Source organism: Chionomys nivalis, chromosome 10, assembly GCF_950005125.1.
Source record: "Chionomys nivalis chromosome 10, mChiNiv1.1, whole genome shotgun sequence".
Lineage (NCBI taxonomy): Eukaryota > Metazoa > Chordata > Mammalia > Rodentia > Cricetidae > Chionomys > Chionomys nivalis.
Window position 1 is genome coordinate 82,783,025 of NC_080095.1, and position 72,089 is coordinate 82,855,113.

Sequence of the window (72,089 nt, forward strand, 5' to 3'; positions counted from 1 at the left end):
AAATACATCCAGAAGCTAACAGACTGACAGTCATTTAGGAGTTTTAGTGACTCAGTCACCTCTGAAATAAGATCCAAGATTGGAACTGGCCATCAGTTCTGCAACAATATGCCTTTCTTCAGGCCTGGTCTGTCTACTAGATTCTTGTATTTTCAATTTAAAAACATCAAAGACAGGGTTGGGGATTTATTTCGGTGGGAGAGTGCTTGCCTGGAATGCCCAGTGTCCTGGGTCCAATCCCCATTGTGCCTAATCCGCATCCAACCCCACTTCCAGCAAAATATATGTATTTACGTCCCAAAACAGGTGAATGTATTTCCTCCCTCTTTGCTGTCTGTTGTTATTTCCCGCCACGTAACACACTCTTTGTGTTGTCCTAAGCAGGACTGGGATGCCGGCTACCATGCATTGTTAAAATTTCTAACATGTTTTCTTTTTCCCTTGCTTCCCCAAATACCTCAACATTTAGAAACAAGTGTGTGTGGAGGTGGGTGTTGTAAATTTCGTGTTTGTTGTTCCACGTCAAGAATGCCTATTGTGAAGGTTTTATTCAAGTGAAGGGTTCATTTCCCTTCCACCGTCTCTAGTAAGAGAAGTTCCCAGGGCTAAGGAGGACAATACACAATGCCCATACTTCCCCGTGGAAGAGTCTCATGGAAGCCTGGAGCACTTTTTATAGAATTTGTTTATCGACCCTCCCTGACTACTCTGTAACATGGCATCTCTAACCACCCTTTCTCCCCTTCCCTGATTGCTCGTCTCCAGAGCACAGACCATCCTGGTATATGTTATTCCCGTATTAAACTGCTCGCACCTCAGCTGCCTATTCCCACCGGTGGGCAGGAAGCTCCAGTCTTACATTCCACTGAATGTAAGAGTTTTGATCAGTAGCCAACATATAGAAGGTGCTATACAACACAGTCATGCCTTAGCTCCCTTGGTGGATTGGTTCCGTGACCTCAGACAGATACCAAAAGTTCAAGGATGCTCACATGTCTGTATAACACAGCGTGGCACTTACTTATAACCTCCACACATCCTCCTTTGTGCACACATTATATCTGCTTCAGTTATAGTACTTAAATCGATGTGAATAGCTGTCTGATTTAGGGGACGGTGACAAGAAAGACGTCTGCACATGCTCAGTACTAATGCCATGTTTGTAAGTATTTTGGGCTCAGTCTGGTTAAATACAAGGATGAAGACTACATGGCTACTGAGAACTGTATGGTTATTGAATCCAACAAATGCCCTCAGTCCTCAATCCTGATTGTACCATGTCTTGTTCCCCTTGCAATGTCACTGGTCTCTTTCTTCATTATTTGGTTGCAAAGCCTCCACCCATCCAGCGCATTTTGGTAACCCAGCTCTGGGTCACCTGGAATGGTTTGCTCCATCTCACAGAGTGCCAGGACACTATCGTCTCTGCTGCAGCCAATGACTGTTTTAGGAACATGAGAACTCCACTCACTTGCCCACAGTTCGGCCCCGCTTTGAGGAACCTTGTCTGAGACACTGAGTGACTGAATGAGTACATGGTAATAGTTCACACGAACTCAAATTATCCCTTGAAAATGTCTCAGTGATGACAAACACTTCCATCTCATTTCTCGCGACTCTACTCAAAGCAGTAACAGATTGAGCTTTACCACCTGAGTCTGTGATACAGTTAAACACCAAGAGAACATTTTAGAAAGGGCTCAGCTTCAGAAGTGACTTCAAAAACAGTGATTACAAACCAGAAGGGGGAAGAGTAAAGCTTCTTTGATGTATGCTTACAATTAGAAAAGCATTGCTCTTTTGCCAACAGGACCACAGCACAGGGCATCTTTAAATGCATTTGTCTGCTTCTCGCAACGCTGGTACCTTCATTTCTCAGTCGAGATGTAGGTAAAATAAGTTCACTTTGCATTCCTCAGAGCCCCACTAGCAAAGCTGCACACACGTTTGCATGGCTAATTTTGATTACATTGCACTATCTCTGAGTACCACGTTTGCTTTGCAAATGCCCTCTCTAGATTTGCGTTGTCCCGGCAGCACACAATGCATTTTGTTCAAAGTTTTCCAGATGCTTGCTATAGCTCCAACCTTCTCCAGGTAATTCAAATTCTCCAAAATAGCTTTCCTTTGCATTTATTTAATCTCAGTGAAACTGCATGTCTTCTGGAAAGAGACATCCCTTCCTACGGGTCCATGAAGACACTGAATGATTCACAGTCAGTGAATCTGTTGTCAGGGGCTGTCTTCCACTCCCTTGAGAGGCAGTGCTAGAGCTGCTAAAACTGAGAACTGAAGGAGTCAGCTTAGTAATTTCACAGCATTTGGGATCCCAGATAAAGGAAGTGGTTTAGAAGGAAATGTTTACAATAGTGTATACATATTTTGTTTCTGATGCTTTTTTTCTATGTAATTTTCTCATTAATGCAAAGGTTATGAACAGTTCAGCCAGGTGGCTGAGTAAAGACTCTTCCTGCCTAAGCCTGACAACTTGAATTTGATCCTTTGATCCCTGGAACCTATGTACAGTAAAGGAGTAGACCAACTCCACAAAGTTTTCTTTTGTCATCCACATGCACTCCATGGCAGGAGCAGCACCCACATATGCACACACACACACACATGCACACACACACGCGCGCATGCACACACACACACACACACAGAGATGCAAATAATGAACTAAAAGTTAAAAAGTACATCTAGAAATGATGGTTGCTGTGTGTCACCTACAGCAATCCATGCCTACCTTTACATATATACATGCTGTATAAATAACCATTAATAAGACAAAAAGCAGGCCATCACTACCCCACACTTATAGGCAATCTTACTACTACCCTTAAGATTCTCATAACTGAGTAAGCCTGTAAGCCTGTATATAGTCTTAGGACTTGGTGGAGGCATGGTCGGGAAACTAGGTCACATGATACAGAAAAGCACCAAGATTTATTTTCATTCACTTTTCCTGTAATTTGACAAACACTGACTGAAAATATCCAGGGCCCTCACAACCAAGTACAACACTGCTCTTAAAGCTTGTGACGAACACATTGACTCAGAAGAACAGCAAGATGTTAAGTCCCAGTGCCATGTAAATGTTTTTAATCAGATTGGGTTTTTGTTTTGTTTTGCTTTGTTTTACAAACCTGACAACAGCTGCTTACTTCTTCCATTTTCTGGCACACATCTCCCCTCCAGCAGCAGTGACTCATGTCTACAGTGAGGTTTTGTTTCTCTGAGGAACCCCATCTCCCTGGGGACACACATCTGAGGAGCAGTTGCTAGACTGGGGCTGAAGGGAAGGGGAACCTTACCTGCCTGCTGTCAGTATAAGCTGAGCTCAGCAAAGGCGAAGGGGGGCTCTGAAGAACCAGGAAAGCTGCCCTCCTTTTCCACCCCATCCCAGGCCCACAAATAAAGCAGGAAAATCCGTGGCGTTGTGCTGTGCCATGTTATTGTGTAGCTATAACCCGATGGCCGCAAGCCGCGGGTCTACAACAGGAACCTGTTCCCCAGTGAAGGTCGGTCATGGTAACTTCCTGCAGCGATGGGTAAAGAACACCATAGAAGGGAGAACCAACTGATGGGTCACAGACAACCCGAAAGCAGAGGGCGGACAGAAACACGATCAATTCTACCAACATACCTGGAAGTTTCTGCAATAGCTACTTTTTGTTTTGTTTTATATCTTAGATGGACCTCAAAGGCACCAGGTTGACTTTGAACTTCTGACTTTCCTGTCTCCGTTCCCTAAGTGCTGGGATCACAGGCGTAAACCGTTAAGCCCAGTTTTGTGTGGTGCTGGATTGGACCAGGACTTTTGCATGACAACTGAACACTGTATGCACTGTGGTGCATCGCCAGCCCCCAGATCCACGATGGTAGATCTGGGCACTTCAGTCAGGTGCAGGACACCATGATGCAACACCAGAGTGAGCTGTAGCAGGACCACTGCCACCAGGATTGTCATTTCAAAGCCAGGAATGGCTGACCAGCTGGAGTAGTCATGCTGAACATTCCATGTGCCAGGAACTCAACAGTTTACATGGTGTAGTTTTCAGAAATTGCCTTTCCCATTCCTTATGGTAGATATTACTATTAATGTCACTGTGCATGAATAAATGGGGAGGGAGAAAGAGGACAATACATGAATAAAAACTGCAAGCAAGGCCATCAAGTCAGTGTGGTAAAGAGGCGATTTGGGCTGGGGTTTTGACTCTGGGACACAATAAAATGGATATAGTTCAAAAATTATTTTGAAGTTATAACAAACCAAGTCTGTGGTCAGTTTGATGTAATTTGTGAGAGACAGGAAAGGGAAAACCCCTGGGTTCATTCATGTGCATCTGGGCAGATGTTGTTGCCACGAACTACACAGGAAACACAGGAGGAGAGGATCTGAGGGTGGGGTTTAGTGCATTCAGCTCTAGACCAATGAGAGGACTGTGGGAGGCTTCAGCAACTCTCCAGGACAGACAGCTGTGTGGGAACTGAGACACTGCACTATCCTTTGGAAGCCACTTAAAGATGGCTGGCTGATTGCTGGCTATGCTCAGGAGTGTGGAAGTGTACAGCTTCCATGGAGTGACTGCAGACTCTTGGAACACTACAGCCCATGAGCGTGGAGGTGTACAGCTTCCATGGAGTGGCTGTAGACTCTCAGAACACCGCAGAGCATGAGCGTGGAGGTGTACATCTTTGAGGAGTAACTGTAGACTCTCAGAACACTTTGCAGCAACACAACAAAAATTGCCTGGGGACAGCTGAAGGTCAATTTCACATCCAGTATAATCTGCAAATCAAAATTTGTCTTTCAGTAGCATGAGAAGCAAAACAAAATGGCACTCAAAGGGATGAAGTGATTATTCCAAGCTAAATGATATCAGAACTCACGGACTCACCATTCATGAATCTTAGGAGGTTTCTCCTTGACAGTATACGTTAATTCATCTGCCTCTCTCAAGCTATAATTCCAAGCCCTGATCTAGGTAGAACCTGAATCACCTTACAGCACAAATCATAGGAATTACGTGGCTCAATGTGATTATTAAATGGTGTGCATTTTGTGTCTGTCACATCCTCAACAGCAGCCGTCACTGTGGGCAAATGTCCTCACAATGGGAATCATTTCTGGTGATGTTTTAGTGGGAAAGGATATCAATATTTGGGTGTTGCAACTGTTGGGAGCCGTGAGCCCCCAGATCCTGAATCAACTTGTTTTCCCCCTGATCTGAGTGCCTACAGCTGCTGTGAGCACGAGACCCTCAGGAGTTCCTGATGGCAGGAGAATGGTTTCTGGTGTGTTTGGCTGGGTGTGGCTATCCCTATATAATCTGCCCCTGAACACAATAAAGGGGGCATTCTTGGAGCATTCTGGCTTCAAGGATGACCCGTGTCTGTCTTGGGGCATTCCTGCATAAAGGATGACCTGTCTCTGTCTGTCTCTGTGAGTCTTTGTGTGTTTCAATCTCCAGCCCCTTACCCTGTTCGCGAACTGTATGGTGGCACACAGAGCGCAGACTGGCGTTGTGCGCTGCAGCAACCATGAATAGGACAATTTGATCAGTTAATAACCATCGCATTATAAATAAGCAGCAGGGTCACCTCTGAAAACCCACTTCAAAGTGGATACACATCCAGATCATTTTTTTCTTTGTGTACAAATATACTAGTATCAGAAGCAGAACCTGGTTACTCTGAGAGATGTCTTTGCTGCAACACAGTTCTTTGAGAAAAGATTTAAGGCAACTTACAAGGACTTGGGAAAGATATAGAAAGATGATCTAGACAGAGGTATTGATGAGGGACATTACAAGCAAAAATAACACACACAGGAAATGAAAAAGGGTGACATATTCAGAAAGACATCGAGAGTTCAGCATATTAGATGTCATGGTGCATGTTCTAAGGCAGAAAAGTAGTGAGAGGTCACTAGCTACCAAGGTATATGAAGTATGAAGCATACATCCTGTAATCTACCGAGCACAGGTAAGACTAGACCAGGCAAGGCCAACACAGATACAGGAGCTGAGTTATAGAGGGCCACCGGGATCATCACCTCACTCTATATAAACATCTTCATTTGTGACCTCATTGGACAGGGCCTTTCAAACCAACCCCCCTGACTAGAAATGACAGCCCTTCTATCATTCTCTTTGTACCTATCCTCTTACTGTTTGATTTTCTTTCCTAACATTTACACACACACACAACACAGAGAGAGATTTAACATTTTCCTATAGCTATCCATCTCTGTATCTCTACTATCTATGAGGTAGGAGATATGCTTTGAGATAGATGGTAGAGATACAGAGACGAGACAGCTGTAGGAAAATATTAAAGCCAGTTAGCACAACTTGGAGGCAAATGTGGGTGGTGGGAAGGGAACGCGTAAAAGATCCAGTTTCTAGCTCAGTTATTTGGGTTGACATCATAGAACAGGTTTGAGAGGGAATGAACCATCAGGCAAGCAGAGAGACTGTTTGGTTTTGAACTTAATCAAATTCAAGTTACTTTTGGGTGAGTGGCTTACTGCGCAGCTAGGAATAGATAGGTCAGGGTTTTGTTGTTGCTGCTGGTTTAGTGTTTTGCCATGAGATAGTGGGGTTTCACATAGCACAGACTGGCCTTGAAATCACTATGTATCGGAAAATGAGCTTGAATCTCTAATTCTCCATTTCTACCAATCAAGTGGTGAGATTGCATGTGTGCATAACCATGCTCCACTAGCACTATACAGCTGGCCATATAGAGATCACCTGAATTCAGACCCTAGGCGAAGCTGTGTAATGTTCTGGGAAAGTGCTTCAAGTAAGAAGAAAGCTGTAATTATGCCAGCAGGAAGGAAGCTCCCTCTGAGGAATGAGCAGAGAGAGGAGAGCCAAGAAGACTTAATGGAGACATCAGAAAGGAAAGAACCCAGAGAAGCCCTGGTACTCAGGGCAATGTGTTTTCTTTCTGTCTTTCTTTTCTTTTCTTTTTTTCTTCTTTTAAATTTGTTTTTGTTTTTCAAAAATATAGTTTCTCTTTCTAGCTCTGGTTTTTCTGGAACTAACTCTGCAAACAAGGCTGTCCTGGCAGAGATCCACCTGCCTCTGCCTCCGGAGTGCTGGGATTATAGGTGTGCGCCACCACCGCCTCCCAGCAGCAATGTGTTTTCAATTGAGAATATGACCAACCATTTCAGGTGAAACAGGAGGCTATCGTGGGAGGACTGGTGAGGAAATTCACAGGAAATTTCTACAATATCCCAATGAGGGTTCTTACTTAGCATTGTGTACAATTAATCCAAAGGTAATTTCTATGATAGTCCAGTGAGGACTCTTCCTCATCATTGCTGCACCCAGTGAGGACTCTTATCTAGCACTGCACATGGCCTATAGAATAGCTAAAATCTCTGTATCTTCTTTCCATTGAAATTTCCTTCTGAATTTAGATACATAGAGAGAAAAAAATCCATTTTGGAAGTTGTGAGCCGCTGCTGTCTCCATGAACAGACAGCACCATGTTCAAAGGACTAGTACCCAGGTTGTTTTAATTACACCACACCAGAAACTCCATGTGCAGATCACTAGCGTGTGGTCACTACCTAATGGGCTGCTGTCTTGGGTAATTAATGGGAACAGAGTATGATGTCATTGTTTTGAGCATGATTTACAGAGACATGACGGGCTTGCTCCTCATTGACTGGAGTAAACGAGGCATTTCTGGGTAATCGCCAGTGATTCCCTTGACTCTGGGCTAAAGGTGATACAGTGTTTTCAGAATTGCAGGCATCTTTTTTTTTCTCCTCTCCTCTCTCACAGGCACTTATTCACATCCATGATCACCCTAACCAGGGTGCTCTGTCTCCCTGCTGAAACTGCTCCTCATCTGCATCAGGAGGAAACACTTCCTCCCCAGGTTCAACAGATTCTGAATTCTGCTTTTCCCCCCACATCTCTAATCAACTCTATCTTCTCTGGGAAAACTTGTTTTCTTACACCAATACCATGGTGAACGGTGTGCCCCAGACCCCCAGGCACTTCAGGTGAAGCCCTACCCCTGAGAATGTTGGGAGACAGCGCTGGGATCTGAGTCAACAGTGTAAGAAATGGATTTCTCTGGTCTGCTTCAGTATAAGGTGTGGCTAGAGCTCATTGAAGAGTCACACACGGGCAAGATAGAACCCTCTCTCTCCTGTCTGGCAACTGGTGCCTTCTTGTCTCAGAACTCTGAGAGTAAGAAGATGCTCATTCTTTGTGAATGAGCCCATGGTCTGAAAAGGGGCAATTCCAAGTTCCAGGATATTGATTAGATAAGGCTTTACATCCTAAAGCTGTAGGGTGTGGGGGACTTAAGGAAGGTGGCCTTGCTTAAAGAACAAGAAGCTGTAACTGTCTGGAGTGTCAACCTGTGGGAAAGAGGGCAGAAATTTCATGAGACAAAGGACTCTTAAAAACTACTGTCTTGGGCTGGAGAGATGGCTCAGTAGTTAAGAGCCCTGGCTGTTCTTCCAGAGAACGCAGGTTCAATTTCTAGCAACCTCATGGCAGCTCACAGTCCTCCGTAACTCCAGTTCTAGAGAATCCAATGCCTTCTTCTGGTCTCTATGGGCACTACATGGACATGGTTCACAGGCACACATGCAGGCAAAACACCTACACACATAAAAATAAATACCACAAGATCAAAACAAAATTACAAAAATCCTATTGTGTCTTGACACATCAGCACATTAATCATTTTTTCTTTTCTCTATGCTGGCATCCCTTTCTTTAGAATGAATATTAAAAACACTAACTTTCGCTGGACTCTTGAACTTGTCATTGGAGAGTCTTTTTCCTCACAACAGATCTGGTCTTTGCATGTATGCACAAGCACCAGATATTTAAGAACAGTGTCTTTGTTAACACCTGAGTTTTTAATGAGAGGCTCTCTCAATGTTCCAGGAGTTAACAAATTCTGTCCAAACAGCTAAACAGTGTTCCTTCAGTCTTGGTGTCCAGCACTAGATTATATGTGCATTCTGCTCTGCTCAGCTTTGACTTTTTCACACAGGTCCTGGAGGGTTGGACTCTGGTTCTCTTGTTCAGGCAGCAAGCACTTTACCAGCTGAGCCATCTCCCTAGCCCAGATTTGTGTCTTTATAGAAGAAATAGAGAGCTCACTTGGCCCTTTCACCCTTAAGGACAAAGTGTTTGTCAACCCGCCAGCAGCCCTTACAGTCTTTCCTATAACCATATCTGTCACTGGCTTGATCTTGATCTTGGACTTCACAACCTCTATAACCATGATAAATGAATTTATTTCTGAAGGTTCCCAGTTTAGAATGTTATATTGTGTGGTACCCAAATCAGTTAGACAGCTCTCCTGACTGTTAGCTTTATATGTCTTTGAACCTTCCCAAACACAGACTCTCTCTGTTCCAACTGGAGGATGAGATGGGTAGATAATAGGGTAAGAATACACTCAACACCATAAAAAGCAATACAGCACCACCAGAAGCTAGTGGTGCCACAACAGTAAGACCCGAATATCCCAATGCAGATGAAGCAGAAGAAAACAACCAGCTGTATGGCAACAATTTCTACAATTCTACAATCTTTATTCAGGGGGATACACTTCCTGCGAACTCTTGAAACTGAAGAGTACTGAACCTGTTTGATACTACATTGTTTTCAACGTAAACATACCTATGATAAAGTTTAACTTATAAATCAGACACAGTAAGAGATGAACAGTGATAATGAAACAATTGTAACAATATACCACCATGAAAATACAATGGTTCCCCCTCTCTCCATTCTTCCCTCTCCACTTCTGCAAAGGAGGTAGCAGATATGGCTTTGTTATGCTGGACAAAATGATGATACATTCCCAGACATAAAGAACCAGGTGAGAGTTCACATGGCTCAGAAGGTGTGCTACTTACAACTTGGGGATTGTTTACTTCTGGAACTTTCCACTTTTTCAGATCATGGTTGGCCAAGGATAGCTGAAAACACACACACACATACATACAAAACCACAGTTAAGTGGTGGTGTGTACATAGGCATGCATGCATGTGCCCCTGCATACACACATACACACACACGTGGGAGAGGGGAATAAAACAATGTTTTTCAAAATACATTCTAGGAACTAGTCATTCCCACAGAATTTTAGTTGCTCTTAATTAAAGTATTAATTAATCTAATGATGAACAAATGGAAAAGCAAGGCCCCCTGAGAAGTGAAAAGCTGAAATGTGTGCCCTACGATTCTTGGTTTGGAGGCAAAGTAGGTGTCTATCACTGGCCTCATCCGGCTCTCAGTCCTTTGGACAGGGAAGCATTAACTTCACTAGAGAACCACAACAGCTCACTAACGCCCACCAGAGCTGTGTCTTTCACTGTTCCCACCTCTCGGACCCTGGTGGCTTTGAGAGGTGAAGATGTGGGTTCTCAGGGACAAAGAGCTGGAGGAAGGGTATGTATTCTCACTCTGGGGCGGGAGGTTCTTCTGCAGCTGGAATGATTCTGCAGGGTTCTAAATAGCTCCAGAGTTCATGTTTCACAGGCCAGCCCTTATTCAGAGCACAGAACCTCAGAGGAAGGACCACAGCGGGAGTCCTTGGGCCACTAAGGCCACTGGCTACCTCAGAATTCATTGTAGCAGCCCTCATAGGACCTGGATTTTACTTTCATGAAAGCCATTGCTATAAAGCCTGAGACCCCACTCTGCAGCATCCTGTAGCTCCCTGTCACCTCCTAATCTCACACTGGCATTCACATGTGATTTGTCCAGTCGAAGACAAGGCCTCTGGACTTCCTGCAACTTTAGATAAATAAACCTCTTCGTGAAGTGAGATAGCTCATCCTAGCAATGGAAAACAGACCCAGCAGGCTTTGCTGAGAAAGACCTGGTGCCCAGCAGGCCTGTCTAGACAGATTGGACCCCATACACTTCTTCAGATGTTTCAATTTGAGACTGGAATGAAACCCGAGACCCAGACAATTCTGCCATAACATGAACAGCTACCATAGCTCATTCTGTCTCCTGTCAAGCCTAGAACTTCCTGCTCTACTATTCACACAGGAAGGAGTCCTAACCTTGGTATTGTTCTCACTTATATTAACTGAGGCCTGTTGAAGTCCAGGATGTAAGGCATCCATCCACTGGCGAACATAGTAATACTGTATCTAATTTTAATTTGACACATAAAAAATGCATTCTAATAAACATCATGTGCTGTTACTTCATGCATATACACTAAATCAGGTTATGTATATTCATCTCCTCTAATATTAATCATCTTTTCATGTTGAAAACATTCCAAATGCTTCCTCTGGCTTTTTTCAAATGCACAGTCCTTTTCTGTAGACTATAGGCAACCTCCTATGTGACAACTAACCAACTGTGGTATAGTATGCATTGTTAGATCTCCCTGCTTGCCTGAGAAATAGGTCTTCCTGCCTCTGCTCTTTCTGCCATCCTAGCCTACACTTCCATGAGATCAGTTTCGAGAGTCCAATGTAAGTGAGGTAAGGCAGCATATGTCTTTCCTGTCTAGCTTATTCCACTCAACATAATGATTTCCAGTTCCATCCATGTTGAGTATGTGTATGTTTATCCTTGTTTTTATTTTAGGGTGTTTGTGGTTTGCGTGTGTATGTGTGTGTGTGTGTGTCTGTCTGTCTGTCTGTAGGTGCATATATGTGTGTTCATGTGTATATAAATCAGAGGTCGACTTCAGGTGCCAGTCATTAGGATCCATCCACCTTGTTTTTGAGACAGAATCTGACAGTGGGACTAGCCAATTAGGCTAGACATATTTGCCAGTAAGCCCCAGTTTTTTACATTGGTTCTAGAGATAAATTCATGACCTCATGCTTGGGTGTCAAGCACTTTACCAACAGAGCTATCTCCCCAGCATAAGATTTCATCTTTCTTATGGTTGGATAATATCCCATTGTATACATAAACCACACATATACATGTACCACACACTGTAGGCATGTACCATACATTTTCACATATGCCATACATTGCATACATGTTCCACACATTGTATTATGTGTGTGTATATATCATATTTCGTATACATATACCACACAGTGCAGACTTTGTTTATCTATTGATAAACAGCTAGGTTGATTCCATATCATGGCTATTATGAATGGTGTTACACTGACTATGGGTGTGCAGATATCTCCTTGACACACAGTTTCGTTTCCTCTGTACACGTATATATTTAGTGGTGTTGCTCAATCTTGAGATAGTTATATTTTTGATCTTTATGGAACTTCCGTACTGTTTTCCATAGCAGCTCTACTAATTTACATTCCCACAAATGGGGCGCCGGGTTCCCTTTTCCCCATGCCTTTGCCAACACTTGTTATCTTCTGTCTTTTTGAGAACAGACATTTTCACTGGGATGAGATGATGTTTCATTGTGGTTTTATTTGCATTTTTCATATACCTATTGGTTCCCTGTATATTTGCTTAGACCTATGCCCATTTAAAATCAGATTTTATTAGCTTTCTGATGAAGTTTTTAAATTCTTTATACAGTCTGAATACCAAACTCTTCTCAGATACATAGCTTACAAATATTTTACCCAGTTATAGGTCATTTCCGCACTCTTTCTGGTTCCCTTTGCTGGGAGGAAGCATCTTGGTTTTCTATGTTAGTTTTTTCATCATTTTGACCAGGTACCTAACATGAACAAAATAAGAGAGAATTCACCAGCTCGCAGTTTCAAATGTATCAGGTTGTACTTGGCGTCTCTACCACAGAAGAGGAACATGTGGCTGTGAAGATTGCTTAACTCACAGAGGACACACAGAGGGACTGCTGCAGTCCCTGGTTACTTTCATCCGCTAGATATGTCCCACATCTTAAAGTGTCCAGAACTTTGCAAAACAGTGCCCCATCTGTAGCCCAAGGATGAAGTGCATCGGCCCACAGGGATAGCTGTACTCAAACGGTAACCTTTGCTAGAGGCCACCTCAGCTCTGGGAGCTGCTGTAATGAATACTTCAAGGGTCAAGATCTGTTGGAAATCCCAGGGGGCAACTTTGAACATTTTTCTGCATGAAAAGTCAGAGCAGGAGCTGCACGATCTGAATACAGCACTACAGAGCCGCTGGACAGGGTCAGCGTGCTGCTTGGCCCCACACCTGACCATGAGCCCTAGGCGGATGATATCCTGGGTTCTGGAACCCCTCTCTGGAGCTGCCGATGAAGACGGTGGAGGCCCAGGGTCTCACTACATCACGTTGGGGTGAGCCACGTGGGCATTGAGCAGAACCTGGAGACATGCCTGTGACAACTGCACAGACACCCTTCTTGCCCAGCTGAGTCTCATGGGCACAGAATGAACTGGGAATCTTGTAGTCTGAAGGGGAAGAAACTAATACTGCACAGGATTTTCTAGACCCATTGGGAGCACTGCATAGCCAGCATATGAAGAAGTGAGTCCTCTTCTTGCCCCTACTGAGCAATCCTGAAGGATAAAACTTACAAAGAAAGAGAGAGGAAAGGAATTTTGGAAGGCTTACACTCATAATCTGTGTTACCTGAATCAGGTCTACAAGACGTGGTAATGTTGGAGAAGGCTGCTCACTATTACCTTGTACACTAAAATATCAGTGTGAGCACAGTGCCTGCCATCCAGTGAGTGGGCTGCCAATGCTACTGCATTTTTACAACTTTATATCAATTCACTACGCTTTGTGAAAGCCAGACACTGTTTAGAGGCCATGTTATTTCACTACGCTTTGTGAAAGCCAGACACTGTTTAGAGGCCATGTTATTTTGGTTAAACTAGAAATATCCCAGCCACAGAAAACACTCCTGAAGCTGGAAGACATGGGCCAGAGACTTGTCTTCAGAGGATGGGGACAAAGATCTTCATCCCCAGTTCTATAACAGGAGAAGGCTATTGAGGCTGTCCCCTGTGGGTGGCCTGCAAGCTTGCCAGGGGTCTGGCCAGGTTTTCATCCAATCTCTATGGGATATGGAGTTTGACCTGATCAAGCTCAGGACTCAGTCGAGCAGGATCCTCTCCGGGTAAAAACAGAAAACCTCATAAGACAGGAAGTCAGCAGTCCTCAAGTCCTCAGGCCAAAAAAGAAGTGAAACAGACAAGCTAGGTGGGAGTGAGGACCAGACTGGGGTTATAGGTGGATGCGAAGGAGGACAAGCAGAGGGGAAAGAGCACTTGTGTGGAAGGAAAGCAGGCATCCTGCAGCCACAAACACAGCTGATGACAGAGAGTACATTAGGACCAAAGACCAGCGAGAAGATGTAAGATACAAACAGAGCCTTTGCCCAAGACGGAAAGATCATAGAGGCGTAGTGGGCTCAGCCATAGACGGAGTCCAGTCACCTGGCGGAGGAAAGTGTATTGTAGTCACAGCACTAGTTACAGATGGGGAGAGATGCCCCCTCCCAAGTCCCACAAAATCATGGCAGCCATATGGGGAGAATAAGCCTGGTATAGAGACCCCTGGGACAGAGGGGAGTTGGCTATGCTTAGGGTTCTAAAAGTAATTGAGGTTACTTGGAAAATACAGGACTACTTTCAAACAAATTCAGAACTCATCTCCTCTATGTTCTCTAAGCCTGTGGGAACTAGGAGCTGTCTCTCAGGGATTGCAGCCTGATGCTGACAGTTTCCAGTGTCCCCAGCTTCCTCCTACTTGTCTGGTTAATCAGTGCTCATAGTAAGCTCCACCCTCGGCATACACCAGCACAGACACACACCCCAACACGCAAGAGGCAGAGAGGCAGGACTTTCAGTTTAAGGCTGTGATAGTTTGAGACCTAAATGGTCTGACACACACACACACACAGAGAGAGAGAGAGAGAGAGAGAGAGAGAGAGAGAGAGAGAGAGAGAGAGAGAGAGAGAGAGAGAAAGAGAGAGAGAGAGAGCTCACCAATCTAAGGATGCGGCAAGCTCACAGACATTACTCTTGCAAACATCCAGATTGAGCCCAACAGTCCACAACGTTCCTCCCCACCCTGCCTGCCTCGGTTAGCACACATGAGAGTTTGTGTGAATTGTGAATTCTCAGAAGGTAAAAGGTTTCACTTGGCTATTGCCTCTTCTTAACAAGTTATGTAATATTGTAGCTGTGCAGGCTTCTTCTTCTACTTATAGCTACACACATGCTTCATTTGTTTATGCCTTGGGTATATTTTTGGTTTGGATCTCCATAATTTGTCAGAGTCTCTCACAATTTTTGAAAAATTAATCCAAAGAGTGAGAAAAAAATAGCGAGGTAAACACTGCACTGTGTCCTGCTCTGCTCGCTCTGTGCTTCAGCAGGAAATGCATTTCTGACACTTTGAAAATGAGCAATCACATGTATAATCAACTTGGTTAAAACTTCCTTCCTGGTAACTGCAACACTTCCTCTGCATCTGGATATGAAGGGAGCCCCAGAAAAGCGGAAGAGTCGAGAGGTGCTTTGGGTAGGTTTGAATTTGTTTTGTTTTTATGGAGTAAACAAATGACCCTCCAGCACCACCACCTCCAGGCTGTATCAGGTACTCCCGCTTTCTATAATTTGCTCTTTGTTCACCCTGACACGGGACAGTCACTTCCTTCTCAGCTAGAATATTTTTATCTGAAGCCGTTGCCGGTTCGAGATGAGCCCACCCCTGAACGTCTGGGTTTCATTGTCTCACTCGGTGTAGACCGTGTATATCCACAAGGTTCCGGCAAGGGCTCGCAGGTGCATCAGCTCTTTGTGGTTTTGTTTGTGAGGAAGGGGGTGGCTTCAGAGCCCATGACGGGAGGTGCTCAAAGACTTACATGTACGTACTTGAAAAATTACTGGACAGACAGTAGTTTTTAAGAGGACAGAGCCGCTTAGTCCCAGCCATGAGGAAAATCAGTGAGTATTTGGTCGGTCTCTTTTCTTCTGCACCTTGTATCGTGATAGTGTGTGAGTTCTTCGTGTCATTGTGGCAGATACCGAATTATATTTGTACACTTAAATTTGGACATCTTTTATTTTAAGTTCATGTCAGTATCGATATAGCTTGTGGTTCTTTTTTGTTAGTTATTCTATAAAGTAACAAAAGACCAAAAGAATCCTTTAAGCTGCAGAAACAGTTGTTTGGGACAGTTGGTTTCATTTATTTGCTAAGTATAGCTTCAATATATTTTAAGAGGAGGGAGTTTTGACTTTAAAAATAACAACTCAAGAATTGGGATAAGTTGAGATCCAATGAAACTGTCTTTTATAACTTTTAATCAAACTCTCCTTTTTAGTATATAAAAAAATATTCCACTGTTCTTCAGAAAAATGCTAATTATGGATCTCATTAACATCAGTTCGAGAGTAAATGATATTTTCTGAAATATTGTGTTTCAGTGTTTGAATGTGGTTTGGGGGTGTACTGTAGTACCAATGTAGCAATGCTTACTATTAAAATGTTTTATGAATCATTTTTCAATTTTAGGTTTCTGAGCATTTCAATAATTGTTGATGGGTTCCTTGGTGGAAGAGGCCATAATGATCCACAAATGCTTTGTAAAACTTGCTAAATGTTAAATATTAAGTTAAATACTTATTAAATATTTGCAGAAAAAGTGGGTAATGTGAGAATAAATTTGTAAATTTCTGATACAGAGATGAAACTATTAGGACAAAAAGAAACTGAATTAATTTAGGGTCTAAACAGAAGGTCACTGAAGGGCAGAAATCCTGTCTGCTACCTGTGGCTCTTCTATCTAAAGCAGAGGCAGGTCAAACCAATTGTTTAGTTAAAATTACCTAAAGGTTCATACTGGCAAAGTCCAGGTATGGTGACCCCTCTACCCTAATATAGTAATGATAGCTAGAGTGGTCCACATTCCACGATTCAAAATGTTATGTGCCTCCAAATGGCTTTGATTACAGCCTTTACCAATTTTGCGATTTTTTTTTTTGAGTTTTATGAATGAAATGACTGGCTGTCTTAAATAGAAAGAAAAAATGAAAAGGAAAAAAATGACAGGAAGTTGACTAGGGAGAAGACTCTGGGTTCAGACAGTTTGAAAATAGAGAAGATGAAGCAAGATCGGGTGTCTGAGTTAGAGAAGTGTGAGAACGAGAAAGGAAATGCCTCGGCTTGTTTTCAAAGTGATGTTCAGAGGCTCACGCTGCACCTTAGACACCAGGACTCCATCCTTGTCTGTATTGCTTTGAGATGGGCTTCAGGGCACTTACCATTGTTGAGCCAGTAAATATCGGACATGGTGCTAAATGAGTGTTTTACATGCTTTGTGCATACGCATGTGAGTGTGGTATTTGTGTATAATGTAACCATACATGTGTGCAGTGACACCTGCAGAGGCCAGAGAAGACACGCTCCACCCGCTTCCTTTCAGACAGGGTCTCTCCCTGAACCTGCAGCTAAGCTGGTGGCCAGTAAGCCCCAGTGCTTTTTTTCCCATCTCCGATCTCCTCCCTTCCAACATACACAGACAGACAGACAGACAGAAACCACTGGGGTTACCGGCCCATGGGAGCTTATGTGGGTAGTAGGATGTGAACTCAAGACCTTATGTTTATACAGCAAGCAGTTTTATCCACTGAGCCATCTCTACAGTCCCATAGTGCTTTGCAAATTTCTAATTAAAACATCACACACACACCTAGAGAAAATGTGCCAGCATGTATGGATCACCCAATCAAAAAGAGGAACTGCCTTATTTAACTTTTGCCTCCACCCCGAAGTATAATAACCAAAATGACAGATAAGTAGGAGATTAAGTAGGCCACATCACCTAAACAGTGAGTGATGGCTGAGAACCACGCTGTGAAAGACAGCACCGCATCCAGCTCACTTGGTCCCTCTAGGCCTGGTGCTCGTATCAACCCACTACACCTTCTCTCGGAATCTGCAGTCTGTCTCCTGACAAAGCTGTTTTCTCCACTCCCAGGTTGCTTAGGGCATGGAGCTGAAGAACTATGAGCAGCCTGTGGTTCTGAGAGAGGACAACCTCCGCCGGCGCCGGAGGATGAAGCCACGCAGCGCGGCAGCCAGCCTGTCCTCGATGGAGCTCATCCCCATTGAGTTCGTGCTGCCCACCAGCCAGCGCATCAGCAAAACTCCAGAAACAGCACTGCTGCACGTGGCTGGCCACGGCAACGTGGAGCAAATGAAAGCCCAGGTCTGGCTGCGTGCACTGGAGACCAGCGTGGCCGCCGAATTCTACCACCGGTTGGGCCCAGACCACTTCCTCCTGCTCTACCAGAAGAAGGGGCAGTGGTATGAGATCTACGACAGGTACCAAGTGGTGCAGACCCTAGACTGCTTGCGCTACTGGAAAATGATGCATAAGAGCCCTGGTCAGATCCACGTGGTACAGCGACACACACCTTCTGAGGAGACCCTAGCTTTCCAAAAGCAGCTTACCTCCCTGATTGGCTACGACGTCACTGACGTCAGCAACGTGCATGATGATGAGCTAGAGTTCACCCGCCGCCGTCTGGTCACGCCTCGCATGGCAGAGGTGGCTGGCCGTGATGCCAGACTCTATGCTATGCACCCTTGGGTGACGTCCAAGCCTCTCCCAGACTACCTGTCAAGGAAGATTGCCAACAATTGCATCTTCATTGTCATCCACCGGAGCACCACCAGTCAAACCATCAAGGTCTCCGCGGATGATACACCCGGCGCCATCCTTCAGAGCTTCTTCACCAAGATGGCCAAGAAGAAGTCCCTATTGAATATCCCAGAAAGTCAGAGTGAGCAGGACTTTGTGCTGCGGGTCTGTGGCCGCGATGAGTACCTGGTTGGCGAAACGCCCCTTAAAAACTTCCAGTGGGTGAGGCAATGCCTCAAGAACGGAGACGAAATACACCTGGTGCTCGACACGCCTCCAGACCCAGCCCTAGACGAGGTGAGGAAGGAAGACTGGCCACTGGTGGATGACTGCACGGGAGTCACCGGCTACCACGAGCAGCTCACCATCCACGGCAAGGACCACGAGAGTGTGTTCACGGTGTCTTTGTGGGACTGTGACCGAAAGTTCAGGGTCAAGATTAGAGGCATTGACATCCCTGTCCTACCCCGGAACACCGACCTCACTGTGTTTGTGGAAGCCAACATCCAACATGGACAACAAGTCCTTTGCCAAAGGAGAACCAGCCCTAAGCCCTTCACGGAGGAAGTGCTCTGGAATGTGTGGTTGGAATTCGGCATCAAAATCAAAGACTTGCCCAAAGGGGCCCTGTTGAACCTTCAGATCTACTGCTGCAAAACGCCAGCACTGTCCAGCAAGGCATCTTCAGAGACGCCAGGCTTGGAGTCCAAGAGCAAAGCCCAGCTTCTCTATTATGTGAATTTACTGCTAATAGACCACCGGTTCCTGCTCCGCCATGGTGACTATGTCCTCCACATGTGGCAGATATCTGGGAAGGCGGAGGAACAAGGCAGCTTCAATGCTGACAAGCTCACGTCTGCGACCAACCCTGACAAGGAGAACTCAATGTCCATCTCCATCCTGCTGGACAACTACTGTCATCCCATAGCCCTGCCTAAGCATCAGCCCACCCCCGACCCGGAAGGAGATAGAGTCCGAGCTGAAATGCCCAATCAGCTTCGCAAGCAACTGGAGGCGATCATAGCCACCGATCCACTTAACCCCCTCACAGCTGAGGACAAAGAACTGCTGTGGCATTTTAGATATGAAAGCCTGAAGCATCCGAAGGCATACCCTAAGCTATTCAGTTCTGTGAAATGGGGACAGCAAGAAATTGTGGCCAAAACATACCAGCTGTTAGCTAGAAGGGAAGTGTGGGATCAAAGTGCTTTGGACGTTGGTTTAACCATGCAGCTCCTGGACTGCAATTTTTCAGATGAAAACGTAAGAGCCATTGCAGTTCAGAAACTGGAGAGCCTGGAGGACGATGATGTTTTGCATTACCTTCTCCAGCTGGTGCAGGTAGGCTCCGGGGAGGTTAGCAGGAACTGCTGTCTCAGAGAACGGATTTGCATGCACTCAGGCACCCCCTGAAGCCTTCATCCCACACCCTTTGTTCAGTTTCATGATCAGTCAGACCAGAGCTGATGAAGCCACGCCAAAAAGTTGTAAAAGCTCTCATTGACTTTTTTTTTTTCAGTGTCTTTGAGGGTTTGCCAGCAAGCTTTTGAAAGACATCAGTGCTGTCCTTCACTTTTTAGGAGCATTGCCCCAGTGGGAGTCACGTTGTCCTGTTTAATTATTTTAATGATGAGTTGAACTTGTTGCAAGCTTCCTTATGCCAAGGCTCCAAGCGATTTACATATATTTTTGTGTATTGTGTCATTTGATTCCACCAATAGCTATAATGGTGATCAAATTGGAATTTGGGTTTGCATTTTATACATATGGAAACTGAGATACAAGGAGACTAAGCTATGTCTTCAAGACCACATATTTTTAAAAGAAATGGACCTATTAACCCCTGGCTTTAATCATGTTCACATCTACCAAATATCCTACATGAATCTAGTGGCAGGATAATGTGGGCTAGAAAATTTTAAATCTCTGTCTGTGCTTATTACAGTTTATATAACAACATGTCATATCCCGGTGACATCTTTTAAAAGTTTTTCTTAATTCTTGAGAATTTTATACAGGTATATATTGAAATATGATGATATATAACCCCTAGTTTCCCTACAAATTATCTTCTGTCCTTGTTAATATATCTCTCTCTCAAGTTAATGTCCATTTTTCTCTGATAACTGGTAAGTCCAGTTATCACTGTCCATGTGTTTATGGGTATGCAGCCACCCACTGGAGGAGCATGGGTATCTTACCAGTGGCCACATCTTCCAGAAAGCATGACTTTCCCTCTCCTGTCAGCTCTCCACTGCCAATAGCTCCTCAATAAGAGGTGGGCCTAGAGGCCCTCTACCCCAACTGTGACAGACATGGGCTGCTTTGATCCTGTGTGTGTCGTGTACAGGTAACCACAGTTACTGTGAGTTCAGGATGGCTTTGAGGTCGCTTTACATGAGAAAATGTCATGCTTAGTACTGTACTCCTATGGCTGGGGAAGTCATAAGCCCAAGGTTGAACTTGCTAATGTTATTTGGCTAAATGGTTGTGCTGTCCAGAATCTTGGCAGCTGCCCTTTTCAAACAGGCATGGGTCTGTGTTTCACTGAGTTCCCATGATTCTCCCTGTGGTCCTGTGGGGTCAGTGATATGCCTGCGATTTAGCTGAGTTGTCAAAGAACTAAGAAGCAAGAACGCTGCTCATGATAGTAGTTCTCAACTTACGTCCTATTACTTGATACAGGAAAGGAACAGAAAAGCTAAGATAGAAATGGTATTGTACAATGCAGATGTGGTTATTCCTTAGTTCAACAGCTTCTTCAGTGAGAAGACAAATCCTCCAGATTTTCTGCAGTACACGTGTGTGTGTGTGTGTGTGTGTGTGTGTGTGTGTCTTTGTCAGCTCAATTAAATGCCCGTGTATTTAATAACAAATTACGAAAAGGGCTTCTGGGGAAACCATAGAGTACTATGAGTAAATAGGGGGCCCAGGTAGCACTTAATTTTGATTAATGTATCTAGAGAAAGTTCTGAGTAGGCAATACTTGATCTGACAATTTTTCATTAAAACTTTCCAAAGTAAACTTTATTGGATTCAAAGATAAATAATGTTTTTCTTGGAACCACTTTGGGTGAAAGAGGTCAATTGTGAGCTGAAATTTGAAGAGTGGTGCTCATTTGTGCAGCGATTTGAAACATTTCAGCCCCGACTAAATGACTCACTGTTGGCTAAAATGGTCCTTTGGTTGCGATCTGCATCATTGTTGTAGAAGTGAAACACGAAGGAAGACCAGCTCTAGGGTTAGAAACTTACAGCACAATTTAAAGTGAGCTCTGTTGACTGAGAAACCACATTCTCAGAACTCAGCTTAAATGCAGCTTCTGTGGCACCTACTTGACCACACCCAAGAGAGGCACTTCGGAAAGAGGGACTAAGATTTAAACATTATAAGGTCAGTATTGATAGGATCAGTATTGATAGGATCTAACTGCGAACTCAGAGTGAGAACTGTGAACACACCAAAAAGACTTCAGGCTCCAAAATACATGCTGCGGTGGAAACGTCTTCTGTTCTTTGGGGGAAAAGAATGACCATTCCTATTTATAAAGGAACTATTCTAAGATAGTCAGTTTTAGACTTATACACATGACCGACCTTCTAACTCAATATATGCATCAATCATTAAATAATACTTGTTGCTTTTAAAACCATTAACTATTTAAAGCTTATTGAAAAATAAAACATGAAAAACAAGTAGGCACCCACAAAGATTTAGTTTGTTTCCATTTTACTGGTTATCTTTCTTCAATAATAGAGCTGTCATTTCATGTATCAATATCCAACCCAGAACCAACACTGTGAAGATGACCAAACACTAACAATGGAGACAATCAGGGGTATGTGACACAGAAGATCAAGTTCTGCCTAAGGGAGCATAGACAATCAGGGGTATTTTACACAAAGCTCTGTGCCACAGTTTGGCAGGGTAGGGACTGCTTTTACCTACAGTAAGAAGGGAGGAGTTGCCCGAAAGGGAAGCTATGGGGCTTCAGGACCTTCACACTTGGCACTCAGCTGCACCTAATGTTCCTCTCTTGAGTACTGTATTGCTACTCCCCATTTGCTTTACAACAGGCTTTCTTGCCTTCCACTTTAAAGAATTATTATAGCCGTGTCTACCTCTCCCCTTCCAATAACCCAGTTCATTCTAACTTGGAACAAAGCCTTCACAACTTCATCTCTGCCATTAACCTGACCACTGCACTGAACATCAGGGGTCCTGCAGCCCATGCGGTCCTCTTCTAGGATGCTAAGCAAGTGCCCACCTCGCCGTCTTCAGTGTTCACTAAGCAGGGGATTGGATGTGAGTGGCTAGGAAGATTCTTACCACCTTAACTGGAAAGATTCATTCACACATAACCATGCATTTTTGTCCATTTCATTTATTCTGACTGACCACCACAGAGTATAATCCTTCAAATGCCAATGTGCTCTTCCTTTAGGCTGTGAAATTTGAACCATACCATGACAGTGCTCTGGCCCGATTCCTGCTGAAGCGCGGTTTGAGAGTAAGTATTTCCACTTTGATAACTGCATGACAATTTAGGGTACCAGGAATTGTCTGATAAACCTACAACATTCGTCATCCTGACCTCAACCATCTTGTACCCATCTCAGAACAAAAGAATTGGCCACTTCTTGTTCTGGTTCCTGCGAAGTGAGATAGCCCAGTCCAGACACTATCAGCAGAGGTTCGCCGTGATCCTGGAAGCTTACCTGCGGGGATGCGGCATGGCCATGCTGCAGGACTTCACGCAGCAGGTCCAAGTGATCGAGATGCTACAAAAAGTGACCATTGATATCAAATCACTCTCTGCTGAAAAGTATGATGTCAGCTCCCAAGGTACAGTGGCTGAATTTTCTCGGTTCTCCTTCTAAATGCCAAGATTGATATGATTCTTCTTTCTGAAATTCAAGTTGTATTTTGCTAAAAGCAGTCAAGAAGACATTTTTTGTTTCCTATTTGCATGAAGTAAGCAGATTTAAAGCTCTCCTTCTATAAGACATGATGCTTTAAGACCATAAATTCACATGTTCTTAAAAATGAAGTTATATATATGAAATTTGGAGAAATTGAAGAACCATGTGTGCATAGAAGATGTAATTTTCAATAACAGATTCATATACAAAAAGTTATTTCCAAATCCTCTCCTCTCCCCATCTTTGAATACATTCATGCTAATTTCAGATTGTCAGAATATTGAGAGGTTAGGTTGAGAATAATACACATATGTAAATGTATGTCACTTTCGCATATATACACATACACACACACACACACACACACACTTCCTCTCTGTAGCCATTTCCAATATCTTGTCTCTGCTCTAGGAAAATTGATAACTTCTTTAAAGTTTTGATGAATACCGCATGAAATTGTCTTCACTGACACATCTTTCTGGCAAGATAAACTATATGAATCTTGAACCTAGAAAAATATCTTTTACTCAGTTAATAAGCCTGGACCCAGAACTATGGCTTAAAGAGAATACTAACATCCCCGACCAAAAGTGATTTAAGCTTTTGAATATTTTAAATTTCTAACCTTCTCTTTGGATTGTCCTCTAGCACATGGCTTGTGCTACCCTCCAAAACTACTCATGGTAGTAATAACAGTCTTACATTTGAACAGGCCTCTTCCTGTTTTCCAGGCAGTAATCTGTACTCCGTGTGTTTTGCCTTGAGAATTTTGAGGTTGCCACATCTTTTGTACATAACCTAACTTCCTCTTTTGAGAAGAATTTACAGAACTCTAACCCGACTCTATTGAATAGTGTTCACATGTCTCCTCTAAAAACCAGTTGGCCGTTAAAAGGCTCAGGCTGGAAAGACAAGGGCAGGGCTAGGCTCACTCTCAGCACACCCTCTCTGCTGTGGTGATAGAGGATTTCCCATGTGTTCACATGTATCCTCTGCCTAAAAAGGGACATTCGCAGTTCAGCGGCTCACAGCAATCCTGACTTACTTGGTCTGCTCAAGAGTTAGATCTCCAAAGGCAGAGTTCTCTAGTCCTTTTCCTACTGCTGCTTTCCAAACCAAATACGTAGACCACACAGGGAACCCAGGTGACCCCAGGTTACGCTGAGATGGTGGATAGTACGGCTGTCTTGTGCTGGCTTAACTCCTGTCTGCTTTTGACAATTGCAGTTATTTCACAGCTCAAGCAAAAGCTTGAAAACCTGCAGAATTCCAGTCTTCCCAAGAGCTTCAGAGTTCCCTATGATCCTGGACTGAAAGCTGGTACCCTGGTGGTAGGTATCAGTGGGATGTCTCTGTGTGTTCCTTGTATCTTACAAGTGTCTAGCATGCTTTCTAGAGTCAGGGCCTTCACAGTGGATCTTCTGAAGGCACAGGGAGCTAGAGCAGCCCTGGATGGGGTTCTATCAAGCCCTTCCCTAATCTTTAGCACCCAATGCCCCAATACTCAGTAATTTCCCTTCTACTGCATTTTAAATCAGGTTACTAGTATATCCTTTATACTAGTGTGAATTCAGTGAGTTTTCTGTACCAGCAGCAAAATCTAGATACTCAACATTCTTCTAAAAATGTTACAGAATTCTTCAAGTCAGAATCAGCTGACCGTACTGTAGGAGGATCTATACCTCACTCTCCAATCCCTTCTATTGATCTAAGTGTCTGTATGAGTGTCAGTGACACTGCAGTAACAACCACTCTGCATGCTTGTAAGAATCTTACAGCAGTATATCTCCACTAACCCACCCCTTCTGCATGTATTTTAAACCCCATAGTATATTATTTTTCTTTAAAAAAAATATATGTATAGCTAAACAGATTAAACCATTTTAAACATTTACCCACATATTATTATGTTGGATACTCTCTCAATACTACTTTTCTTGGATCTTTAACAATTTATCCTACAAGCTGTTGGCAATACATTCTTTCAGAACTAATTTAGCTGAAAATGTTTACTACGCATTTATTTTTTGAGCAATATTTTCACTAGGCAGAGAAACCTAACTTGCCATTTTCTCTTGCCATACCGTTCTCTTCTGGTTTGCCTATGTCCTGATGAGAATACGCCAACTTTGTCTTTGATGTTCTGTTTGTAATACAGCCTTTTCCCCATTTCTTTTCATGTTTCTTTCCTCCCTGGTTTTCAGTGGGTTGGTGATGATATGTGTTGGCCCAGGTTTCTTATTTCAAGTGCCAGGCTATGGTGCTCCTCGCACGTGTGGGTGTCTGTTCTATCACACTTGTGTTCTATCACACTTGGAAACTGTTTGAGTATTGTTATTGTCTGTCAACCTGTTCTGCCCTCTCTTTGAGACTTCAATTATTATACGGACTGCTAGGCCCTAAGTTCAGCATGGGTGACTTTTCTTCATACTTTAACCGAGAAACAGCTCCCAGAAGTAAGCTGAGACAGCTGCAAGGATACCTTTGTCTGACAAAACATCTAATGTCTGACAAGAGTTGTCCATGTGTCTTTCCTGGTCTAGTTGCTCACAGGACAGAAATACTTGTAGCAGTTAAACCTCACGGAAAGAAGAGGAGACATTTCCTTCACGTCTCTAAATCTATAAACAGTTACTAGGAAAGGGGCTGCATAACAAAGGCACATTCAATCCACTGTCACAGTTTAGATAACAGTATTATGATTATTAATATAGCTTTCCAACTGTTTGCTTTTAAAAATTGACAACATATTTTTACTTTTTTATTTTATGTGTATGAGTAATTTTGCTTGCCTGCTATGCATATGCAGTGCCTGAGGAGACCAGAAGAGTGGTGGATACCCTGGAATTGGAATTACAAGATGTTGTGAGCTGCCCTGTGTGGGTGCTGGGAACCAATCCCAGGTCCTCTGCAAGAGCAGTGCTCTTAACTGCTGAACTCTCTCTCCAGCCCCCTACATTATGTTTCTGATTTGTGGTGCATTCATTTTTGGCTAAAACCCAGCAAAGGTTTGGGTTTGGTTTTATGGCTGCTGTCACAGTGCTTTGTTTAGATATGAGGGTTACAGGGGACTGGGCTGGAAGCCCTGTACCCAAGTGCCAGATTTTCCACTTATTCCTGTTAAACTTCCCTGATTTAGATTTGACTGACATCTGATTCTTGAGTAATAATATTTCAGACACTGTGGTAGCTCTAGAACTCCTTTTTCAGATTAAATCTCAGGAAGGGAATGCAGAAACAGATACTAGCATCAGTGCTCTGAGCGGATGGTGGTGTGGGACAGTATGGGAATGCGGGAACCTGGTGCCTGCTGCACATGTGGTCTTTCCGCAGACCTCAGAGCTCCTCGGAGCACAGCCTGAGAGCCAACGTTGGAAGGACTGTGAATTTTCTCACACGCAGAGAGTATTTTGAGTTTAGACAAGAGCACCTTCTATATTTAATCCAAATCTTGAAAATCATTTCCAACCAGGACTTTGCCCTTGTATACAGAAATGTTCTACAAGAGAATCAGAGCCCCTGAAGTGTGTATTCATGATATTGCAACCACTTCCTTGCAGATTGAAAAATGCAAAGTGATGGCCTCCAAGAAAAAGCCCCTGTGGCTGGAGTTTAAATGTGCTGACCCCACGGTCCTATCCAATGAAACCATCGGGATCATCTTTAAACATGGCGATGATCTTCGACAAGACATGTTGATCTTACAGGTAGGTTGAGGTAAAGGAACTGTGTGTTTTGCAATTATTTGAAGAAAGGATTTTATATTAGTCTAAAACATGCCTTCCTTTCTGTTTTTTGTTTCATGTGATAAACAGCAATCAAAGGGTACTTAATAGAGAAGTCTTACTTGGTGACAGTAGCTATGGATCATTAGGCAAGCCATCTAATGAGCACCATGGTTCTCCATCCTGCCAAAGATGGGCTTCCGACATTCCCTAGCAGGCGGATACACTCGCCTCACCTGTCCTTTAGAAACCAGCTTCTCATGCCTCATTACAGAAGAGGCAAAAGTTTCTAAAACCCTGGTATGACAAAGCATTGTACGTTAAAGGCAGGCTATTTAAAACCAATATTTTCAGTTTCCTTAAGATTCTGTTTTAGTTTATTTCTAACATAGTGCTCAGCTTTCTTTTCAAGGACAGGTCATTTCATTGCTGTTCTTGTCTCTTGTTTTTGTTTTCTGTCCAAGAAAGATTTTTAAAAGGAAAAGGAAAGAAATAAATTATTTAATCTTTTTTTATAATGAACTTTGTTTTAAATAAATCTGTAGAGTCTTTTGAATTTGTAAAGATGAGCATTTCAAAACCACAAAAAGTTGCCTTCCTGTTGCTCTAATTCTGAGGGACAGTTCATACTTAGACTTTTGTTGAAACTCACTGTTTACTGTAACTCTCTAAGTCTGTGTTCCTTTACCTCTGAGTGGAAACAATAATTATATTCCCAATAGAAGAATCACACATAAAAGAAGAACCGGCTAATATGTGGTGTTGATATCACCATTTCTGATTTCACTGCCTTGGTTGTAGCATGGGCCTTGTGGATATCAGAGGGGCAAACACGCAAAAGGACATTCAGTTGTTGTGGGAAACAGACATAAGAAGTGGAGTGTTTGATGAGGGAGATGGTGAAATGTGGAAAAAAAAAAAACAAAAACAAGAAACCTTCCCCCAAGTGAAAACTATTATCCATTTCTTCAACATACACCCCAGGGGCTGAAATTAACAGATCTGCAATGGCAGGAAATTTCTGAGTATCAGGCTGATCAATTAAAGTTAAGTTGTTACTATGTATTTTAAATTTACTCATATACTGTGTGTAACCAGAGAAGATTCCTGGCTTTTTTTTTTAATTTTAATTTTTTTATTCATTTTACATACCAACCAGCTTCCACCCACCTCCTCCTGCCCCCTGCTACCTCTCCCCAGCACCCCCCTCCTCCCAAAGGGTAAGATCTCCTATGGGGAGTCAACAAAGCCTGGAACACTAAGTTGAGGCAAGAGTAAGCCACCCCCTTTCCCTGCATCAAGATTGAGCAAGTCATGCCATTGCAGGGAATAGGCTCCAAAAAGCCAGCTCATGCACCAGGGATAGATCCTGGTCCCACTGCCAGTGGCCCCTCAAACAGACCAAGCTATACAACTGTCTCCCACATGCAAAGGGCCTAGTTAGAGCCTGTGCAGGCTTCCCAGCTGTCTGTCTAGAGTCCAGAGTCCATGAGCTCCCACAAGTTCAGGTCAGCAGTCTCCATGGGCTTCCCTGTCATGATCTTGAACCCCTGCCCTTGCTCATATAGCCCCTCCTCCCTCTCTTAGACTGGACTCCCAAAGCTCAGCCTGGTGCTTGGCTATCGCTCACTCCATCCTCCCCCAACTTGACCATCCTGTTCCCTCATATTCTCGCCTCCTGTCCCCTCCTCTCTACTGCCCCCCCCCCAGTTTATCCAAGGTTCCTGGCTCTTTTAAGAGAGAAGAAAATGCATTGGTCAACATCTATGTATAGTAGAAATGTCTGTACTTGATTCCCAGATTCTACGCATCATGGAGTCCATTTGGGAGACGGAATCCCTGGACCTGTGCCTTCTGCCATATGGCTGCATCTCAACTGGTGACAAAATAGGTTTGTAGTCGCATCCGGCAATGAGCATACCACTCTCGGTGAAGCGTTCCTTAGCTGGCAAGCCATACTTAAAAATCAGAAGGTAGCTATGTCCCCAGGTTGCTGAAAGTGACTCTGGGTTCAATGAGGGCGTAATGAAGACACGCGGATAACTGACTCAGGTCTGTGACCACAAAGGGAACGAGCATCCTGAGAACTGCGCCCTCCTCCAGCTCCTCTCCCCATCTCCACCACAGCTCATGTCATTGCACACTAAGCTTTTCTCTCACAAATAACATTTAAAATTAGACAGAAAGAACTGTCACTTCTTTTTAAATTCCAGAATTCACATTACTGGAGCTATTACACACTCCACTCAGGTACTTTTTTAGACATTTAACATTTTAGTTTCAGCCTCTCTTATTTTTATTCAAGGTTCTCCTATGAAAACTGCACAAAACATTTCAGGCCATGTTACCTAAAAAGGGAAAGGTACCAATCGCAAGCAAGAAAGGCTGAACTTGGCACATAGATGTCTTCATCTGTTAGTACTCAAAAGCAGCCATTTCCTCTCCTTATTCAGGGATATTGAAAGAGTATTCCATACAAATCCTGCAGCCATTGGCTGTTATTACCTTTTCAAGAAACAAACAACAAAATAGCTCAGACCTGAAAAATAGAGCTTTGGCCTCAAAAAGCATCAGATAAAAGAAAAAACCCTCTACGCCACTCAGTCAAGACTAAGAAGTGTTGAATTCTGTGACTCTTCACACAGGGATGATCGAGATTGTGAAAGATGCCACAACAATCGCTCAAATTCAGCAAAGCACAGTGGGTAACACAGGGGCATTCAAAGATGAAGTCCTGAATCACTGGCTCAAGGAAAAATGCCCTATTGAAGAGAAGGTGAGTTCTTGCTCTCCCATCCCCACCCCGGGCCCGGTCCTCCTTCCAGCTTGCCTTCCATATGATAGTCGTGACTTCTGGTCTGGACAGGCGCTTCCCGTGGATGTCTCTGGGTTTGCTCCTGAAGCAGCGGTGGTTTCAAGGGTTTTCCCCTGATGATACAGCTTATCTGTGAGGCAGAGTGCCTAGTTCTAGGCCTGGGAAACATTTGCTTCAGTTTTGTTTACCAGTCAAGCTTTGCATAGAATTTGTTTCTCTGAAATAGTCTGTTAGCACTTTTAAAGCTATTTTTGTTGTACAACACAAAGATTTAGTTACCATATACACATTCCTTCAGACCAAACAAACGGTAAGTTATGGATGTTGAAAATGTCCATCTTGCTGAAGTGCGTGTGCTGTATCCTTCACAAACTGGTTGGTCTCTCTGGGTGCCATTTAAAGTTCTACCCTCCAAGAACAGCACCTGACATTTGCATGGCTATCAGCCTGAGTGGAGGAAATATAATTAGTAACCTTTATTAATCTGTTATACATGAAGACTTGTGAAACCACCCATCCACTTAGTGGTCACAGGCAAAGCATGGATGCAGGAATCTCTATAGTTTTGTACCGTTGTGGGCAAGGAGAGGGTGAGAACTTTGAACAAATCACTGTAGCCTTTTGCTTCTTGAGTCTCCCTCATGTCCAGGTGTCTGGTTGACTCAATACAAAGTAGAACATTATGACAGTTGGCACCTCCTTGATAAAAAAAAACTAATGAGACTGGACTCAACTTTCTTGCTGTCTGAAGTGGTTCCTAGAACACTCTTTCTGGAAGGCATTTGTAATCGACTCTGCTGCTCTCTGTGCTTGGAGAGCGACTGGCATTCACACACAACCTCATCAGTTTCAGGCAGCAGTGGAGAGGTTTGTTTACTCTTGTGCCGGCTACTGTGTGGCGACGTTTGTTCTCGGGATAGGTGACAGACACAACGACAACATTATGATCTCAGAGACAGGTGAGTTTGCCCACTGTAAAATAAAATTATCATAGTAGCATATATATATATATATATATATATATATATATATATATATATATATGAAACATTCTGTTTTAGTCATCACAGTTGTCACCGCTGTCCATCTGAAGCCCTTGTCCTCATTAAACACTGCCCACCCCAAACCCATCCCCCTGGCACAGAATAAGAGTCTAACTGGAGCTCAGGCCTGGAAGTCATTGTGAACAGGGACATCGTCACTTTAGACAGAGGGTTGGTGGGTAAGAGAAGAAGGGCAGGAAATGAGACTAAAGAAAGAGAGAACATTGCAGCAAGAGGTAGAAAGAGAGGTTGGGAATTAAATAGTGGCAGAACTGACCCCAAAGAGATTCAAACTGGCATTTCTATAGTGCTACTTAAAAGTGAAAAACTAAAACCCCTCTTGCTGGATTGGAATACAACACCAATCCGTCAGTCACATGAAGGACATGGTGTCTCTTAAACATGACGCTCAGATATTAGCTAGACTTTGATTTACCTGTCTAAGAACACTTTGGAGACAGGTATTTTTTGAGTGACATTTGGTACCGTCTAACAAACAAGCCTATCAACAGATATTTGCAGCTGCTGCTTTCACACGCCTGGTAAGACTGAAAATATCACAGGCTAATATAAAAGAGTATAAAAATGCTTTCACTGAAGATTGTTCATTCTCGGGCAACCACAAAATCGTTTCAAAAACCCAAAATGTTAATAAGCACTTATGCCGTGTACTGATGTCAGGCATTTCCTTCTCTTCAGGAAACCTATTTCACATAGACTTTGGACACATTCTTGGGAATTACAAAAGTTTCCTGGGCATTAATAAAGAGAGAGTGCCATTTGTCCTAACCCCAGACTTCCTGTTTGTGATGGGAACTTCTGGAAAGAAGACAAGCCCACACTTCCAGAAATTTCAGGTATGTGACCCCTGTCTCCCTCACCTGTCAATACCAACCAAGCACACTGTAGAACTCACCTCTTTCTCCCTTTACGAGATGACCACCCACTTCCTCCTCCTTACCTCTGTGCATTCCCCCAAGTACATGCAAACCAATGCTTTCAGGGACCTGCTCACTAAAACCAAACAGCAAGCAAAAATGTCCCATAAGGGATGGCCCTGGGTGGGGCTGGTGCGAGGACAGATTCAAGAAAATACAGTCGAGATTGAGCTATTCGAGACTATTAGAAGACTCAAACTTCAAGTATGTTTCAGGGCTCACAAACAAGCATGAACTTCACTTGGTTTTTGCTACCGTGTGTGCATTTATCATATTACCAACAGGGGGTTCTTGTTGCACATACTGGTTTTGTTGTATGAAGGGTAGTCCCTTTTTCATTGACAGTCTCATCAGCTTGACCACAGGTTCTCCAGTGAGCTCTGGTTCCATCTGCCTGCGAAGAAGCCCCCACAGCAGTCTACTTTAGGGTGTTCAGATTCAAACACACAATAAGAGCATGTTGTACATACAAATTTAATAACTGTGAAGGAACACAATTCAGAAAAGTTGTAAGTACATCTATTTTATAACAATGCAAACACAAAACAGAAACCACGAGTGACCGTTTAAGAAGTCCCTTTGCCTTGGGTGGTCTACATAGCCAGCTTCCTAATGTGCCTTCAGCGTAGTTTGATTTGTACTCCACGTCCCAGGGACAAGGCTTTTTCTTAAGGTTTCCTTAGGGTCTAGCATGATTCTTGGGTGATGCCGTGAGCCTTGACTGCAGGGGAACAGCACTCACCTGTGCCTGCTGAAACTGGGGCCCTTGAGCTACTGGCTGGTTGTCTGGTTGGTAATAATGACACACCCTCTCCAGTCAGATAGTTTTAGGAGTGTGGGCATGCACTTTTCTGCATACAGTCAGCTGGGTTTCAAACAGTTTCCAGAAACTGGACATGTTTCAGGAGGAGGGTGGAAGTATTCCACTATTTAAAGAAGAGAAGGCACTCAGAGAGTGGAGGTGATCTGACTAGCTTCGGACAGGACATGGCAAGAGCAAATAGCAGCTCAGAGCATCAAACAAATGCCTGAGATTTTGCCTTAGTCATGGGTATCTTCTTTCCTGTAGATTCACAGCCGCTACCTTTTGCCAGTGAGTGATGTCCCTAGGAGTCTGCCCCTTTGTCCAGCTGCTGCTGATGTCTTTATGAACCCACACAGAGGTCATATCACTCCACCAGACCCCAGAGGTTCTCCCCTTGGCTTTCTTATTGCTTCTGTCACAGCTTTTTTTTTTTTCAGTTTAAAAACATTTGCGATGAAAACATTTTTATAATGAGGAAGCCAAGACAAGCTCCCTGTCCCTCCCAGCAAAATTTACTCAATGCAATACCTGAATGGGAAGTTTCTCAAGCCTGTGCTCTTTGGTCTAAGAACATTTCTTCATCCTTTGTGAAATATGAAGCATCTTTCTTAAGCCATTATCCCCTACCCCCTCAGTCATATGATATCTATATAGTTTGTATCACCCGAAGCACACTTCTGTGGATTGTGCTGTAGTCTACACATCCGTGTTTAGAAGACTGATCAGCATTTTCACACCTGTGATTATTACCTATATAACGAGCACAACACAGGTATCAAAAGGTAACCTTTGTGTCGGGCACACTTGAGTATGCTTCCCAATTGTGTCCAGCATGACAGTCACTCATTCCTTTAGAGCCTTGCTTTCTTCATCTGTAAAGAAGGAATATGGTCTACTTATGGTTTTTCTAGGTACTATTTAGTGAGTTAGTGTCATAAAGAGAAACTTTTTATGTAGCTCACAATTCTGAAGGTTCCAGACCAAGACCATCAGTCCCATGACTCTGTAGATGTAGCAACTATCTCAGAGCTCGCTGCTCAGCATTATTGCAGTGAAATCATAGACGCAGCAAGACTCCATCACCATTGGTTGATGGTTATTGACATCAGGCAAATTTTCACACTCTGGAAATGTTTAAGACACTGTTTTTGAAATGACGTCCAGACAATATATGAAACACGACAAAACAGCCTGCTAAGGTTAAAGAGAGAGTTGAATCCCCACCTCTACCTGTCTTCATCCCTTGCCCCCATTCACCCTCTTCACTTATAGCAAGAGAAAGCCGACCACTGATGCAGGAAATTATACACATGCAGAATTTCCAAATCTTCACAAAGATGGGCAGCTGAGCTTTATCTTTAACAGTGGACTTGCTCAAATTCTTTTGCTTTTCTTTTTTCTTTCTTTCTTTCTTTTGAGACAGGGTTTCTCTCTAGCTTTGGAGCCTGTCCTGGAACTAGCTCTTGTAAACAGGCTGGCCTCCAACTCATAGAGATCTACCTGCCTTTGCCTCCTGAGTTCTGGGATTAAAGGTGTACACCACCGTCCAGCTGCTTTTCTTTCTTTACTTTTCTTTTCTTCCTTTCTTTTTATTCACACTGATAATTCAGGGCTCATGTTTATTTATGCTTGTTATTGTAAAAGTTCTCAGCTGTGTCTCAGAGTCTGGCGTAAGAAAGCTATCGTGTTTAATCAAACTAGGAAGTGTATACATTTGCATTTTGAACTAAAAGTCCCCTTGCTAGTTTTGACCACATGATGAATAACTTGTTAAGCAGGGTAGAAAAAAGCTGACCCACTTTTTGTTAAAAGTGAGGTGAGGCTTCTCTATTTACAACATAAACATGTGTGCCCATGGGATTGGGGGGAGCAATGGGGAACCAAAGAGGGTGCTGTGCTGAGTCCCACTCTCCTCTCTCCAAAGCAGCTGGCATAGCCTAGGCTCAGATCCATCAGTTACTTCCGGAGTTGGGGGGGGGGCATTAGGAAAAAGCTGTGATTAGGCAGGGACAGAAAACTGAGGCTCACCATTTGGGCCTTCGGGGTAGCCTCCCGTGTTTTAATGATGACAATTTCCATCTCTCTTTGACTGAGCAGATATTTTCTAAACAAGGTAAACAGTTTTTAGCACATTGGTGACTTGTTTCAGATTGTCAGCAGTGCAAGGACAGAGTGGGGTGTTATGCTGAAGAACAGCTTAAGGATTTGCCTTAATCCTTAAATGCTATTTTATTTCATTATTGTTGTGTGTGTCCATGTCACAGCATGCGTGGAGTTCTGAGGACAGCACCCAGGAGTCAGTTCTATCCTCCCACCATAACATGGGTTTGGGGATCAAACTCAGGTCTCCAGGCTTGCCGGACAGCACCTTCACGCACTTCGCCATCTCTCTGGCACTCCTTCCGTTGTTCAGGTGCTGCAACTTAGACAAAAGCAGCTCTTGGCTTCACTGCAGAAAGTATTTGAGGACAAGCAAGTATGAAACAGAGCTGAAGTTTATTAAAGATATTTTAATATAGATTTTAAGTATGGCCATTAAGAAAAAGAAAGGACCTGGAGAGAAAGTAAGACATATCCCTGAGCACAGGTGTAGGTCTCTCTAAGAGCTGAGCTTCATTGTCTTCATAAGTATATACATATATAATATATGCATATATACCTGTGTGTGTGTGTGATAGGTGATTCTCAAATTGTTGTGTTCTAAGGCTGCTATGGGACCTCGGGTCACAGGATGACTCCTGAATTGTATGAGACAATGGGTAAAGAACAAGTCTAGAATTTAGACTCTAGGATCACGGGGTGCAGGAAGGTAGGACATCTTCACTGTAAACAAAATCAACAGTCTTGTTTAAGACCCCCAGAAAACATTGGTACAGCAATGAGGCTAAATCCAACACCATGTTCTGAGTCTCCAGCCTGACTCCTTGTTTTTTAAACATAAAATATCTGTGTATGAAAAGAACACTGCCTGGAAGCCAGCACCGTCAGCAGCAAGTATTAATTGTGCTGCAATTCCTGTTTGTCATTTAGGGAGAGGTTTCACTCAGACTCTGGGTGAGAACCACCTGTTTGTTCCCGCATCCCTGTAATTTGCTCTCTCATTCTGTCCTGCCTCGATATCACTATATCTTAAATTTCAGTGAATATAAACATATAAAACATACAAAATCAAAGGCAAATGATATTTGAATTCCTGTTTATTTTAATAGGAATTGGATTAGCATTTTTCTAAGCAGTAATTTTTCATTAAAAATAAAAGCCAAAAAAATAAACTTTAGGTTTATTATTTTGCTTTTTTGAGACAAAGTCTCACTGTGTAGACCAGGTTGTCCTCAGATTTGCAGAGCTATGCCTGCTTCTTTCTCCCAAGTGTTGGACTAAAGGTATGTACCACCACTGCCACCTAAAAGCAGTTTTCTTTTAAATATCAGACATCTAACCCTCAGCCCATCTTCCAGAGACAATACTGCCAACATTTCAAGGTTTTCCAATCATTCATATTTATCTTCTCAAAAGTTGTAGGTAAGAAATTGCTTTAAATTTAAGGTAAGAACTTGGCAGCAGTGGCGCATGTACATAGAGCAACCCTGTCTTGAAAAACAGCAACAACAACAAAAACAAACCAAAAAAAAAAAAAACCCTAAAAACTAAAAACTTAATGTAAGAAATAGACATGGGTGGTTGGAGCAAAAGAATAATAGCATTGAGGCCAGCCTAGACCATCTGGACTGTTTACTAAGATCCTGTACATATGTGTATGAGTGTGCATATGTGTGTGCATGTGTGTTGTGTGTGTGCCTGTGAGTCATATGTATGCATGCGTGTGTGTGCGTGCATGTGTGTGTGCGTGCATACGTGCATGCATGTATGTGTGTGTGCATTCGTGCGTGTGTTGTGTGCCTGTGTGTCATGTGTGTGCATGCGTGTGTGCGTGCATGTGTGTGCCTGTGTGTGTATGCATGTGTGTGCATGCGTACATGCATGCGTGCATTGTGAATGTGTGCATGTGTGTTATGTATGTGCCTCTGTGTGTCGTGTGTGTGTGTGTGTGTGTGTTTGAAGCAAAGCAACCATCTACACCCAGAGATACAGGATGTGGGATACAACCCTATAGGGCATGTTCAATACAAGTTCATTTGTGAACATGACCAACTTGATCTCTTACAGTCAAATCTATGGAGAGGAAGGTGGTCTTTGTACACCGCAGCACTGAGGAAATGTGTTAGCCAAAACTGGTCATCTGGAGAACTAAACAGCACTCTTCTGTGCAGAGAAAAGTTTGAGGAGCGTCCCTAAAGGCACTTGCCCCTAGATGTCACTGTTAAGAAGTGTTTCCCAGGAAGCCCAGAGCTGGTTACTTGGATTGGCACTGGTTGAAGTTTTCTTGCTAGCGTTACCAGTCTGCCCTGTTTGGCATACCTGCCATCTTGTCCCCAAATCAGAGTGCACCAGGCCTCCAGCTGCAGTCACCTGGCCAGTCTCGGGACCGAGTCCGACTCTGGGAGTTGCTGAGAACCTGAAGGTTCTTGACTGAAATCGTGTCTGCGAGCGTCAGGCTGACTGGCTCCTGGGTTGTTTTAACTGTTTCTGCCTCAGCATCTCCCCCAGAGACATCTGCTCTAGGAATAGAAGGCTGTCTTCTTGCTTTGCTACTCTGGAGATACAGCTGAGTTCCCCACGTCCAGACCTTGCCCTTGACAGTCTTCTGGTTGTCATCTCTTACCCCTCCGGAGCTTCCTTTCCTTTGCATGGGACGTCTGACCCCTGTATATGTCTGTCACCTGCTGACTGGACTCCCCCAGCCTCCTGCCCCATCCTGTTGTCATGGAGCTGTGTTCACCTTGTCTAAGACAGAACATGGACTCAATGTGCCCTTACTAAATCCCTGCTGTGTGTGCTTCAGGGCCCCGGGCCAGGCCAGTGTTGTTCTCGAAAGGCTAAGGGGTCTGCCCAGTTTAATCCCCTTCAAACATAACTGCTTTCCAAGTCCTTATAATTTAAAAGCAGTGAATCTTGCCCAAGACCTAACTTGGCTTCTGCACAGAAAGCTCTTAGCCGTCTCACGATGGGCAGATCATGTGAAGGGTGTTGAACATTGTGCTGGGCACAGCAGGTTCAGAAGGCAGACTGGCACCACTCCATGCCAAGGGACACTTTGTGTGAAGATTGCAGTGAGAGTGGTGTGCAGAGGGAAGAATGAATCCTTCCTGTGAGACAGAAGAGAGCTGTAAGGAAGCCTCTAAAGATGAATTCAGTTTCATCTTATCTGGTAGATACAGGGAGAGGAAGGAACATCCAAGCAGAAAAAAACATCACGAGCAAGTACGTACGCACAATGAGTATTTAGGAACAAAAAGTACAACTGCCCAGACAGGGTGCAGAGACATAGGTCTCCGTGGAGTGAGCCTTGAAGTCTGAGTCGGGAAAGGAAATGTGCAGCGGTGGAAACAGGGCCCTGGGTGGATGGGGGGGGGAAGAGCAGAGCAACGCAAAGTCACTTGGAACGCAATTGGTTAAGAACGAATTACCCTAATAATACCCAATATAGGTCAAGTAGGAGAGGACAAGTGTGCCTATTACATTAGAAGTACAGAGCTGGCAATGGATTCCTCTTGGGATTTTCACTCCGGCCAGTTAACTAGGTCAACTTGGCCTCTTCCACCCCAGTGTGAAGACAGAGTACTTCCCATCTCTCCAAGGAAGATGCATGCAAAAGAGGGTAAGAGTTTGAATATGTTGATTCAGACAAAGGAGGTTTTCATATTCTTAGGACTTGGTTTATCTGTTGAATGTAACCTGGAAAATATAAAAATATAAGATTGGAGGCATGGCATTGGAACACCCATAAATCCATTTATGGGTTATTCCACCCACATGGAATGTTACTCAACACCCAAGATATTAGGGCCCTGGTATTCTTAAACGCTACTCAACATGTCAACAAAGTCATCCTCTAGATGTTCAGTTTCTTGTGAAGGTTGGCTGTGTCTACCATAGTAACACTATGAGGTATGTGTTTTATTATCTTCCAAGTATGTTCTCCACAATAATCCTCTGGGGAAATTTCCATTGGTCTCAATTTCTTCAAAAGCACTGATTCTCATAAAGAGGTTTTGTTTTGTTCTGTTCTGTTTTTAACTTCTCAAAGTTGGATGAAGACATGGATCGGATTGTCCCTTTAGCTAGAGATGAAGTTGAAGATCACTCTGTGTAAATATTTGGAATCTGTGGGAGTTTTTGTGTTGCTGTTGTTGTTGTTTACTTTCTGTGGCCTATTGTGAATTCTTCCCCTTTTCCATATACTCTTGTTATGTTATTTTTACTTTATAAACAAATAGATGACCTCAAATCTTTTTAGTACAAGACTGAAAGATACATCCATAACACAGAGACAGAGACAGAAGAGACAGACAGACAGAGAGGCCATTATTTTTTTAAATAATTTATTTTTTATTTTATCTATATCGGTGTTTTGCCTGCATATATGTTTATGTGAGGGCATTGCATCCCCTGGAACAGGAGTTCCAGACAGTTGTAAGCTGTTATGTAGGTGCTGGGAATTGAACCTGGGTCATCTGGAAGAGCAGCCAGTACTCTTAACTGCTGAGCCATCTTTCCAGCCCCAAAAGAGGCCAGCCTTAATGCAAACTAAAAGGAAACAATTATAGCCTTTGTACACCTAATTAATTTTTATCTGAATATTTGAAAGACAATGGTATATCCCTATCCCTGGTAAACTGTTTGAGAATCATGTTCGCATCCATAAATATGAAACTACTGATTCTATCTCAATAAATGAACAGCCAAGGGCCAGACACTTTCTGTGCTCAGCCTCACCACAGAGTGCTTCTCCCTGCATTGTCAGGTCTTCGAATCAACAATCTTCTCTGGTTTATCATATAAGCCAGTATAGAGATAAGTCCTTAGAATGCTGGCTGGCCAATGCATTGACCTATATTTTAAAATACATGTATCATGTGCCTTGGCCTGAACTATTTTTTTCTCCACTGTGTCCCTTTGGCAGGCAGAGACAATATTTTGTTGTTGTTGTTGTTGTTGTTGTTTGGTGATAAATATTTGTCAGTTTTTCTCTTCTCCCTCCTGCAGCCTCAGAATCTCACCCCTGGAGTTTCTGTTTTGTAGTTTCGACATTACTTTTTTTACTTCGGTGAACATGTACAGTTCATGCAGAGGAGAATGCAGGGTATGCATTGTTAGGAAAAGTATCCATATGACCTTGAGCAGCCTAGAGCTACTCTTCAGGGGTTAAGAATTAGTGGATGGCATGTATAAAATTAGCTGGTTTAAATCAAGGCAAGGTTTGGGTCCTGACATGGTAATGAATTCCTCTGTTTCTAAGATGTGTGGAGGTGGCAGTCTATGGAAACATTTCTTTCTTTCAGGCCTTAGATGCTACAATTAAGGCATTTAAACCACAATGAAATTAAGAGCACATGTGCTATGCAGGCTCAACCTATTTATTAGCTACTAAAGGAGAGGTCTCCGCTAATGTCCTCAGTGGAAATGGAATGTTTTCCATTTAAAGAGTTCATGAAACCAAGTGCCCTAGTCAGACGCTCTCCCTTCTTCACCCAGTAACACACAGGCTCTCACAGGCTGTTAAGAAGAACAGCGTTTGAGCCCTGGAAATAAAAAAAAAAAAAAAAAAAAAAAGGTTCACTTTCAACAGCCGTAACTTCTGTGTTCTGGGTTTTCCCCTGAGCTCCCCAGCCACATCCTTGTAGCTGCTCAAGCCGCACGCAGTCCTCTGGGCTGAGGTAGTGTGACCAGGGCTCACAGGCATTGCCACTGAGTACCAGAAATGAAACTTGTGGGGCTTGAGTGGGTGGGGCAGTACCCAACTGTGACCCCCAGAGCAAAGGAATCCCCTGCAAATGACCAGTGTGTGACATCCGATGTACTCTTTCTCGGGGGGCCAGTGTGAAGACAGCCCCTCCCATACGTGTTGAAAAAAAACCCTAATCATCCACACTCACACCCTCCAGCCACTAACTCTAATTGTCTAAAGAATCACTTTGGACAGATGGTCTGCATAAGAACCTGATGCCCTCAGCACTGAAGAGTGCGTTCAATGACGCAACTCCTCTTACATGGCCTCCACGGCCATATGAAATGGCTATTGCTGTTTCTATTGTTCTCATCCTACAGATGAAAACACTGATGTCCAGAGAAGCTAAATGACTTCCCTGATTGTCAATATAAAGCCAACATTTGAGTTTCTACAGCTAGGTGTGACTCTGCTGTTAGCCACCATTCCACTCTACCTTCAACACAGAACAGTTAACATCTGCTCTCAAGTACCAAGCCCAGGCAGCCAGCCTGCCAAGTAGGGAACATGCAGTTAATTTGGGGAAGAGGTGTCTCTCTCGTAGAAGAGCCCGGATGTGAAAGTCAGAACTACTCAAACAAGCTAGAACCAACAAGAATCATTCACACAGGCCGGAATGCACCTCAGTGCTACAGTGCCCACCAGGCCTACATAAGGCTCTAAGCTCCCTCTTCAGCATCCATGAGAAGATGCTAACTCATCAGGGTGGGGTGGACTTCAAGAGAAGCAGGACAGCAGCTCCTTCCCCTTCATGTATCTCTTTGGGCCAGGGACAGTTGAATCTGCTTATTCTCCCCTGAAAGTGCTTACTGAGCACCTATGGATTGGTGTGACAATAACTTTGCCTGGGGTTAATTTCCCTCCTTTAAAATATTTCATTAAAAAAAAAAAAGATTGACCCCGCAGTGGGCTCACAAGCAGGAGATTTGCCTGGAGCCCCCAGTGTATAGAAGGATAGAAAATAATTAAAAATCAGAACAGAGTCTGGTTCCAAATCAAGAGATGTCTCCCAATATCTGTGTGAAAATCGCAAGAGTTGGCAAATTAATGAGACTGTAGCCCGAGGTGAAGTCTGCACTTAGCCTCTGTAATTACTGAGAAACCGGAGATGCCTCAGTGGGTTGGATGAGCAAAGAAAATGATTTCCGGACATCAGTGGCATCATTTAGATTGCAAAAGCGCTAATGTACTGGAGCTGCTACCAGGGGACAGTTGAAATCCGGGCTGCAGCTGGGACAGCCCAGACATGCTTTAGGGACTGTGTTAGCCTCCTCCTTCATGGTGTGCAGAAAAGAGAGCTTCGGAGTTCTGATGGGAATGAAAGGGACTGACACACCCTGCACCCTCAGTCTAGGTGGTCTCTGTGCCTGTGTTTTATACAAACTGCCTTACTTGTATCAAAATGAGCTGGGTCGTTTTACTTCGTATAACATGTCCACCCTCCACTGTCCGTTGTGATACAGGCCTGACCTCTATTATCATTGTGGTTACTGTGCCACATGCAAATGATAGTGTTGTGGTTTGAGACTGAAAAGTCCCCCATCCGCATGGGTCTGAACACTTAACCCCAGGTAACAGCAGTATTGGGGAAGTTGTGGAACCTCAGGACACATGGAGGACACATCACAGGCTCCATGAAGATTATAACTGCTTCTGATTCCAGCCTGAGTTCTCTGCTTCCTGTCTACTGTGATGTGCACAAGCAGCCACCTCCAGCTCCCGCTGCTCTGTCTTACCTGTCATGTTAGACTAGCACCCTGTGAAGCCACGATCCAACAAATCCTTTCTCCTATAGGCTACAGACCTTTCTCACGGTAATGAGTGAGAGTAAATAATAGATAGAGACAAAGCCATCTTGTGCTAATTGACAAAGATGGGAGGATGGTGCATGTGCTCTTTCGTTCCTTCATAGTGGCTGTTATGTGTTACTGTTATGTGGATAGTTTCCAGCACCATTCCCAGAGTCTTAGAAGAGGTGACTGAAGTAGTTTTCTTCAGCCTTCTACTCCTATTACAGGACACTGAGGTTGCCACCTCCTTGCACGATGTTCTGAAAAACTTCCTCTTATAGGTAAATTCATTAAAAAAGCATCCAGCTTTTTAAAAGTTCACTTCCTAGAACAGAAGTGCCTGGGGGGAAAGCACGCAGATTCTTTTAGAAGTCGAGGTTTTGAAACATGTTTCAGGCAGAAATTTTCACCCACTTTACGTGTACAATCCTGAGTTTTGACAATGTGACATCCAAGGCTAAGCCCTGTCACAACAGCACCCATGTCATCACGCAGTCTACTGTGAAGACACAGCTGGCCCTATGATCATCTGCAGCGGATCAACAGGTTCTGTCTGTGGGTTTATGAAGGCTTCTGTCTTGCTTTGTGTTTTGTTCATTGGCTCACTAATGGCATACATAGTCAAGGTTTATTGTCTGCTCTTGCATTTGGGGAGTTCTTTTTTTTTTTTTTTTGGTTTTTTGAGACAGGGTTTCTCTGTGGCTTTGGAGCCTGTCCTGGAACTAGCTCTGTAGACCAGGCTGGTCTTGAACTCACAGAGATCCACCTGCCTCTGCCTCCCAAGTGCTGGGATTAAAGGTGTGCGCCACCATCGCCCGGCTGCTCTTGCATTTGGCAATGTGAGTTTTCACACATCCTTGCTTGTACTAATGTACAAGGAAAATCATCTGTCACATTGTATAGACGCTTTCTTTGTTATTCCCTCTTAATGATTGCTAACAGTTCTCATCGGATGTGTTTACGTTTCTACAATTTCTACATCACTTCTACCCTGGTAAAATGCCTTTCTAATGCTTGATTAGTCCAATATTTGTCATCTTCATGTATGAAACTTTGATTCATCTGCAATTTCTTTCGGCATATCCCAGGGAGTGAATTTTAACTTTATTTTCCCCCAAATAATGAATCAGTTATCCAGATCACATTTTATCAAAAGATAAATTTTTTCCTCACTAATTTCAGAACTTGTCTTAGTTACATCTCATCTTACTGAGTTGTGACTTCACACTTTTTATCCTATCCCACAAATTTTCTTATCTTTGTTTTTAAAAAATATGTACTGTTTCACTCTTTGTGTGAAAGCTTCATAAAATATCAGCCGCAGCAAGCACAGGGTCTCATTACTACAATCTATCAGAATGTCTTCTCAGACCCTGACTATGTGGGATAAACTGAAACCCCATACCTGAAGCTAATAAGTGAGAAATTTTCCTGGACCACCGCTGCTTAGAGATTAATCCAAGAATAATAGATATTCTGAGAGGAGTTTTCCTCCCAAGGAACCTGCTATGTTGTCCATGTTTAAGTTTTCCTTTATGTAACTCAGTAGACTTCTACAGTTTCTTTAAGTGTTTGGCCAGCATATCTTACAGTTTGGAAATAAATCCTATTGTTTGTTTTTTTTTACTTTTTTTCAGTATCTTATATGAAATATTTATATCAATAGCCATTAGCATTAGTTTTCTATGCATGCTCTCTTCCAGGTCTTGCTGTTAAGGCTGAATTTAATAAATGATTTTGTAGGAATAAACATCTTCTACCTTTTCATATGCTTTAGAATGACTTAATGGCACAAACGAGCCTGTTGCTTAATAGGTAGGCATGACTCATGACCCAACCCAAAGATGTTTATGAAGACAGCAGTTTCTTTCTTTCTTTCTTCCTTCCTTCCTTCCTTCCTTCCTTCCTTCCTTCCTTCTTTCCTTCCTTTTGGTTTCATTTATTTATTTATTTATTTATTTATTTATTTATTTATTTATTTATTGGATATTTTCTTTAAAAAAATACCAATCCAAATTCCCACTCCCTCCCCTCCTCCTTTTCCCTCCACACATCACCCCCATCTAATCCTAAGAGATGGTAAGGCCCTCTTTGCTTTGTGGAAGGCCCAAGACCCTCCCTACTACATCTAGGCTGAGCAAGGTATACATCCAAAGAGAATAGGATCCCAAAAAGCCAGTATTTGCAGTAGAGATAAATCCCATTGTCACTACCAGTGGCCCCTCAGACTGCCCCAGCCATACAACTGTCAACCACATTCAGAGGGACTGGTTTGGTCCTATGCTTGTTCCTTCCCAGTCCAGCTGGAGCTAGTGAGCTCCCATTAGCTCAGGTAAACTGTTTCAGTGGATGAACCCGTCAGCCTTGACCTCTTTGCTCATATTCTCATTCCTTTTACCCTTCAACTGGACCTTGGAAGCTCAGTCCAGTGCTCCAATGTGGGTCTCTGCCTCTGTTTCCATGTTGTTGGATGAAGGTTCTAAGGTGATATTTAAGATAATCATCAGTCTGAATACAAGGCAAGGCCAGTTCAGGCACCCTCTCCTCTATTGCTTAGGGTCTTAGCTGGGGTCATCCCTGTGGATTCCTGAGAATTTTTCTAGAGCCAGGTTTCTTGTTAATCCCATAATGGCTCCCTCAATCAAGATATCTCTTTCCTTGCTCTCATCTCTGTCCTTCCTTCATTTCAACTATCCCATTCCCTCAAGTTCTCCCCAACCCTCCCCTTCTCCCTTCCTTCTCTCCCCTGCCCCCATGCTCCCAATTTTGTCAGGAGATCTTATCTGTTTCCAATTTCCAGGGGGTCTATATATGTTTTTCTTTGGGTTCGCCTTATTACTTACTTTCTTCAGGCAGGATCTCATTCTAAGTCAGGCTTACCTGGAACTTACTCTGTAACCTAGGCTTACCTCGAACTCACCCTTATCCTTCTGCCTCAGCCCCCAGAGTGCTGGGATGACAGGCATAAGTTACTGTGCTTGGCTAGCCATCAATTTTTAAAACCATACTCTTTCACTCAGTGTTGGGAATTTGTATTAAAATTTTTAAGTTCATTTAACAATTTAAAAAATCAAATGGTAAAAAGCAAATTCATCTGTTTTTTAAATACAAAAAAGTATAAAAAAGTAAATATGAATTCAACACATTTCCTGCAGTTTTTGGATTTCATTAGCTTTTGGCAAACATTGCTTTCACTTACATAAAGTTTATTGATTCCAATATGGTATTCAAAAGTGACTCACGCCTCTTTAGATAGGACAGGTGTTTCTACCCTTAATCTCCTATGAAAGAACTTGAATCTGAACGGTACACTAACAAACAGCATGAGACTTGTCTGAACCAGTTTTCCTTGAGCACACTAGCTGTAACACACTGATGCGTTTACAAGATCATAAAAGTATTTAAGTTCTCGCCATGTTTTTCCCCTGAAGCAGAGACCTGCCTTGTTCACAAAGAGTTCTTTGCATGAACAGTAACATGTAAATTCCAGCACAGATGAATGTTCTTCAGAAACTCGCCTTGATCGCAGCCAAAGGCACCATCAACCCCGAGTACCTAAGCCCCAGCTGGGAGACTGATAACAGGATCTTTTTCTCCTTTGTCCAGGATGTCTGTGTCAGGGCTTATCTGGCTCTTCGCCATCACACCAACCTGCTGATCATCCTCTTCTCCATGATGCTGATGACAGGAATGCCCCAGTTAACAAGCAAAGAAGACATTGAGTATATCCGAGACGCCCTCACAGTGGGGAAGAACGAGGAGGATGCTAAGAAGTATTTCCTCGACCAGATTGAAGTTTGCAGAGACAAAGGATGGACGGTGCAGTTTAACTGGTTCCTACATCTCGTTCTTGGCATCAAACAAGGAGAGAAACACTCTGCTTAATATTCGGCGCTAGAGCCAAAAGCAATTTTGTGTTCAAAAGCCTTGAAATCATCATGTGTCAGTCATCAGACTTAGCTTTAAAATGCAATAGGACATGCTGAACCCTGGCACTTCAAGAAATAGTTTTTTCCCCAGTTGAACTCTTCTCCAGAGGAAAAAACGTTGGCATTAATGATGGTTTGGTAATATTCAGCGCGAGACGTTTTTGCTATTTTCCCCTCTCAGACGCCATAATGTTGATGACCATTCTAAGTTAAAAATAGACGGATGGCTTGCTTATTACAACTGATGCTCTCGCATTGAGTGTCTCTGGAGGTGCTTTAGTAGAATAATTGGTGATACCTGTTGTCACATGTGTTTACTATACATTTTGGCTTTCATGTGGTCTTTAAGAACAGAAAAGGGTGTACGCATTGCTAAGCTCCGCTGCATGCTTTACAATTTGTCTCTGGGCATCCCCTCTGTGCCCACAGACGTTGGTGATGTGCTGGAAACAAGCACGATAGCCTTTTGAGTGCCTTTAGCAATTAGTCTCTCTGTGTGCAGCTGAGATGCACACATGCTGAAAGCAAGCTCTGAGCCTGAGCCTTGACCCTCCCCTGCTGGTGTGGCCCCAGGGTTATGGATATGAAAAATGAAGGTAAGACCTTTTCCCCAGAGTGAATAACCTAATACAGTCGGTGTCATTGTCTCTGGCACAGAAACAGGAAGTGGCTAAATGGAGCCTTTGATGCTCATTGATTGTTCTTCTTGCCCCACCTCTCTTCTTCCTGCCTCACCACCTCCTGCATGTGTTCTTGGACTTGTGAAATCTTCAAGGACAGTTCTTCCCAACAACTCAAAATAACTTGAAAGGCTTATGAGAATTACAGGTACTTATTTGTGGAGCTGATCCGTGGATTTTTAAAAAGTATCTTATTATAAGATGGGTTCCAGAAATTATTAGCTAAATGCTTTAATATTACATTTTCAATCTGAACAGTATTTTTTTATTTTTTAATGGAAGAAGATACCTGCTATCAAATGTATTCTTGCATAGTCATTTTTTTAAAATTTGAGACATCCTGAGGTTCAGAAAGACAACTGAACCATCTTCATTTTCTCATTTCTTAAATGTTATTTGTTATTGGTGTTGATCTACTGTAGAGACAGAGCAGTAAATTATTTAATCAAATGGTTTTACCCATCATTAATTCCACAGAAAGAACTGTGTTATTGGTGTCCGGATTTAAATATAATCAGATACAACTTTTTCTGATTTTTAATTTTTCAAAATAGACTCTTCACTTAGGTGGAGCCCAACCTTTCTTTTGTGTTTGCAGAGGCCAAGTATCACCTAATTCTGTTTCAATAAGAATCATCAGGGACACTTTAAAAATGCCTTTACCTTTGTTTTTTGACTTTCAAGACGGGGTTTCTTGGTGGCTTTGGAGTCTGTCATGGAACTAGCTCTTATAGATCAGGCTGGCCTGGAACTCACAGAGAGCCGTCTGTCTCTGCCGCCTGGTGCCCTTCCGTTTTTTTTTTTTTTTTTTTTTTTTTTAAGTTTTTCGAGACAGGGTTTCTCTGTGGTTTTGGAGCCTGTCCTGGAACTAGCTCTTGTAGACCAGGCTGGTCTCGAACTCACAGAGATCCACCTGCCTCTGCCTCCCAAGTGCTGGGATTAAAGGCGTGCGCCACCACCGCCCGGCTGCCCTTCCGTTTTTAAATCAGCCCACTTTCAGTAGATTATAATTTCATTAGTGTGGAATGATCTGGGCATAGTTTCTAAGTACTCAGGTGAATTTAACATACATGCAGGGAAGAAGCCTCATGTGGACCATGAAGATGTAGGTATCCCTCCCTGCTTACTGGACCTTCTGTGGCTCATAGCGAGCTACAAAAATACTCATTCCTAGCAACTAACCCTTTTAAAACCATGCCATCTCCTCTACAGAGGGACAAGCCCCGTCTTGCAATTGTATCCTTCCTATGAATGGGAATTAGATGTTTTACAGCACTTCCTTACTGCGGTTTGCTAATAATATAGGTGGAAGAAGACTGGTGTGTTCTACCTTCAACCGGAAGCCATTCCTGAGCTTCCAAAGAAGAACCATGCAGACTTTGCACAGACTTTGCCTTTCATTTGAATTGCTGAAATGATCATTTTGATGATAAAACAATTACAAAGTATATCTGTGTTTAGCTTTTGACACACATGCATACAAATTAGTTCTTTAAATGAGCCAGCATCTTCATAAAGCTGAAATACATGACGCCACATACTGGGTTTCATTCTTCCATTTCCCAAAGAATGTAGACCTGCAGACAAGCAAAATTCACGTTTGCTTCCTTTACATAGTTTTTGCAAATGATCTGTTTCCACACCTTTGAAAATATTCTAGACCTGGGGTCCCTCTTCTGCTGGGTAAATACCGATGTCTCTATCTTCAGTGCTCAGTGAAAACACATATCACAGGTCAGATGGGTCAGGTCAAAGCAACTTACATGTATATCTAAGACTGGCAAAAAAAAAAAAAAAACCCAAAAAACAAAAACAAACACACACACAAAAAGCAGCTGTTGTAGACTTGGTCCAATATGACTGCACTTTGCTGGGTTTGGTGATGCTCTGAAAAGGCCAGAAAGACATTATGGATAAAAAGACATTATTCATAATGCAAACAAACTAAGTATAGTAAGTGTATTGTTCTCAGGAGATGGGTTGCTTTATTTTTATTAGTTCTTTGAGAATAGTGTACAATGAGTTTTGGCCATATTCAGCCAATCCCCTATCTTCTCCCATATTCACCCCACTTCCCTACCTACCAAACTTGTGTCTTTTTTTTTCTCCCGGTCATGGCATCACTCCTAAAGAAAGCACACTATTCCTCTCCCAGCAGCTCTCAATGGCCAATAGTTCCTGACTAGGGGCGGGACTTGGTACCCACCCTGTCTCTACACGTTGGGATTCGGTCCGGCTTGAGCTTCCGTGGGGCTTGTCCTAACTGCTTCACGTTCACGTGTGCCGCTGGCCTGGTGTGTCCAGAGGACGCTGCTTTCCGGTATCGTTCACCACCTCTGTCTCTTACGGTCTCTCCGGTCCCTGTTCGTATGATCACTAGCCTGGAGGAGATGGAAGGGTATAGATGGTCCATGTGGGGCTGAATATTCTGCAGCCTTTTGTTCTCCACTCCACATCATTTGTGAGTCTCAATGGTAACCATCATCTACTGCAGATAGATACTTCCTGACATGGGTTGAGAGATATGCCAATCTGTGGGTATGGCATCAAGTCATGAAGGGTTAGCCATGGGAGTTCCACAGCATGATTTGGAAGCCGTTAGTCCTATACTAATGGTAATTGATTATATTTTTAGATAAATTAGAAAATACATTTCTGAAATTACAGTTATTGTCTTTTGTAGGGTAGACTGTTTTCCATAACTAGCAGTTATGGAAAACAGTATGAAGAAAATAAAATAAGCTAGAATTTATTGAAGATTCTGTTGACTGGTTTCCGGTTTTATCCAACCTAATAATTCTGGTGAACACATTCAGTTCTGCTCTTAGTGCTTCTTCACGTTTTCAGAGGCTCGTTTCAGGACAGGTGCCAGGGACTTCTACAGCACTTGCGCGGCTAGCCCTATCTGGCAGCTAAGACTGTCTCTTGTATTTTAATTATAAGTGTTAATTTAAATAAAAAATGTTTAAACTTCCAAATGGTTCTGAAACTCAAATTCTTTAGTTTAAGAATTCATTTTTTTTTTTTTGGTTTTTTTTTTTTTTTTGGTTTTTCGAAACAGGGTTTCTCTGTGGCTTTGGAGCCTGTCCTGGAACTAGCTCTTGTAGACCAGGCTGGTCTCGAACTCACAGAGATCCGCCTGCCTCTGCCTCCCGAGTGCTGGGATTAAAGGTAAGAATTCATTGTTGAGTGCTTACTGCCTACAAGACACTACACAGTGTGCTGGGGAATTGGGTGTGCAACAAGACGGGCTAAATACCAGTTCTTACGGTATTCTTCATATGCTGGTGATGCAAATGTGTGTGTGTATGTGTGTGTGAGAGAGAGGGGGGGAGGGGGAGGGAGATTTAAGCATGTGTATGGGTTCCTGTGTATGTATGCGTGCGTGCGTGTGTGTGATTTGTGCACGTGTACAGGTTCCTGTGTATGTATGCCCGGGTCTGTTCTGACGTATGTGCATATGTGTGTGTGTGTGTGTGTGTGTGTGTGTGTGTGTGTGTGTGTGTGTGTAGACCAGTGATCAACACTGGGTGCCTGCTTCTATTGCACTCCAACTAAAATCTCAAGACAGACTCTTACAGATTGACTGGAAGAGGTAGCCGGAAAGCCCTACAGGACCTCCTGGAACTGTGACCCATTCTGCCCTCCCACCCTCTTGCTCACATTGGACATGAGTTACCCATGTATGCTACTGCACCTTTTTTCTTCTCTCTCTCTCTCTCTCTCTCTCTCTCTCTCTCTCTCTCTCTCTGCTAGGAATACAAACTCAGGTCTTCATGCTTGTCTTGTAAGCACTTTACTGACTAAACCATCTCTCTAGCCCTAAAGTAGTATTATCAATTAATTTCAAGCCAATGGTTTCCTTGAGGGTTAGCACTGGAGTTTACACATCCTAGGCAAACTCTGGCCAAGCAATAGCCCAGTCTCTACTGAGAAATATATTTTTTAATAAATTTCTTATAAATTAAATTGTGTATCGCCCCAAAACATTGAAATCCTAGCTCCAGTATCTGTGGGTGTAACCTTATTTGGAAAGAGATTGTGTGTGTGTATGTGTATTATGTATGTATGTATGTATGTATGTATTATTATTATTATATAATGAAGTTAAGATGAGGTCCAATGACTGGTACCCTTAAATGAGGAGAAGTGACATACAGGGCAAGCACAAGGATGAATCTTCTGAAGGCCAAAGAACACATGGCGGTAACAGCAGCTGGAGAAGACGTGGAAGAATCCTCCCTTAGACCCTTCCAAGATTGCATGGCCCTGCCAACATTGCGATTTTGTACCTCTGGCCTCCAGAACTGTGGTAGGATCAGTTTCTGTCATACTTGGTTCTGATATCCCTAGGGTACTGAAACCAAGTGGACAGCTCAACATTCCATGGAATTGTATTGGGAGGGGAGGGGATAGCAGTCACAGAATTTACACAATAACTTGATGTTTTCTGCTGTTATCATAAAGATTTAAACATATATAAAACGTGACAATGGTAGAAATGATGAGAAACTCTAATCACTCATTGGGTAAAAAAGTACACACTTCTCCTGAAAATATTGAATTTCCAAAGAATAAAATACATGTGTCCAGTGACCATGACAAGAAACCCAATACATTATTTATTAAACATATACAATCAAAATATGTTCATCTTCCCTGTCAGCAAAGATTGGCTACTGCCCAAAGCTGGTGCTGACTTGAGGGAAAGGGTGCTCTGTCACACACCAAAAGCTTTGAGAGCTGGCAAATCAACATATGACATTCTGACAAATCTTATCAAACTTAATGTATCTATTCTCCGCTTCAGCCAGTCCACACCCAAGATCTGTCAATCAGAAAGGATGAAATGTGAGAAGACTAACGGTCAGAAATAGTTATCAGGAGCTGGGGAGGCGGCTCCGCAGTTAAAGTGTACGCCGTGTACTCTGAAGGACCTCAGTTCAGTTCCCCAGCACCCAAATAACGGGATATGTGTGTCTAGAACCCCAGTGCTGAGGAGCAGAAGGACAGAGACTGAGCTCAGAGGTTAGTTAGTTAACCAGTCTAGAATCTGCAAAGTCCAGGTTATGAAAGGCCGGGTCTCAAAAAACTAAGCTGCAGGGCAGTGAAGGAAGGTACTGACGTTTGACTCTAGTCTGCACATGAGCACACACGTGCACACACAGAGATAAGCAAAATAATAACAATAATAATTAACTGCCTTCACTTTAACTAAAATTTGCAAACACCCTAAAAGTCTCTCTACAGGAGATCAATTAGCTAAGTGACGCTGAATTATGAGCTGGGATGTAGCTCAATTGATAGTGTTTGCCTAGTGTGCACACAGGCATGGATTCAGCCCCTAGCACTAAATAAACCAGACACAACGGTGCACACCTATAATTCCAACGTGAATGTTAAAGGCAGGAGGGCCAGACACTCAAGGTCATTCTCAGCTACTTATGGAGTTTGAGGCCAGCCTGTGCTAGATACCTTGTCTCAAAACTAAGTTGGTTAAAAATGTAAATGATAGTGTGTGTATACATAACAAATTTGGGAGGATATATACATACTTACTGTCGTTTGAGGGCACAAGGGAATTGAATGTAAGACCTCACACATGGAGGAAAAGTACTCTATCAGTAAGCTGTATCTCCAGTAAGTTATACAGGCTTGCTTTGTACTCACGGTAGCCCAGGCAGATCTTGAGCTTGTGATCCTCCTGCCTCAGCCTCCCAAGTGGCTGGGAATTATAGCTTATACTATTAGTGGTGATTTTAGTTTTTCATGCATTCGCTTTTTCATTTGGATATTTGAGATTCTTAGCCAGGAGGAAGCATTAATAATTTTTATTTTGAAAAAAAAAAAAAGATGTATTCTGCATGGCAGACATCTATAACTTAGATCACGCCTCAGTAAAAACTCAGAAAAAATGGTTCTCAAAAAAACAAACAAACAAACCCTGAATTTGAAGTCCATATTATCAAGCAGTGATATCAAAGGTATTATTAGAAATTTGGGGCATGAAAATGATCAAGTCTTCTTCCTTATCTGGCCCTACCTAGCAGTGACCTCTTATCACTAAGACTGGCCTTGGTTTGTCTCCACAGTAGCAGTGCTACCACCTCAGTCAGGAACGGCCTGCCTGCTGCAGCCCCTCAACTCTGCACACCTGTGCTGCCTGCAGCCATGCTGAGTTCTCTGCACACATCTGAGGTCCCCCTAGGAGGTGCAAACAGCCTCATTTTCACTTCTTGTGAATGTAAGATTCTTTTCTAAGCATTTGCTCATTAACACAAGTGAGTAAATCTCCCTGCCTGCTGCTTTGGTAAGAATTACCCCTTCAGTGTGGTTCTGAGTCAGGCAGTTGGAAGAGGTCCTGGAAGACAGCAGCCTACCAAGGAATGCAAGGTCCCTTGGCAGGACAGAGCAGTACTGCCATGGGCCTCACACATCAGAGGAAGTGTCCTGCCAATCAAACCAAATCTTCTGGTCATACCTTAAAATTAAAGTAGGTTCCTCTTGTCTGGCAGAAAGCCACCCACCATTTCCAGGCATTGCCAGGGTTGATAGCTGAACAGTGCTTTCTGCAATGAGATGTGTTTGGTGGTCAAGTCTACACAGTACACGCATGTACACACACACACACACGCGTGCGCGCACACATGCACGCATTCACACACACATGCACGCACACACTATGCCTTGCCTTTGCATCATCACTAAGCACTTGTTCTGTAAAACACCAGTCTTGTGGCTACTAAGGGCTTTCCCTGGGGAAGTCTCAAATCCACACAAGTGCCAAGTCCTTGACCCTCCACCCCCACCCTGACTCTGCTCAATCCACAGTTTCTCATCTAGAAACTAGAGAAAACAGTCTCTTGTTTTTAAAGGAACTCCTGCCTCAGGCACTAATTGTTCAATGTGAGTTCATTAGAGGCCAGCCTGGTCTACAGAGTAAGTTCCAGGACAGCCAAAGCTACACAGAGAAACCCTGTCTTGAAAAAACAAAAAACAAAGCAGAGAAGACAAATCAGATGTGGAAACATCAATGTCCCACAGTGGCTGCAGCCACTAACCAGGAGGGAGTCTTGTGTGGAAGGTATGCTGGTTTCCCATTGTCAGAGACCCTTCAGACAGCTAAATGCCCTCAAGTGTCCCAGTGCCTATGATGGCAATCCCCCTTGCCTATAAAATCTCATTCCTTGATTTTAGAGCTGGATCATGCGCCCAGCAAGCTTACAGGTGATGGTAATAGTGATGACAACACACAGAGGGCCATGTTCTATAAAGTGATCACCCACTCTTTGCCATTCTCTCTTCTGTCTTCCCGTTTTGTCAGATACAAGTTCACGGGCAAGCATGAGACCAAATGTAAGCTAGCAAGAAACATGGAAGGGCACCCGGTCCCCACACTCAAAGCAGTGCTCTCAATAACCCTCAACTAGAAAGAGGCAAAGACAATCTGAGCAGCATGCAGACACCTTGAACACTTGAAGAATTGTTGGCTATGTTTTTGATTTTGTCTTCATTTTGATCTTGGGCAACACCACCATAGACCCCTCAGAGGCAGCTAGAACAGGCCATGAGCTAATTTAAGAGGTTGTACTGAAAGTGTGGAGTACAAAGTCCCAGGAATATTGAGACCAAAACCACTCTCCTCAGAGGACCTGCATTCATTGCCTACTGTGTGTATGAAACTCAGCTGTGCTAGAAGATACTGAGAAGCAAACACAAGGCAGGCACCAACTGGTAGAGGTACCAGATGCGTTCACCCCTGACAAAAGGGGGAAACCTGTAACAAATCAGTGTTCTGCTGTAGTAGGGGACAGGGATACACAGACAGACCTCTAGACTAGGAAGACCAGATAGACTGTGGTATGTTACAATAGAGGTTTAAATAAAAATGCAACTGTGGCAAGAGTTCATTCTGACTAAGGGCCCAGGAAATGTTTTATAGGGAAGGTGACGTTTGAATTAGCTCTTAAGATGCTAATAGGATCTCAACATCCAGGAGGGATGGCAGAGGTGACAAGACACAGGGCTGAAGTACTGAGAAATACCAATGGAGAGGCACGTCAGGAGCGCCGACTGAAGGGCAGAGGAGTAACACAAAGAGGAAGAAGGGAAAATCTAGGCCTTTTGTCTGGGCAGAGGGAGTTTGGTTTGTTTGAGAGGTAATTGGAAAGCATGAACGATTTCAGACATTTTGGACATTCACACATATAGATAATAAAGACACCCCCTCACCGTGAATAAACATGGTCCTGCCTGAAGGGAAGGAAGGAAAGAAGGAAGGAAGGAAGGAAGGAAGGAAGGAAGGAAGGAAGGAAGGAAGGAAGGAAGGAAAAGAAAGAAAGAAAGAAAGAAAGAAAGAAAGAAAGAAAGAAAGAAAGAAAGAAAGAAAGAAAGAAAGAAAGAAAAGGGAGGAAGAAAATTCTTAAAGACAACAGTGACACACCTGAATATAATTGGGGAGGGCACATGGTGCAAGATCAAACGGAGATGGCTCTTGCACGTCATGTTCCTACTACACTAACACACGCCTTCAGTCCCAGCACTCGGGAGGCAGTGGTGGGGGAATCTCTGTGAGTTCAAGGCCAGCCTGGTCTACAAAGCGAGTTCCGGGACAGCCAGAGCTGTGACACAGAGAAATCCTGTCTTGAAAAACAAAGCAAGCCAATGAAATTGAACATAAAGGTATTCTCTGATACTCACATTCTCTACCATTTAGCACCTAATTGGAAAGACACAACTGCTTGATCTAAGCATAGCAAGCATTCATTCCGGCCACCTTCATAGCAAGGAGGGAAAGCAATGCAGGCAGCAGGAGTGAATCTCCCTGTCTTTCTTCCACAAATGAACCCAGGTCATCTAGTTCTCCCTGCAGAATGTGCAGCTGACATTTAGTGAGGGAAGAAGAAAGATGATCTCTGGTTATGTGGGTGTGTTTCAGGCAAACACGTTTTCCCATCAGTTTCTGATTTCAAATGAGAACCCCAGGCACACACAGGCAGGTTTAGTGCTTAATATTCAGGGAGGAGGAAAGAATAGAAGTTACATGGTTTCCCTGGAAACCTTCTCTACAGGGCTTGCACATGTATTCTCTCAAGAAGCAGGTGAGACAGCCTAAGGGTGCTTCTGGGCCCCAGGTCCTTCATTAAAGGGTGAAGGCCATGGCCTCCCCACTGTCTCTGCAGAAGCAATAGTTGGATTTATTTGTTCAAGGTTATTTAATATCAAGTCTCTTTTTACCAGTGGATTTAATGAGAAACATGTGCTCGGCTTTCTTCAGCATCATCTGAAGTGTTTGTGAGCTCCGGCACGTAAGAGAGATCCAAAGAAAGTTCTCTCTGGAAGTCAGAGCACAGAATTTGATAGTTCACTAATTACAAAAATTATTTTATTTTTTGTTTTGTTTTGAGACAGGGTCTTTCTATTCAGCTTTGGCTGTCGTGGAACTCACTATGTAAACCAGACTGACCTCCAACTCAGAGATCCACATGTCTCTGCCTCCTGAATGCTGGCATTAAAGGTGTATGTCATTATGCCTGGAAAAAAATATTTTACCTTATATTCTCCCTGCAGTTATATTCAGAATGCATTGCAAATCAGAATAAAAATGAATTTGAATGGAGTCATAAAAATAGTTATCAGTCCCAAGATCTGCTTCATTTAAAAAACATATTATTTTATTTTATATGTATGACTTTTGATCTGTTTGCATGTCTGTGAACCCTACGCTTGCCTGGTGCCATGAAGGCTGAAAGTGGGTATTGGAGCCCTGAAACTTGAGTTACGGACAGTTGTGAGCCACTATGTGGGTGCTGGGCATCAAACCCAGATCCTGTGGAAGAGCAGCCAGTACTTTAAGACGTTTTTCCATCCCCAATCTACATTTAATCCCAGAGTTTTGGAGGCAGAGGCAGGTGAATATGAGACCAACCTGGTCTACAGAGTGAGTCACAGTCATAGTTACATAGTAAGACTGTCTCAAAAAAGAAGCAGTCATCTGGATTAAAATAAGCATGTCAGCCGCACAGTGGTGGTGCACATTTTTAATCCCAGCACTCAGGAGGAAGAGGCAGGCAGATCTCTGTGAGTTCGAAGCCAGCCTAGTCTACAAAATGAGTTCCAGGACAGCTAAGGCTACACAGAGAGACCCTGTCTTGAAAACCAAAATTTAAATAAATAAATAAATAAATAAATAAATTCAAAATAAAAAGCAAGTAAATGGTACCTCTCAAAGTGTCTTCACATGGCTGAAGAGATGAAGGGTCTCTTTTGGCCTCCCTTTTCAAGGTCATTAATCGTACTCATGAGGACTCCACTTTGATGGCCTAACCGTCACCCATGCCTCTTCTCTGGCTGCCATCATTCTAAGGATACTTTTATCATCTGCATGTTAGGACACAAACACCCAGCCCACAGCAGGAAGCGAGCAATTCCTTCTTCGGCTACAGTCCATCATTCTCTTCCTGTTTCCTTCTCTCAACCTAACTCCCTCGGCACTTCAGGAATCAATAATCTAAATTCTGCAGCCCTGGCGGCTGTCTTATTTCTCTCTTCACAGCAGCTAGTGTTTTGATCAGGAAGAAAGCACTAACTCCCCCGTGTCTGCGCTCTGTGCGCTGGCACCCAGTTCGCAAGCTTCGGGCAAGGGGGCAGGAGGTTAAAATACACAGACACATACAGAAACAGCGACACGGGTCATCCTTGAATTCCCCAAGACTGCCCCCTTTATTGTGTTCAGGGGCAGATTATATAGAGATAGCCACGCCCCAGCCAGACCCACCAGAAACCACTCTCCTGCCATCAGGAACTCCTGAAGGTCTCGTGCTCAGAGCAGCTGTAGGTACTCAGATCAGAGGATTACAAGAAATTCAGAATCTGGGGTCTCACTGCTCCCAACATCTCAGCCTAACTCCCTCGGCACTTCAGGAATCAGTAATCTAAATCCTGCAGCCCTAGCGGCTCTGTTCACAGCAGCTAGTGTTTTGATCAGGAAGAAAGCAGCCTGCCTCTGTGAGTTGTGCCTCTAACTCGGGAGCCTTATCTTGGGAGGTTTGTGTTTTTGTTTCACGCAACTCACACTTTCAGGCATGCTTGAGGTCTTGGCATTAAGCTCCTCGCATCCGACATCAGCAGAGCAGGTGAAAATCAGACAAATCACACAGGAAAAGAGGGACTTCGTTCTCAGGTATGAAAGTCTACCTAACCGTAAACAACTCTGGACCGGCAATGCACCTGGGACATGAATACATCGCACACCCAACGGAAATCAGGGTCAGCCCAAGTTCTGCGTCTCCATGACTCCTTTATTAGCTGAACCCTTCAAAATAGTGTGCCCATTTCCCCTTGAAACTGGTCCCAACACTTTGGATCAAATACAGCAACTGTTGAAGGTCCCCAACTTTTTAAGACAAACGTCTTTTCTCTTTCATTATGACTAGAAGACATATGTGTTCCAGGAGTCATGTGAGATGTTTGGAGTTTCTCTAAATACACACAATCCCCTAGATATTGAGTAATTTAGGTCTCCTGCCTGTACACTTTCATGGCTCACTTTTAGGGAGAACCTAGTCATATTTCCTAATTAGCCTGGATAAGATATTTCCTCCTCCTCTTCTTCTTCTTCTTCTTCTTCTTCTTCCTCCTCCTCCTCCTCCTCCTCCTCCTCCTCCTCCTCCTTCTCCTCTCTCTGTCTCTCTCTCTCTGAGACAGTGTTTCTCTTTGTAGCCCTGGCTGTCCTGTAACTTGCTCAGCAGACCAGGCTGGCCTTGAACTCAGAGATTTGCCTGCCTCTGCCTCCCAAGTGCTGGGATTAAAGACGTGTGCCATCACACCCAGCTAGTGTTAACTCTTTCAAATCAGCTGGTCTTGCTAAATTTTCTAAGACATAAAATCTGAAGGCATCGGGTGTTCATTATCGATGACTGGTTCCTACTTGCCCTTCCTGACCTGTGTCCTTCTCAGCACTAAAATTGATCATTTGCGTGGGCAAAATGTCCCATCAGCCTTTCTGCAAAATTCACTACAAAACTGCTCTTTCCACAGAAGCCCCACCTTCTAAACTCAATCCCCTGTTTCTGAAAATTCAAATAAAATATGCATTGGGCTCATAATGAAAACCTGTATTTTTTTTCTTGAACTTCTCAAAATGCTCTCAAATCTTTTAACTTAGTGAAGTAGTGGTGTGTATCCTGAGTGCCTAGAACATTCTGCTTCACAAAATTTGCCAAGTGATTTGAGGTTAATTGGGAGTTGCATGAATCCAAGCACAGAAAGTACAGAGTGGGGAGCTGAGACGACCTGGGTCAATTCCCAGCACCCACATCCATTTAAAAAATTCATCCATAAAGACCAGAGTAGACAGAAGTTTTCAAAATGTTAGGTCAATGGAACAATACAATTAAATTATTCATATCATTTTGAACTAAAGTACTAAAATCTAAAATATGTATTTTAAAAATCCGTTCAGAAACAGGCACAAGGACACACACAAGCCTGACATGTAAGAGCTCAGTTATTAAACAGGAACTCTAATATAAACTCACCTATGTCTATAGGGAAACAACTCTGAGCCTTGACTTCAAGGTCACTCTGAGGGTTGTGAGCGAGTCTTCCCGACCAACCATCATAATTGTATTCTCACAATTCTTTGATGTGCGCCTCACTCCTCAAACAGTGATTTTTAAAAAAATCCAATGTTTAATGAATAAGACATCCACATAAAGAATATCAAGTACTAAGGCTGACTATGGGGGCTACAGAGGTCTTGTATAACAGAGGCTCACAGCTAAAATTATAGAGCTATATTTAAATATTAAATACAGCATAGGTTTAAATGTGTGATATGAATAGGTCCATGGTCAAAGTCAGTGTTCCACCAGTTACATCTGGACCCCCTCAGGCCGTTCTGTCTCTTGTGAAGTGATGTTTCTCATACACACATACAGATGCAGCTCTTCCCAAGACCGACAGGGGATGTTGTTTGAGAGAAGCAGTCACTTAGGCTGTGATGACTTTTTGGTCACATTTTTTAAATGACTTCCCCAGAAACAAATGGAAAACACTTTTTTGGCAACATATAAATATTTTTTACATTTATTTAGCATTAGTGTCTGTGTATGAGTGAGGCTACGTGTGTGTGGCATTCTAAGGACGATAGTGGGAATTGGTTTCTTTCTTCCATCTTGTGGGTCGTGGGAATTGAACTCAGATGGTCAAGTTTGGTAGCAAGCACTTTAACCCACTGAGCCACTCGTCCATCTTTCTGGCCCACAACCTACAAATCTTGATGGAGGTCTGTCCATCAAAAGCATGTAAAAGTGTAAGGTCAGTGTATTTGTTTATTTCTTCATCAGATTTAGTAGCTTTTTATGACATGTTTTTGTAGTTAGAAGATCTATGTAGTCATTTGCACACAAAAACTAACTGTAAGTTCCCACTGTGTATCAGTCACTGGGGAAAGAGTGAACAGGGAAGGTCTCCATTCTGTGTTATTCTAAAGCAGATAACAATAAAATCATAAAACAATTACCGATTTTAAGCAGTGTGCTTAAGAAATAAACTAGCAATATGTTAGCAATTAAACAGGACAAGAACAGGTGAGGGAGGAAAGAACTTGAGAAATCAAGTTCTGAGTTCAGATCTCAAGCTCTAAAGAAAATAATTCAACTTATAATGCCATCCCAAAGGATAAAATAGTGCAAGAAGTTCAACAAGTGTGAAACTTGAATTCTTGAAACTATAATAGCAGTGTTGAAAGGAAATTTTTAAAAAACTAAGTGAAAAGATATACATGTTCATAAATGAGAGATTTGTTGGGTAGTTGTCAGTGGTCCCCAAATAATTATGCAGGTTCAACACAAACCTCAAAAAAATGCAATCATTACTAACACAGAGAAGCATGGACCCAGAATAACTTCAACAATTTTGGAGCAAAAAATTTTAAGGATCCACATCCTGATTTTAAAACCTACAACAAAGGTAAATCACAACCCTATGCTACTGAAATAATAATGGGTAGATAAATCAAAAGGTTGTGATCAAGAGTCTAAGTGATTTCCAGTAAAGGTGGTAAGACAATTCCATAGGTGTTGAGGGAGGTTTCTGTCCTGCCGGGTCCTGCAGCCATTCAGTCCCAAAGAAACACACAGAGGTCTATATTAATTATAAACCTGTTGACCTATTAGCTCAGGCTTCTTATTAACTCTTATATCTTAAATTATCCCATAATTCTTGTCTGTGTTAGCCATGTGGCTTGATACCTTTTATCAGTGAGGCATTCTCATCTTGCTTCCTCTGTGTCTGGCTTCCTCTGTGACGACTGCAGACTGACTCTTTCCTCTTCCCAGAATTCTCCTGTTCTGGTTGTCCTGCCTCTATCTCCTACCTGGTCACCCCACCTATACTTCCTGCCTGGCTACTGGCCAATCAGCATTTTACTAAAATAATACAACTGATAAAGCTTTACAGGGTACAATATCATTGTCACACAGTACATAGAAAAATATCAGTACTCTGAAAATGGCAAATTTATCAAAAATAAAGTTTTGCATCTAATGACATCATCAAAAACTTAAAAGACAACACAGAGAAGGAGAGAAATTTTTTAAGTTTTTCAAGATTTATTCATTTTACTTCATGTAAAATGTACTTTGCCTGCATGTATGTATTGTACTATATGTATGTTTGTTACCTGTGGAGACCAGAAGAGGGCATTGGAGCTCATGAAACTGGAGCTATTGATGATTGTGAGCCACCATGTAGAAATCAAACCCATGTCCTCTGAAAGAACAACAAGTAGTTAACTACTGAACCATCTCTGCAGCCACAGAAAGTAAATACTTTCAAATCATTTATCTTATAAAGAACTTGTGTCTAAAACATATAAGGATCTCTCATAATGATAATAAAAAGTAAATTTAATATTAAAATGGATCTGAATATATATTTCTCAAAGAAATTATTAAAATATCAATAAGTAAAATGAAAGATTTGAAACATAATTGGCCATTGGGGAAATGTCACTCAAACCCTGATGACATGCCAATTTACACCTACCAGGATGGCTGTGACCAGAGGAGCAGTAAGTACTCAAGAGGACATGATGGATCTAGAGCCTTGTCTACTTCTGGTGGAGAATAAAACTCATGCCTGCTTTGGAAGAGTCTGGCTGGCCCTTAAAAGGTTAAATATCAATTGAACTTGTAGCTGTATAGGAAGACAAAGTATGGTGGTATATGACTAAGAATGGCCCCCATAAGCTAATAGATCCTTGGTTCCCAGTTGGTGGAGTGTTGGAAAAGGCTAGGGGGTGTGGCTTTGTTAGAGGAGGTGTGTTCCTGGGGATGGGCTTTGAGGTTCAAAAGCTCATTCCAGCTCCCCCTTCTCTGTGTGTGCGTGTGTGTGGGTGGGGGGGTGTTCTGCCTAAGGATAGGACTGCAGCTCTCTGTTATAGCTCTACCACTATGCCTGCTTTCCTGCTACCCTGCTCCCTGTTGTGATGATAATGGGCTAACCCTTTAAATCTGTGAGCAAGCTGCCAGTAAACTGTGTTCTTTCATGGGAGTTGCCTTGGTCATCATGTCTCTTCACAGCAATAGAGACCCCAAAAGGGAAACTTATTTTCATACAGAAGCTGCTACACAAACAACAACGTTATTCGTGACAACAAAAGTAAAAGAAACCCTGGCCTGCAGGCAGAGTACTGAGAATACTATATACATAATACATAAATAAATAAATCTTAAAAAATAAATAAACCTTTTAAAAAAAAAGTAAAAGAAACCCAAAAGTTCACCTGTTGCTGAACTGGTAAGCATGCTGTAATACAGCTTTACAATGGGGTATATCACAAATAAAAAAGATGAAATATCTTGAAAACAGTAAAATAATATCACGTCAAAAGACCACATATTGTGTTATATCATTTCTATTAGTGTTCAGAATTGATGGACGTGTGGAGGTAGAGGTGGATTAACAGTTGCATAGGTCAGAGGCTGAGGGTGAATGGGAAGAAACAGAGTGACTACTAACAATACCAGCTTTATTTACAGGGTGCTACAAATGTTCTAATTGGTTGTGATGGATATGTAACTATGAACATGCTAAAACCCTTAGATTTTGAGTGGACGAATTGTATGGTGTATCAGTTATACCCTAATACAAAACAAAAAAACAAAACAAAAAAAGACAGGCTCTCACTATGTAACTCCAGACTGGCCTGGAACTCACAGAGATCCATTTGCCTCTGCCTCCCGAGTGCTGGGTTTAAATCATGTACCACACACTCAACCAACTTTTTTTTTCCTTTTTAAAACCATCAGAAACAATTCCAAGAAACATCAAGTTCCCTCAATCAGAGGGAGAAACTGAGAATTTAAGGTGACCAATCCATCTTGTTTTTAGTGCCTCTCTGTGTTGATACTAGGGGGGAAAATCTATTCTTTGGGGCCCTTATGTCCATCCAGTGTTTCAACAAACATTGTAATCCTTACAGTTTGCAAATCGACAGTCTGGCCAAGGCCCAGCCTCTTGTTAAACTTTAGGCTAAGAGTAACTAACTGCCCTTGAAGAACAAAGTTTAACATAGTAATTACTGTGTTTGTTATTTTTCTGAGTGTTCTTCTCTAGCCTCAGTCTTCCTTCCACTGTCTTCATTTCAGCCTTTTTTCTTTAATATTTATTTCTTCAGTATATATACAGTGTTACGCCTGCCTGTATGCCTGCAGGCCAGAAGAGGGCACCGGATCTTATCACAGATAGTTGTGAGCCACTCTGTGGTTGCTAGGATTGAACTCAAGATCTCTGGAAGAGCGGCCAGTGCTCTTAACCGCTGAGCCATCTCTCCAGTCCCCCAGCCTTCTTTTTTTTAAAGCTGATACTGACTAGAAGTCTCTTTAATGCAAGGATGATATGGGAACAATATGAGTTACTCTCCTCCTGTTTTTGTTTTTGCCATTATTTATAAAAAGAAATTCCTGGTCCTATCGATTTAATAATATGTCATGTAATAAATGAGATAATCTTCCAAAGGAAAGTATTAATCAATAGCAACAGTATTGATTTCAAAATGATATGATATAGGGCTGGGGAGAGGGCTCAGATGGTGTTTGCCCACCTGCATGAGAATCTGAATTCAGACCCTGAGTTCATGGAGTCTGCCCATATAAAACACCAGGCAGTGGATGTCTATGGGCCCAGGGCTGCATGGGCCCAATCCTGGAAAGTAGAGACAGGAAGAGCCTTGGACTTGATGGCCAGCTAGTTTAGTAAAGTTGGTGCGCTCCAGGTTTAGGTAGAGACCCTGTCTCAAAAAAGTTCAGTGGGCCTGGCAGTGGTGGTGCACGCCTTTAATCCCATCACTCGGGAGGTAGAGGCACATGGATCTCTGTGAATTTTAAACCAGCCTGGTCTGCAAGAGCTAGTTCCAGGATAGGCTTCAAAGCTACAGAGAAACCTTGTCTTGAAAAGCAAAAATCAGTGGAGGGGATGGGGAGATGGCTCAGCAGTTTAAGAGCACTGCTGCTCTTTCAGAGAACCCAGGTTTGCTTCTCAGAACCCGCATGGCTGCAACAACCATCTGTAAGTCCAGTTCCAGGGATTTAATACCATCTTCTGGCCTCTGCAGACACTACACACAAGGGTACATAGGAATACAGGTAGGAAAAGCACCCATCATGTAAGAATAAAAACAAACCTTTTTAAAAAATAAAGTGGAACTAGGGTGGTGGTAACACAAAACTTTAATCCCAGCACTCAGGAGGCAGGTGGATTTCTGTGAGTTTGAGGCCAGTCTGATTTACAGATCAAGTTCCAGGACAGCTAGAGATATTATACAGAGAAACCCTGTCTCGAAAAACAAAAAAAAAAAAAATTAAACAATAAATAAAGTAGAAAGTGATAGTAGAGAAATATACCAATGCCATTCTCTGATCTCCGCACACACATGCACACATGTGCGCACACACACAGTCATGCACGCATGCACACACATTCAACATACATGAACACAAACAATACATTAATATCTACTTTATATTCCAGACTCTAAAGCTCCCGTTCTTTCCATGCCTGCTTTTAAGTCCCTTAGGTGAAAGTTACTAACTTATCTTTGCCTGACTCCTTGGGTACTTTATTATTAGCAGATTTAAAATATCAGAACCTTCTGAGATCTGAAGCAAATGACTAGAGTGTGAAAGGAAGGAACTACCAGGATAGAAGGGGCATATCCATCAAATTAAAGAAGAATGGAAGACTAAAGTCTGTACACGGAGCTTTGTGTGATCGTATACACTTGTAATCCCAATAGGTAAAAACTGGAAGGTTACGAGTTTGAGGCCAGCTTGAGCTAAATAGTAAGACCCTGTTGCAAAAAAGCCAAAGCCAAGCTGGGCATGGTGGTGCATGCTCTAATCCCAGAATTTGGGAGGTAAAGTCAGAAGGATGAGATGTTCGATGTCATCTTCATCTATAGAGTGAGTTGGTGGCTTGCCTGAGCTACATGAGACCTTGTCTCAAAAACACATTTTCCAAAAGCTGAAACAAATAAATAAGGATAGATAAATAAATAAATAACATGTCACTCTTTAGTTGGGGTTTGCATTGGTCACTTCCGTATCACTGTGACCAAATACCTGACAGACAGTTGAAGTGAAGATGTGATCACTTTAGACGCGGCTTTTTGAAGGGTTTTCATTCATCGCAGAGGAGTCATGACAACAGGAACAATACAATACAAGATGACAGGAGCATTTGGCCAAGGCCTCACATGACAGCTATAACAGGAAGCAATGATAAAAGGCCAGACCAAAGGCAGTATAAACTTCCGAGGCTGGCCCCTAAATATCTCTTCCCACCAGTCAGGTCCTGCCTTCTAAAAGCTCCACAGCTTCCAAATAGATCAGAGGCTCAGGCCTCGGGGAGATACTGCAGATTCAAACCATAAAGGAATTCTATCCCTCTTCCGGTCTTCCACCAGCATATTTAGATGTTGGTCTGCCCCTGGGTTATACTTAATATTAGAGCCTTGGAGAGCTGCTCTGGAAAGTTTGGGCTGCACTAGCGCTCTATTTACAAAGATTCAATAATAGATAATGAGGTTATTGTGCATCATTTTAATCCAATGAAAGCTTGTTGTGTTGAGAGGCCTATTCTACTGAGAGCTTTTTTCATATTTCTGCACTGATAGAATCCTACTTCCCCTAAGATATTGACATTTTTTTTGTCTTTAAAGGAAATTCCATTCTGGCACGGTGATCGCTGAACACCCTCTGAAGCACCGTGGGGGTTGGAACGGTGACTCAGATGCAGCCCCCCCCCCGCAGGGGCTGAGACAGTAATGAGATGAAGCACAAATAACTTGGATACAAGGCAGCAAGAGTAGCACCCATCACTTCTGCAGTTAGTTGATGATTTATTTCCCAAAGCTTTCCTTCCCTGCTTAGCAGCCCCTGTAACTCCTAAGAATTTGAATAAAATGCAAATATTAAAACCATCAACATGATGTCAACCTCTGCCAGGATCATTTCCTCCAGATTGCTGATTCAGTGAAAAATATCCAGACCCGATAATGCTCCAGTATTCAAATCTGTTTCCAGGGGTGGGGATCCCCCTGACAGAGAGAGCAACCGCAAAGCTAGAATAAACAGGAAACTTAAAAAAAGAGCCAAAGACTGATGACCCAAACTCTCTTCCTTTATGACCTCCTTCCCTCCTCCCTCCTCCCTCCTCTATTTGGAAAAGTTCACACTAGAGGCTTCCCCATCCACCCCAAATCAATAGCTCTCCTTTCCCCAGTCCACCTGTACTTCCATCCACCCACACAGCTCTCACATGAAGAACTGCAAACAGCAATAGCCAATATCCTGCTACTGACAATGCCCTGGAATGTGTGGGACCTGGGAGCTGAGGCTTCTTCTGAGTCTAGAGGAGAACCAGCCTATAGAAAGGCCTAGGTGAATGGCCGCACTGTGCTCTGGTCAAGGCAGGTAGGTACAGTCTGACCTATAGAAAGCCCTAGGTGGATGGCTGCACTGTGTTCTGATCATGGCAGGTAGGTACAACCTTGCTTCCCTCTAACCAAATCTTTCTTTCCTTCTCTCTTTGAAGAGCCTGGTTCCTAAATCTTGAACCTGCTATGATCTTTCCCAGCCCAAGCTCCATCCTGCCACTCCAATCTTCTCAACGTCCCCCTCCTCTGTCTCTCCTTGTTTCAGTGATAACGTTCATCGGTGTTTATAGTCACTTATTTCAGTCCCTCGACACAGTATTATTCATTAGAGCTGGTCATGTATCTTAGCAACAATGCCTAACACAATATACATACGCTTTTTTAAAGGTTCAAAAAAACGTTCTGGCAGGCTTTGTCGTTTTGATTAAGTTCTGTTTGATTGTCTATTATTTAATTTCTGGGGTTAAACGAAATGGAAAACTCCTCAGCAGTCGCCACAGGGTTCTGTTCGTCATGTCTGTATTTATACTGGCCTTTTTCCTTCCCTCTCTTCCCCACAGTGAGACCCCATCCACCAAACAGCCCAGCTTGGGGATAGTGTGTGGGTACCCAGGTTTGTCCTGCCAACCATGGCTGAACCTCTGAACCAGAAGGGGAAGTACTCTTTGAGGGGTTTTAGAAGATGCTCTCAAGTAGGACCCTCTTTCTCATGATCTGTGCTTGGATCTAATGGGAATGACTTCAGCTATTTCAACTAAAAACCGTTTATTCTGAAACAGTTTAAATGACGCTTTCACAAATCAAAGATGTTACCCTCTCAAGGACACATCCTTCTGTACCCACAATTCCCTGCAGCCTTTTCTCATATTTTTGAACCTTTACATTCTCACATTTACTTTTCCTTTTTAAAGTAAAAGGACAATTTAATCATTTTACTTCTACCGATTCTGTCTGTCGTCAATACAAATATGTCCAGAGCTTATTGAGCCTTCACGCCATGTGGCATGGACCTATGGCAATCATTTGCCCGTACCTGCCACACAGCACACAGCCAATGCTTGGTCAGTCCTCAGCATTCTTTTTTTTTTTTTTTTTTTTGGATTTTTGAGACAGTGTTTCTCAGTAGCTTTTTGGTTCCTGTCCTGGAACTAGCTCTTGTAGACCAGGCTGGCCTCGAACTCAAAGAGATCCGCCTGCCTCTACCTCCCAAGTGCTGGGATTAAAGGCATGCGCCACCACCGCCCGGCAGTCCTTAGCATTCTTAAGTGCTGCTATTCACCAGCAAATAGTGCACAGTTATCTGGGGGCATGAGAATTACCAATAAATTACAAAGTTCTTTTGTTTGGATTTATTATCTTAATGAATTCTCCTTTTGTAGGTGCCTTTTTAGTGTTATTTCCTTTCTGTCTGGTCAGTTCAGTGTGGGTTCTCTTTAAGGGCAGTGCTGGCCCCCTTTGCCAGGCCTGTGTAGAGCCTATGTATTTCAGTGCATTTTCAGGTGCCAACCCCCAGGGGGCAGAGTTAACAAACTAGACGTGGCTGCTGGTTGCAGTATCAACTCCACTGGAGAGCAACCTCTTCCCATTTGGTAAGGATTTTGGCTTTTCCTCAACTACTCCTTCTCACCTGGCAATATAAGAACAGCTCTGGATGCCAAAAAGCAAGAGCCATGCCAAACTTATTATAAGCCAGCCGAAGAACCTTTTGTACGTGGCCAGAAAGTATCCCGGGCTTGGGAATTTTGACACCTTTTTAAAGCCTTTCCCAATCCTTTATCTTATGTTGCAGCTTAGACTAAATACGTCCGATATTCACAATGCCAACAAACATCTCTACAGAACTAATTCATTCATGTTTTTTGTTTTGTTTTGTTAATAATTGACCAAAATCTCTTCAGAAAATCATTTTTACAGAAGTACATTTGTGTCTGACCTCAGTCCTAGATTATAGTGAAGACCAAATAGTAAATAATAATAACAAGACACCATTATTGTTTTATGGAATGGGTTGGGGGATGGCTCTTTGGACAAAGGGGTGCTGTGAAAGCGTGAAGACTGGGTTCAGGCCATGAGGAAATGCAAGATGCAGTAGCACAAGCCTGCAGTCCCACCATCGTGGGAGGCAGAGACACGTGACTCCCAGGGCTTTAGGAGCCTGGCTCGAAAAGTAAGGTGGCTTTCGGTAGTGTACCAGACAGCGTTGGCACACTCCTTTAATCTCAGCACTCAGGAAACAGAGACAGACAGATCTCTGTGAGTTCGAGGCCGGACTGGTCTACAGAATGAGTTTCAGGACAGCCAAGACTACACAGAAAAACCCTGTCTTGAAAAAAAAAAAAATGTGGAGAGTGATAGAGGTAAAGCTCTGGCCTCCACATGTACCACACAGGAAGCTTACTCCCTTCCCTGTGCATACATGCACACACACTCGTGTACATACTCACACACACACACGCTTATGGTATTAAATTAATATCTTCTCAAATATTCTATTAAGATATTTCTGTTGCAATCCCTCTGTCAGCCGAAACATTACCCACCTTGCATATCCTTCGTCTTACCTCTTCTACAGACTGTTCATGACATAACTTCCTGATTTTCATCTCCTTCCTAAATGTTATTGCCATTGGATTCTTTGAGATAGCAACCAATATTTGACATCATTCTCAGTCTACCCAGAGAAAGTCTCTACCCTCCATTGTTGGAAGCATGGAGGTCTTTGTGGTCCCATAAAAGCACTATGGGAACATGGAATGCTAAACACACAGGTTGTCTCTTCAAACGAAGGGACGCATAAACTGTTATCCACCCAGAAGGCTGGAAGCAGACGTGGTTAATAGCTGGTGACCTTTGTGCTATCTGTGTGGCCGGACCACACTGGATCCTTCCCCAGACCTTTCATGTGAGCTTGTTTTTCCCAGTCAATCTATAGAACCCATTCCTATGGAGGTATCACCCATGTAGTCACCTATAGAACCCATCCCTATGGAGGTGTCACATGCAGTCACCTATAGAACCCATCCCTATGGAGGTGTCACATAAACTTTACAAAGAATCTTGATGTAATCACACCCGACCTTTATTTAGCTTACTTTGAGTTTTATTGTACACACAGGTAATTGAGTTAATTATCACCAGGAAAGTTTTCACCAAACGGTGCTGTGCTGAGCCAACAGTGGCTACTGAGTACTGCCGAACCAAGCCAAACTGCCTGCTTGCCTCCTTCCAGTCACTATTCTGCCAGCCATGGTGGTCACAGAGATCTCGCTGCACTCTTGTCTTACTCAGGGTTTCTATCTCTGTGAAGAGACACCATGAGCATGGCAACTCTATAAAAGGAAAACATTTTAACTGGGGCAGCTTACATGTTCAGAGGTTTAGTCCATTATCATCATGGTGGGACATGGAGGTGTGTAGGCAGACATGGTGCTGGAGAAGGAGCTGAGAATTCTGTATCTTGATCTGCAGGCAACAGGAAGTGAACTGATTTGAGTTTCTGAGACCTCAAAGCCCATAAGCACAGTGCCACACCTCCTCCAGCAAGGCCACACCTCCCAATAGTTCCACTAGGAATAGGCAAGCACTCAAACGTTCCTATCCATACCACCACATCTCTATTCTCTCTGCACAATGAGAGAATATAGCTTCTTTGAAGTCCTCTGGGACAGAGCTGTTTTGTATTTTGAAGGACTGGTAGGGGAAGGCAGAATTCTCCTGTTTCAACTTCCGAGCCATTAGCTAACCCTCCCATTAGACCCTGATGACACTCTCGCCTCTGACCTCACTACACACCCACTTGGATCACTGTGCCCCTCCCCGACCCCACAGGACTTTAATCTCTGTGCCTCAACCACCTTTGTCACAGTGCCTTGACCTCTCCTGACCACAAGCTGAGCTGAATTAATTACTTCCCTGAATTACTCCACTTCTGAAATCCTAGACGCCAGTACTCACCCCCACATCCTATCCCTCTAGATGCCAATACAAGTTTTATCCATCTGACTGCTACCTCCAGCTGGATCCCACAACTGGTTCGTGTTCCTTTGCCATTCTTTTCAATCCTAGCCTCTGAGCTCAATCAGCTCAGTCCTTTGCCTCTTACCTGCTTTCTTTACCCAATTTCTCACCTATTCATGCCCCTTTTCCTTCTCTCCCCTTGTCTTCCTCTGTCTTACATCACACTATCTTCCTGGGTGACGTCATCCACTCCCACAGTTGTAACTACTGATAAGCTGATGCTGTCTAAATGTGTGTCTCTAGCCAGAGCTTCTCTGTAAATCCCAGAGTCACATAACTGAGTGTCTATTGGGCATTCCCAGACTTCAAACTCAGCTTGTCAAAACTGAGTGACTCACCAGTCCCCCTCCCTGGGAGTGGGAAATGTGATCTTCCTTCCAGTATCCTTCAAGCGAATGAATGGCACGTCATGGCCATGACGTCTGTAAGGAAAACCAGGAGTCCTTCACTCTTCTCCTCCCTTTAGCCACCTGTGTTATTTCAGCCACCCCATTTGTCCAGTTGTTCTCACTCCCAATTATCTAAGGAATGCACCCATTTTATGAGCCTTATTAATGATCAGAGTTCTTTGGTTGTAAGTAGGACTAGCTCTCAATAATTTGTGTTCAAAAGCATGCAGTGGCTTGCAGAGGTAAGAAACCTAAGGTATACAATGGACTGATTCAGCTCTAAGTAATTTATGACACTGTATACCTCATAACTAACCTGTCTCAATACCTCCCATGTCACCTTGTTACCTCGGCCATTCAATCTAAACACAATAGCCAGTAATCCCTTTTTATAAGTCTCTTTTTATCTCTGTCCTTCTTAAATTTCTTCAGTGGCTAATCACGCCTTTCAAAATAAAACCCTTAAATCTGCAATATTCAGGAACTGCATCTACTGGCCCAATCCCTACCCATTCATCTGCCCTCCTTCTACCTTATACTTGATAATTGCTGGGTCCTATTAAACTATAATTGGTCTTCAGATGTACAACCCCCACCCCCATGTTTCCATGCTTGTACCAATAAGAGCAGTAAAATACAGCCAAGATAGTTTAAATGAAGAACTACATTCAAA

General features: G+C 43.0%; 1 protein-coding gene across 2 annotated transcripts; it reads left to right on the forward strand.

Moving 5' to 3' along the window:
* The first annotated feature begins 15,402 nt into the window (after positions 1-15,402).
* On the forward strand, positions 15,403-47,080 carry Pik3cg (phosphatidylinositol-4,5-bisphosphate 3-kinase catalytic subunit gamma). Of its 2 annotated transcripts, none has more exons than XM_057782603.1 (11): positions 15,403-15,444; positions 17,906-19,912; positions 23,017-23,082; positions 23,192-23,417; positions 24,722-24,825; positions 27,055-27,201; positions 29,020-29,110; positions 29,865-29,995; positions 30,882-30,993; positions 31,777-31,934; positions 46,066-47,080. In XM_057782603.1, the coding sequence occupies exons 2-11, from the start codon at positions 17,918-17,920 to the stop codon at positions 46,342-46,344; spliced, it is 3,309 nt and encodes a 1,102-aa protein (XP_057638586.1). In that variant the 5' UTR covers positions 15,403-15,444; positions 17,906-17,917; the 3' UTR covers positions 46,345-47,080. The 2 variants fall into 2 exon arrangements, with proteins under 2 accessions (XP_057638586.1, XP_057638587.1); XM_057782604.1 differs by lacking the exon at positions 15,403-15,444 and adding an exon at positions 15,818-15,869.
* The last annotated feature ends 25,009 nt before the right edge of the window (positions 47,081-72,089 follow it).

Bases quoted from the DNA above. Each gene is read 5' to 3' on its own strand.
- Pik3cg (XM_057782603.1), top strand. From the start codon at position 17,918: ATGGAGCTGAAGAACTATGAGCAGCCTGTGGTTCTGAGAGAGGACAAC. The intron at 29,996-30,881 runs GTGAGTTCTTGC...CAACCTCATCAG, and splicing joins AATGCCCTATTGAAGAGAAG to TTTCAGGCAGCAGTGGAGAG. The intron at 30,994-31,776 runs GTGAGTTTGCCC...CCTTCTCTTCAG, and splicing joins CATTATGATCTCAGAGACAG to GAAACCTATTTCACATAGAC.